Source organism: Rhinopithecus roxellana, chromosome 12 (genome assembly GCF_007565055.1).
Source record: "Rhinopithecus roxellana isolate Shanxi Qingling chromosome 12, ASM756505v1, whole genome shotgun sequence".
Taxonomy (NCBI): domain Eukaryota; kingdom Metazoa; phylum Chordata; class Mammalia; order Primates; family Cercopithecidae; genus Rhinopithecus; species Rhinopithecus roxellana.
Genome location: NC_044560.1, coordinates 71,100,774 through 71,161,721, shown reverse-complemented (window position 1 = coordinate 71,161,721; position 60,948 = coordinate 71,100,774). Strand labels below are relative to the sequence as shown.

General features: G+C 37.3%; 1 protein-coding gene across 1 annotated transcript; it reads left to right on the top strand.

Moving 5' to 3' along the window:
* The first annotated feature begins 3,354 nt into the window (after window positions 1-3,354).
* Window positions 3,355-24,325, top strand: GBP2 (guanylate binding protein 2). Its single transcript, XM_010366149.1, is given in 10 exon segments — window positions 3,355-3,544; window positions 4,061-4,188; window positions 5,032-5,141; window positions 7,566-7,640; window positions 7,642-7,768; window positions 8,099-8,342; window positions 11,035-11,324; window positions 12,656-12,868; window positions 23,688-23,790; window positions 24,084-24,325. Coding segments are annotated over 10 exon segments (1,722 nt in total).
* The last annotated feature ends 36,623 nt before the right edge of the window (window positions 24,326-60,948 follow it).

The following is a 60,948-nucleotide window of genomic DNA, read 5'->3' as shown; positions in this document are numbered from 1 at the left end:
AAATAAATAGTTTTTTTGCCATTGTCCCCTGAAGAGATGGGAAACAGATAATTAAATATAAGCCTTCATCAGAGCAAGTCAGAAGTAATCAACTCCATGTTATAAACAAAGCACTATTTATTATAGAAGAAGGAAAGCTGTATTGCTTACAGTCTGTGATTGCACATTAAAGAAATTATAAATTTTATATCATGATCACTTTAAGTAACAGGGATTAAGATATTCAAGGCAAAAACACAAATTAAGATTTACTACAGGAAGGCTTTTTGTTCATTTTAAATTTACAAAATTGTCAAATTATGAAGGCCTGGTTAAACAGGCTTTGCGTACAATTGTGTATATACTACTCTACATGAAGCAGATGTCAGAAAAAACAAGCCCTGGTTCATCAGACAATGTTTCCTGATGCTGGCTTCATTACCTGAAATAATTGAAAGCAATATGCAAACTGATATACATGCAGGTAATAAAGAATCAATCTTAAAACACAGACAGGTTAAAATCTGGTAACATAATTGAGTAAAAAATCAACAGATTTTCTACATGTTAGATTTGAGATATCAAGCTTGAGTGAATAACAGGTGAATGCTGATTCACAGCAAATATTAAGAACCAGTGATGTCCTGCTGTAGCTCAAAGGGCTTCCTGCATAGTGATAGGAAGAAGCCATTGGGTAACCTGAGTCCCACAGTCTAACCAAACCCTGTCCACAGAGGGGCTTCGAAGAAATCAGGACCAAGGCTGGGTTAGAATGGTATCTGTGTTTCAAAGTGTGGAGATATGTATGACACAATATTCCCCAGGTAAAGGTTCCTATTACTGTATACATGAGCTCAGCGAGCTCAGCTTTGCGCAGTCCAAAGATCTAAACATGAATGTGAAAAGTTTCCAAAGAAAATTTTGTAATTAAGTCAGAAAATGTGACGTATCTAGAAAAAAATTCATTTTCTGAACAATGAGATACAAGATGATCTAGTGAGAATTCAACTTTGGTACATCCTTCTGGAGAGGAACTTGGCAATATCTAACGAAATACAATGCTCTTACCTTTTGACCCAGCAATCTCACTTATAGGACACTATCCTAAAGTTACTCCTATAGCAATATAAAAATACACACTCACAAAATTAGCAGAGGTTTTCATTGCAGCACTGTTTGTAATTGCTAAATATTAGAAACAATTTAAATGTCTATACCTAAAAGAATGGTTGAATAAACTGTTGTATGTCCACATAAATGGAGTAGATGCCTGTGAAAAGAATTGAGAAATTGTCCTATGAACTGATATGAAGAGATTCCCATATTTCTATATGATGTGATCTTTGTGTTAGAAAATGTGAATAAGAAAATATACATGTCTGTGCTCATTAGTGAAAAGAATGTCCAAGAAAGGTAAACTAGCAACTAACAAGACTGGATATCTATGGAGGATAAGTGGGCATGAAGTTGAAAGAATAGAAAGACAACTGGAATGGGATGAAGGAAAGTGACACTTCTTTGACTACAGCTTGTTGTAAAGCTCTGACTTTCAGCACTATGATATTTCGTATACTCAAAATAAATACATACTTAAAATCAACCAACAAATGAACCTAACTAGTTTACAAATAAATAATTTAACCACACCAAAGAGAACAGAGAAGGAAAAGGTAGTCTAAGCAACTTTGGAATATAGTGTTTTGACTGTATGTGTAAGACCAAAGACAAGAAGAATTGTTAACTAATGCACTCTAGTTAGCAAATTTATCATTCGAAGACTTATGAGTTAGCAACTTTAAAACCAATTATATGTACTAGAATTGAGCAAATAACTGAATTTATTATGTGTAATGACACACTCAGAGAAAATGTTTTAAAAGCAAAGGGAAAAGCATGAATACATTTTGTTTTGTTGAATTAGAATTAGAAATATCAGAAGAAACTCAAGCTTATATATAGAAATGGAAAGATGAGAAATAAATGTAGATGTGTGTATTCATGTGCCAGTATACAAACATAAATTTCTTAACTTTCCGCCTGAGAGGGCCTAGAAGTAATGACTACACCTAGTGTGATAATCTTGGTGTCTATGTACCATTATCCCATGAAAGCAACCAGAGCCCTTGGGAGACATGGTCGATTCTAAGGCTCAATCAGAAACAATATTAGATAAGCCTGGCATGTATTGTAATGCCAGAAGGGAAGAAGCACTGAAAATGTGATGGAAGCATGTCCAAAGAACCTGGGCTCTAGCTTGAAGGAGCTCTTAGTGAACTAATCTGGGACAAGTTGAGCAATGAGATAAATAGTGATAGTAAAGTGTTACCCATATGATAAAATAAATGTCTATAGGTCTACACTGATACAACTAAATGATTAAATAAGTAAATAAAATAAATAGAGGAGAAAGGGCAGTTCTTGCTCACATTAGAACTCTAATAAATGTAGAAGGAATGATGAGAATAGAAAATTACCTTTAGTCAAACATCACAGTAAGTTATAAGCAAGAAATATCAATGGATGCTAAAAATAGTGACTGAAAAAATTATGAAAGTATGATGAAACTTTATTTGCATAGTCTTCAAACTGTCTCTCCAAATGGTACTGTTTAGTGACAAAATGGTACATAATACTTTGTGGTAGAGAAATCTGGCAGAGAACACCTTAACCAAGTGATCAAAGTGAAGGTCACAGCACCAGAAAAAGTCATGTCAACATCATGAATCCCTTAATACAAGACACTGAAAATGGCAGAACATCACTTCTGTGACATTTGCAAAAAAAAAAAAAAAAATGCCTAACTTCAATCTAATAATAAGGAAACATCAAAAAACCCAAACTGAGGAATATTCTACAAAATCATAGGCCCATCAACTTCTTAAATGTCAAAGACATGAAAGACAAGGACAGGATAAGGAACCATCAAAGATGCAAGGAAAATACAGAAACATAATGACTAAATGCAATGAGGAATCCTGGACTGGATCATGGAGCAGAAGGACATTAGTGGGAAACTGGTGGAATGTGAATAAGGAGTGTAGATTAGTTATCATTGTATCAATGTTAAAATCCTTGTTCTACGGTTATGTAAAATTTTAACATTAGAGGAAATGATATATGGGAACTTTCCATACCCGTTGTACATCTTTTCTGTAAGTCTATTTCAAAATAAAGTTATTTTTAAAGAAAGCCAGTGGACCAATTTGTAAGACAGCCTTAAAGAGAAACCGGGCTTTAAAAAATATATATGAAAAAAAGTTCAAGCCTAGAAAACAAAAATTTAATCCATATTGTAAAGTTCAGTATAGCTAGCTACCTAAAAATTGCTTTCCATTTCATCTTTTTCCTTGCACACAAGGGAACAACGCCCTGGACATGGCTCCAGAGATTGACTTGCCGGGGCCAATGAGCCTCATTGATAACACTAAAGGGCAGCTGGTGGTGAATCCAGAAGCTCTGAAGATCCTATCTGCAATTACGCAGCCTGTGGTGGTGGTGGCGATTGTGGACCTCTATCGCACAGGCAAATCCTACCTGATGAACAAGCTGGCTGGGAAGAAAAACGGTGAGTGACACCAGCAAAGCTCTAAGCCCCTTCTGTCCATACACACTGAGAACATCCAGCCTAGGGATGTGAGAATAGAAAGTTAGAGACGAGAATGAATGTTGAAAGCTAACTTTCAGTCCATTAATGGGCTCTTTACACTGACTTTGGAGGATCACAGTCAACTGACTCTTTCTTCCCACTTTACTTTTATTTTATACTTAGAGTATAAGTGTCCCTTTCTGGAAGGAATACAATGTTAATAAAGAAAATTAACTTCTATAACAATGACTTATAAAACGTTTATTAAAGTGCTCATGTAGTGACAGCAAGCTTTCAATGAACTTTAAGAAAAAATGAATGTTTCAATGTGTATTAGATATCTAATTTTCCTATTTCCAGGATTGCAATTAAGATTCATGCCAGTTGTACTTTCTTTTATCTCTTTTAACTTCAATTATGTTAACTTTTATCTCAATTTCCAGAAACCCCTACTAACTAATCTCTTTTCCCTTTTATCCTCTCCTTCTTTTGCAGGCTTCTCTCTGGGCTCCACAGTGCAGTCTCACAGCAAGGGAATCTGGATGTGGTGTGTGCCTCATCCCAAGAAGCCAGAACACACCCTAGTTCTGCTCGACACTGAGGGCCTGGGAGATAGAGAGTAGGTAAAAGAAATAAATATTTTAAAAATTTCACTTAGGTAGATTAAAATCTACATAAACCAGGTCAGGTCAATAACCCTCTTTGCACTATCACTCCTACTCCTGGATTTAGGACTCTAGTTCATTACATTAATATATTATTTTTTAAATGTATGTAGTATAAGCATTCAGGGTGCACAGTAAGTTCAATTTATTAATGATGGGTAAACCTATGAAATAATGGCTAATGATGTTTTCAGTCATTTTCTTTCATATTATAGTAAAATGTTTTGGTGCTGCTGAAGGTGCTTGTAAACTTCAGTAGACATTTTACAAACACGTCTGACTTTTTACAGCGGGATCCCATAAAGGTAGTAAAAACATTCACATCCACAAGAGCACCAGTAGAAAGAGAAGCAAAGTGTAAAATCTAATAACATCTTTGTTCATTAAGGATAATATATTACTACTCATAAATCTTAGACATAGAAAGTTTTTATTAGAGGAGCTTATTTTAACTACTGTGTAAAAAATGTCTTACCATGATGTGCCATGGAAATGGAATAGGGTCATAAACTAAGTTTAGGATATCAGTTTGAATTTTAGTAGCGGATCAAAATAGCTTCTGCTACCAAGTGCTCATGTGTTTCCCACTGACACATACATTTATATATAATACCTTAAATTATACCTCATAAATAAAATTTATTCTACAGGTGGAAAAAAAATACTACATAAGGAAGTGAGTTACCTAAGTTTTCACAACTAATGAGAGACAGAGTTGGAGTTCAGTCAGTCTTCAGCTATCTGAACTGATTATACATTCTGCTAGTCACTCTTCTGTGTGGCTTCTACAATGACTTACAGGGTGACAATGAGAATGACTCCTGGATCTTCGCCCTGGCTGTCCTCCTGAGCAGCACCTTTGTGTACAATAGCATGGGAACCATCAACCAGCAGGCCATGGACCAACTTCAGTATCCTTTTTTGTGGTACAGAATAGCACTAAACCTAGAAAATAACAGCTTGATTTTTTCACCAAGTACAGAGGCAGACAGACAGGTACTGAAGAATTCATAAGTCCTCTCTTTAATAAATCTCATTATGCTGAACATCTCATTCTATCTCAATCTCCACCAGAACTTCAAGTCTTCCCAGTTACATGTATCCTTAGACACTCAGACACCCAAGACTCTATATCTTCTATCTGACTTAATCTCCTATCCCTGTCCAAACCCTCAATGTCCTCTAGAACTCATGGTCTCACTTTTGCAACTCTCTATATTCTTATCATCTGCTCTAATTGTTGCCTTCTAACTGATACCTAGCTATACACTATAGATACTATTTCTCCTACAGACCTCTCCAGTGGTCTTATGTGATGACTAATTTTTATCCCATACCTTGCATATCATAAGTGTAAGAGATGAGTTAGGTATCCTCCTTGCTCCATATTAGAGTTATGGACACTTTCTCATTCCTTTACCATTAAAAAGAGAATCTGATACATATGCCCTCAGACTACACCACTATGCTTTGTTGCAATTATCTAGCAATGTTCCAATAAATACATCCTTCATTCATTAAAGATTTTAGCTCCTGGTGTCTTTTTAGAGAATAGCAACCAATAGACAACTATTTAACACCCTGGTGTACTCAGTTCCATCACCTTATTGGAACTCTCCACTCTTATTGTTATTCTCCACTCTCACACATTACTTAACCTAGTTCATTATCAATGACCTCACCATTTCCATTAGCTTAGTTTCAAGCATTATACTGAATTAGATTTCATCAAGATAACCTTCATATTCCTATATGTAATGCACAGTTCTCACCTCATTTGATCTTCCAATCCTCCATAAGCCTTTTTTTCTCTAGGAGCGTTTCATAAATTTGATCCCTTCCACCTTTCTGAAATGCTTGTTTCACTTGGAATTGGTTCCTATTAGAATACCACAGTTTCCTAATTTTTCACCTTCCTAATTTTTCAGATTACTTTACTCCATACTCTTTCTCCTTTTAGCCTCTAAATATTATAACTCTTAAGTTCTTGTGCCTCTTTTCTTTTTCTGCTTTCAGTCCCCAGATGATCACATCCAGCTTCAAGGCTTTCAGTAGCACCAATATGTTAATCACCATCAAATCTGTATTCCCAAGCAGTGAGCAAATTCAAACTTTTGTATCCAGCTTCTGATGCAACATCTCCATTCAGATGTGTAAGAGACATCTTGAGCCTAAAATATACAGAACAAAACTTAATTTTCCTGTCCAAAATAATTCCTTCCCAGTCTTTCCAATCACAATAAATTCCCACATCATTCATAGAAGTGCTCAGATCCAAAGCTTAGGAATCATCTTGGATGATTCCCTTTCTTATGTTTTGGAAATGATTAATCATCAAATTCCTTCAGCTCCACCATTAAAGTTATTTCTCTAGACTAGCCAATTCTCACTACTTCCTCCATGATAACTCTAAGTTTCCATTGCCTCTCGTCTTGGTTATCTTTTCAACTAGCTAATTGTTTTTTGTTTCAGTTTTGTTTGTTTGTTTGTTTGATTTTGCATATGCACTTGACTTACAGATGCAATGCCAGCCAGTATGATTTAAAAAAAAAACCATACTATATCCTCTCTTCACTTAAAACTCACCAATGCCTTCCCATTAACTTTCTATTAAATTTCAAACTTCTTACTTTGGTTTACAGAGCTTGCACATCCCAACCTCTACTTACTTTAACCTTCTGCCCTACCACACTGGATTTCTTGATATATGTTTCACACACTCAGTGATTTCCTATCTAAGGGGCTTGCAGGGTCTGTGATCTCTGTCTGCAATGTTTCTCCAATGGATTTGTACATGACTGGTTTCTTCAATTCATTCAGATCATTGCTCAACTACAATGTCAGAGATAATTTACCTGGAAAACTACATAAACCAGCACCACATGCAGATACACAGTTATTCTCTGCCTTCCTTATTGGTAGATTTGGGAGACACCAGAGTGTTAGATGAGTGTCTTTTGGTTGCTAGTTTCTAAAAATACACTAGGTTAGGAGCTAGTTGCCCAGTTCATTTTCCTTCAAGACAATTGTTATCAATACCTGCTAATTTATTATATTTTTGTTTACATGTTCATTGTTTGTCTCCATCATTAGAATGTAAGCTCTCTAATGGTAGCATTGTTTCATTCATTACAGCATTTTTAGTCCCTAGGACAGTGCTTGGTTCATAGTAGGTGCTCAATAAATGTTTGTGAGTGAATGACTTCTGTAAATAAATGTTTGTGAATGAATGAATGAGCTAATAAAAAGAAACCAAATTATTTTAGGTAAGCATTAGGATAAAAGGTAGTATAAAAAGTGGCATTTTCTGTAGTTTTCTTAATTTAGCATCTCAGCTATGTGACAGAGCTGACAGATCGAATCAAGGCAAACTCTTCACCTGGTAACAATTCTGTAGAAGACTCAGCTGACTGTGAGTTTTATTCCAGCATTTGTGTGGACTCCCAGAGATTTCACCTTGGAACTGGAAGTAGATGGAGAACCCATCACTGCCGATGACTACCTGGAGCTTTCGCTAAAGCTAAGAAAAGGTTACTGGGTCTGATGGTTGGGTAATAAATAGAGAGCAAATAATGTCAAAATAACCATTTCTGTGTAGTGCTAAAAATTAAAATTGTGAACTGTATTTTCCTGACTGTTCTGCTAGAGGAAATGGAGACATTGCTTGACTATATCAGTTGGAATCAATTTTAAATTGCATTACCTACCTCTTCTTGGAGACGTTCCTTTCTCTACCCCTTTAACTTTTTATTTCTTCTTCCTAATTAACTTCCTCCTTACATAGGCTTTGTGAAAATTATAAAATTGAAAGATCATATTTGAAGTAATTAATGTGAAGTTTTACCACCTCTAATTTTCATTCCTGTAGGTACTGATAAAAAAAAGTAAAAGCTTTAATGATCCTCGGTTGTGCATCCAAAAGTTCTTCCCCAACAGGAAGTGCTTCATCTTCGATTGGCCCGTTCAGAAGAAGTATCTTGCTCGCCTGGAGCAGCTAAAGGAGGAAGAGCTGAACCCTGATTTCATAGAACAAGTTGCAGAATTTTGTTCCTACATCCTCAGCCATTCCAATGTCAAGACTCTTTCAGGTGGCATTCCAGTCAATGGGCCTCGTGAGTCACTCTCTCTACCCGCTTCCTACCTGGACTTTCTCCTTCTGCCCATTGTAGAGGATAAAATGGAAAGCATAAGGGTCACTTCTGACAAATGCATAGTCTATTGATAGCAAGGAAAATACACCATGAAAATCATAATATAAATTTTAAATGAAAACTAAAACTATAGTATCATCTCATATTCCTTGCGAGGAGAAAAAAAGAAAATAACTAGAATTGAATTCTGCTATGGTAAACTTCTCCACCAGCTTCTCAGCTCCCTCTTTATCAAATAAACATCCAGGATATATATACTGAGCAACAAAGAAAAAAGCAAATACTGTATGTAAGTGAGACTTTGCTATTAACTGCAGTACAATTCTCTTGTTCAGCAATTCTAAAATATTCAGGGAATGTCTGTAATGTAATGTACCAACCACTGGGTATAATGATGGATTAAAGAAATGTGACTTTTATCCTCATTCCAGCATAATAGGAGCAAAAGATACTTTTGTAAAAAGTAAAAAAAAAAAAAAAAGTATAATGCTAAATAGTGATTAACACAATGCATAAAAATAATAGGCTGCTATGAAAGAGTAAAGGGAGAGAGAGACAGGGAGATATAATTTAGAGTGTGAGAGAATGCTTGTCTGTGAAAGTCACATGTAAGATGAGAATTTAAAAACGATTGAGTTGGCAGGGCACTGTGGCTAATGCCTGTAATCCCAGCACTTTGGGAGGCTGAGGTGGGTGAATCACTTTGAGCTCAGGAGTTTGAGACCAACCTGGGCAAAATGGTGAAACCCTGTCTCCACTAAAAACACAAAAATTAATCAGGCATAGTGGTTCATACATGTAATCCCAACTACTCAGGTGGCTGAGTCTGAAGGATCAATTGAGCCTGGGAGGCAGAGGTTGCAGTGAGCCGAGACTGCACCACTGCACTGCATCCTGGGAGACAGAGTGAGACTGTCTCAAATACATATATACACTTTATATGTATATAAAATAAATGATTAGGAGCTAACCAAAGCACATAGAGGAATAGCTTTACAGCAAATAATGTAATGTGGAAACGCCCAGGGCAGGAAAGAACTTTGCAACTTCAAGAAAATAGAACACAGGAGGCTCATGCCTGTAATCCCAGCACTTTAGGAGACCAAGGTGGGAGAATTCCTTGAGCCTGGGAGTTTACGACCAGCCTGGGCAAAACAGCAAGACCTCATCATTATGAAAAAATTAAAAATCAGCCAAGTGCAGTGGTACTTGCCTGGAGTCCTGGCTACTCAGAAGGCTGAGGCAGGAGGGCCCAATGTGAGCACAGGAGTTCAAGGCTATGGTTAGCTATGATCATGCCCTGCACTTCAGCTTGGGTGACAGGACAGAATTCCATCTCAATTTTTAAATGAAAATAGAAGAAAGACAGGTGATTGGAATAAGAGTAGACTGAATAAGAGTGGTGTCCTAATTGGAGAGGTATAAAGGGGTCAGGTCTTGAAAGGACTGGCAGAGGACTTTGAGGAGATTAGAGTTTGTCTAAGCTCTAGGGAAGATCTTGAAGAATTTTTGGCAGTGAGGTAAGGTTATCTAATTTATGTTTATACATATCTTTTGGAATATTTTGTAGATAATTTGTTGGAGTGGTGAAAGGGAGGGAATGAGAGATGGATGCTATTTGCAGTGGTTGAGCAATAAATGGACATTGAGTGAGTCTCAGATTATGGCAGTGAAAATGGTAAAAATGGACAAGATCCAAACATACTTTGAATATTAAATCCAAAAGACCCATTGATAGAGGGAATATGGATTTATGAGGGGAATAAGAAGGAAATGCCATGCCTGTCTCCAGAGTTTCGAGTTTAGCAATTGCTTGAATGGCTGTGTTATTTAGTGAGATAGTAGTATCAGGAGGAGAAATAGTTTTTCAGAGTGGATGAAGTTTTTATATTTAGATTATTTAATATTGAGTTTCTTCTGATTTATGCAGTAAAGGATATAAAATAGGCATTAAAAAAAGGTACAAAACTTACTTTTAATCCAAAGCCTAAAACAAATGTCAAAGCAGGAAACGAAAGACACCAGCCATCTATACATATGGTACTTAAAACTACAGAGAGATGAGAAGGTCCAGGATTGAGTCAAAAAGAATCAGCTCTTATTGTGTGACCAACCACTCCAGTTTGCCTAAGATGAGGTTTTCCTGGCATGTGAGACTTTCATTGCTACACCCAGCAAAGCCCTGGCAAACTCAGTGAGTTGATTACCCTATCTGTAGTTCTGACGAGAGAATATCTAAGAAGACATGTTTACCTTAAGCCAGACAACAGACTAGTGGTCTGCACCGCTAAAATTAATAAAAATAAAAAGGCTAAGTTTTCTCATTGACTTTTTTCATAAATTAGGAGTGAAGAGAGAAAGGGAATAGAGGGAGAGGTGAGAGAAAAGAAAGGTAAGAAAACACATTGATGTATTATTTCAGCCCCAAAATATCCTAACATTCATTTCAGTATCTTCCTTTTGGGTGAAGGAAATAGGAAAGAGCAACTTCAATTTCCTCTGTGACTCGGGTTAACAAATTATTCCATTACTATTCTTTAGCCAAAACTTATGTAAAACTATTATTTGTGAAACTCACTTGAAAAGCACACAAAATACTCTGTCCCACCAACTGATAGTCACATTTTTTTTTTTTTTAAGTTCCCTTTTGCAGGTCTAGAGAGCCTGGTGCTGACCTATGTCAATGCCATCAGCAGTGGGGATCTGCCCTGCATGGAGAACGCAGTCCTGGCCTTGGCCCAGATAGAGAACTCAGCTGCAGTGGAAAAGGCTATTGCCCACTATGAACAGCAGATGGGCCAGAAGGTGCAGCTGCCCACGGAAACCCTCCAGGAGCTGCTGGACCTGCACAGAGACAGTGAGAGAGAGGCCATTGAAGTCTTCATGAAGAACTCTTTCAAGGATGTGGACCAAACGTTCCAGAGGAAATTAGGGATATATTTGGTGTTCTAGGTCATGAGAAGCAGAAAAATATGGGCCCTTCTTGGGAAAATAATTCTTTCTAGACCCCAAAATAGTTACACTCAGTTATGTGTACATATTTGAAATAATTATTAAAAGACTTAGACCTTTAAAAAAATGACAGCTAATTTTTTACAAAAATTTGCTTTTGTTAGTTTTTCCTATCTGGGTCCCATATTTTAAGAAAGTAAGTAGATTGTACAACTGCATTATTAAAGACTATTTTAACTTATTTTGTCCTTTTAAATTAAAAATTGCATTGCTTCTATGTTCCCTGATAATTATCAGTGGGGACTAAATTATTTTTAAATAACCCTAATAATTTGTTGTTTTTTTTTAATGTGAGCCAATGGTAAAATATTCAGAAAGTCAAAAAAGAGAAATTAATTATATAAATTGTATTAGAGAAAATTTTTTTATTTAAAACAGCTTTTAACGTCTGCCTCATTCCAAGTGAACAGAGTATTTTTGCATGTAGAATGGCCACTTGACAAGTGGAAGTCCTTTCCCTAGCTAGGAAGGCACCATCTTCTAAATGATACATTGCTACATTCGGAGGTTCTGGTGAAGCTAGATAGCCGATGTCAGCAATTGTCACCCTTCCAACCTAAGGAGAAAAGAGAAAGCTTCGTAGTTAAGTTATCTTGAGTGCTTTAATGTAGATAAATGTGCTGTTCTATGAGACTTTCTAAATACTGAAAATACCTATGGTACAATCTTCATTACTTTCATTAGCCCTATGTTGAGAAAATACACAAAAATATTCTCATATTAAAGAATGTACTAAATAATCAGGTACTCCTTACTGAGCACTTCTAAAAAGTCCCTGGGCTTAATAGTTTACATCACCTCATATAACCCTGAAGAGAAATCTATGCGATGGGTATTGCTCCTCTGCTATACAGACAAGGAATCCTCAGTTCACAAAGATTGAGTGTCACAAGCCACAGTGTAGTGGAGCTGGGAACTCCAGGCAGGCTGCCTGACTCCAGTGTTTGTGCTCAGAACTACTCCTGAAATGAGAGACTTGGAAAGATAAAAGTTTCATATGAAATGTGTATGTGCTTTGAGAATCATTCTCTGAAGCAGGAAAACTAGGAGAAAGGAGCTTTAGGAAATCACAAACAGAGAAGCAGATCAATTTCTGCAATAAGCACAACTTAGGGATATTCTAGGATCTAACAGCAAGGTGAGGAGCATGGCTCTATTTAGAGGCCACAATTTCTACAGGAGAAGCATTTTTCGGTCTCTACATAGTTAACATCCTCCTCATGGCTTTACTGAAACATCTGTGCTGTTTTGCCACTTCTCAGGCCCAGTTGGAAGCAAGGCGAGATGACTTTTGTAAGCAGAATTAGAAAGCATCATCAGATTGTTGCATGGCTTTACTTCAGGATATATTTGGCCCTTTAGAAGAAGATGTCAAGCAGGGAACATTTTCTAAACCAGGAGGTTACCGTCTCTTTATTCAGAAGCAGCAGGAGCTGAAGAATAAGTACTACCAGGTGCCAAGGAAGGGGATACAGGTAATCTATACAGTGGGTACCATTTCTTGGAACTCGCTGAGGGGATGCTTTTAAAGCCCACTGGGAAGAAGGTAAATGGCACTGCGACTGGTGTCGAGGGGCTCTGCCTTTCATTTTTCCATTTACTGATTCATTCACTAAGAGAGCCCACCATAATAGGAATTCCTCCTCAGAAGCACAGATGTAGCCCTCAAAAAAGGTTTATTAAACTGACTCATTTATTTATTCATCTAGTCCTTCAACAATTATTTATTTTGACCTAACTGTATGCCAGGAACTTGTCAAGTTGCTGGAGATACAGCAGTTAAAAACAGACCAATCTCTGTCAAAGTACACACAGGCAATTATCAAATTATAGCTTATAAACAAATAATAATAACAGTTAACATTTATGTTGCACTTACTGTGTTCCAGGAACTGTGCTGAGAGCCTAATTCATTTAATACTCAGAGCAATTCTATAAAATATGTACTACTAATATCCCAAATTTGTTTTTTTTTTTTTTTTTTTTTTTTACTTTTGTGGGTACATAGTGGGTGTATATACTGACGGGTACATGAGATGTTTTGATACAAGTATGAAATGCACAATAATCACAGCATGGAAAATGGGGTATTTGTCGACTCAGGTATTTATCCTTTGTGTTACAAACAATCCAGTTATACTTTTTTAGTTATCTTAAAGTGTACAATTAAATTATTATTGACAAAAGGGTGACAAAAATTATTAGTCACCTTTTTGTGCCACCAAATTTTATGCTATCAAGTATGTTGTGCTATACTTGATTTTATTCATTCTTTCTACTTGTTTTTACCCGCTAACCATCCCCACCTCCCTCCCCACACCATCCCATTACCCCTGTCAGTCTCTGACAACCATCCTTCTACTCTCTATCTTCATGAATTCAATTGTTTTGATTTTCAAATCCTACAAATAAGTGAGAACATGAGATGGTTTTCTTTCTGTGCCTGGCTTATTTCATTTAGCATAATGACTTCCAGTTCCATGTTCTTGCAAATAACAGGATCTTATTTTTGTTTATCAGTTTTAATAGTTTTCTTGGTGTGGAATCTTTAGATTTTTCCAAATATAAGATATCATCTGCAATAAAGAATAGTTTGTCTTCTTTATTTCCAATTTGGATGCCCTTTATTTCTTTCTCTTTGCTGATTGCTCTCGCTAGTACTTCCAATAGTGTGGCAAATAACAGTGGTAAATGTGGGCATCTTTGTTGTATTCCAGATGTTAGAGGAAAGTATTTTTGTTGTTCTTCCCATTCAGTGTGATAATAGCTGTGAGACTGTCATATATGGATTTTATTATGTTGAGGTATGGAGGTATGTTCCACCTATACCCAGTTTTTTTTAACTTTTTATTAATGAAAGGATATTGAATTTTATCAAATGCTTTTTCAGCATCAATTGAAATGATCATATGGTTTTTGTCCATTCTGTTGATAGAATTTAACACATTGATTGATTTGCATATGTTGAGCACCCCAGGGATGAATCCCACTTGGTCATGATGAGTGATCCTTTTAATGTATTGTTGAATTTGGTTTGCTAGTACTTTACTGAGGATTTTTGCATCAATTTTCATTAGAGATATTGTAGAGTTTTTGAAATTATTTCATTTCAATAGGTTTTTGGGGAACAGGTTACATGAATAAGTTCTTTAGTGGTGATTTCTGAGATTTTGGTGTACACTGTACCTAACGTGTAGTCTTTTATCCCTCGCCCCCCTCCCACCCTTTCCCACAAGTCCCCAAAGTCCATTGTATCATTCTTATGCCTTTGTGGCCTCATATAATAGCTTATCTCCAATTTATGTGTGAGAACATAGGATGTTTGGTTTTCCATTCCTGAGTTACTTCACTTAGAATAATAGTCTCCAATTGTATCCAGGTTGCTATGGATGTCATTGTTTTTTTCCTTTTTATGGCTGAGTAGTATTCCATAGTGTGTGTATGTGTGTGTACCATATGTTTTATATATATACACAAAACAATTTTTTGTCCACTCATTAATTGATGGGCATTTGGGCTCATTCCATATTTTTACAATTGTGAATCGTGCTGCTATAAACATGCATGTGTGTGCAAGTATCTTTTATGTGTCATGACTTATTTTCCTCTGGGTAGATACCCAGTGGTGGGATTGCTGGATCAAATGGTAATTCTACTTTTACTTATTTAAGATTTGTCTTTGTATGGTTTTGGTACCAGGGTAATACTGTCTTCGTAGAATGAGTTTGGAAGTATTCTCTCCTCTATTTTTCAGAATGATTTGAGTAGGATTGATATTAGTTCTTCTTCATACGTTTGGTAGAAATCAGCAGTGAAGCCATCAGGTTCTGTGCTTTTTCTGTACTGGAAAACGTTTTGTTATGATGTCAATATTGTTACTTGTTAGTGGTCTGTTCAGGTTTTAAATTTCTTCAAGATTCAATCTTGGTAGAGTGTATGTTGCTAGAAATGTATCCATTTATTCTAGATTTTCCAATTTATTGGAATATAGTTGCTCATTGTAATTGCTAGTGATGCTTTGAATTTTTTTGGTATCAGTCATAATGTCTTCTTTTTCATCTCTGATTTTATTTATTGGACCTTCTCTCTTCTTTTATTAGTCTGGCTAAAAGTTTGTCAATTTTGTCTAACTTTTTGAAAGAACCAAAACACTTTTCAAAAAACTTTTGTTTCATTGATCTTCTGTATTGTTTTTTCATTTCAATTTCATTTATTTCTGCTCTAATCTTTATTATTTATTTTCTTCTACTAACTTTGGGTTTGATTTGCTCTTGCTTTTCTAGTTATTTAAGATGCATTATTAGCTTGTTTATTTGAAGTTTTTCTTTTTTATGTTGGCAATTATAGTCACAATCTTCCTCTTAGTACTCCTTTTGCTATATTCCATAGGTTTAGGTATGTTGAATTTCCATTAGCATTTGTTTTAGGAAATTTTTCAATTTTCTTCTTAATTTCTTCATTTACCCACTGGTCGTTCTGGAACATATGGTTTAATTTCCATGTGCTTGTATACTTTTCAAAATTCCACTTATTATTGATTTCTAGTTTTATTTCATTGTGGCCAGAGAAGATGCTTGATATCATTTCAATTTTTCTGAACGTTGTAAGACTTGTTTTATGACCTAACATATGGGATATCCTTGAGAATCATTCATGTGCTGAGGAAAATAATGTGTATTCTGCAGCCACTAGATGAAATGTTCTGTAAATATCTAGTAGGGCCATTTGGTCTATAGTGCAGATTAAATTCAATGTTTTCTTGTTGATTTTCTGTTTGGAAGATCTATCCAATATTGAAAGTGGGGTGTTGAAGTCTCCAGGTATTATTGTATTGGAGTCTCTTTCCTTAACTCTAATGATATTTCCTTTATATATCTGGGTCCTGCAGTATTGGGTGCACATACATTTAAATTTGTCATATCTTCGTTCTGAATTGACCTTTCTATCATTATACAGTGACTTTCTTTGTCTCTTCTTATGGTTTTTGTCCTGTAATCTATTTTGTCTAAATGTGACTGAATACTCCTGCTACTTTTGGTTTCCATTGGCATAGAATATCTTTTTCCATTCTTTTATTTTCAGTCTATGTATGTCTTTATAGGTGAGGTAGGCAACAAATCATTGGATCTTTGTTTTTTTTAATCCATTCAGCCAGTCTGTGTCTTTTGATTGGAGAGTTTAGTCTATTTACATTCAACATTACTATTGATAAGTAATGTTTTGTTATTTGTTTTCTGGTTGTTTTGTGGTCTTCTCCTCCTTGTTTTATTCCTTCCTGTCTTCCTTTTAGTGAAATTGATTTTCTCTGCTGATTGATTTAGTTTCTTGCTTTTTATTTTTTGTGTATCTGTTGTATGTGTTTTGGTTTGAGGTCACCAGGAGGCTTGCAAATACCATCTTATAGCCCATTTTTTTAAGCTGATAACAAGTTAACACTATTTGCATAAACAAACAAACAAGCAAAAAATGAATGAAAATTCTACACTTTAACTTCATACCCCCACTTTGTAACTTTGTTTTCTATTTATATTTTATTGTATTGTATATATTTTGAAAGGTATATTAATTATTAATTTTGATTGGTTTATCCCTTAGTTTTTTTACTCAAGATAAAAGGAATTTACATGCCACAGTTACAGTGTTATATTATTCTGTGTACCTACCATTATCAACGAGTCTTGACTTTCAGATGTTTTCTTATTGCTTGTTAATGTCCTTTTCTTATGACTGAAGTACTCCCTTTTGCATTTCTTGTAGGACAGGTCTGGTGTCAATGAAATCACTCAGCTTTCGTTTCTGTAGGAAAGTCTTTATTTCTCCTTCATGTTTGAAGCATATTTTCACCTGCTATACCATTTTAGGGTAAAAGGATTTTTTCCCCTCAGCACTTGAAATATGTCATGCCATTCTGTCCTGGCCTGTAAGTTTTCCACTGAAAACTCTGTTGCCAAACATATTAGAGCTCCATTGTACGTTATTTGTCCCTTTTCTCTTCTACTTTTAGGATCCTTTCTTTATCCTTGACCTTTGGGTGTTTTATTGTTAAATACCTTGAGGTTAAACCCTTCTTTGGATTAAATCTACTTTATATTCTATATCCTTCTTGTACTTGGATATTGATGTCTTTCTCTAGGTTTGAGAAATTCTCTGTTATTATTCCTTTGAATAACTTTCTACCTTTATCTCTTTCTCTACCTTCTCTTCAAGGTCAATAACTCTTAGATTAGTCCTTTCAAGGCTATTGTCTAGATCCTATAGGTGTGCTTCATTTTTTTATTATTTTTCTTTTGTACCCTCTAAAAATAGCCTGCCTTCAAGTTCACTAATTCTTTCTTCTGCTTGATGAATTCTGCTATTAAAAGACTGATGCATTCTTCACTATGCTGATTGCATTTTTCAGCTCTAGAATTTCTACTTGGTTCTTTTAAACTATTTCAATCTCTTTTTAAAATTTATCTGATAGAATTCTGAATTTCTTCTCTGTGTTATCTTGAATTTCTTTGAGTTTTCTCAAAACAACTGATACGGTTTGACTCTATCCCCACTCAAATCTCATCTTGAATTGTAACCCTGTGTTGTGGGAGGGAACTGGTGGGAGATAATTGAATCATGAGGGCAGTTTCCCCCCATACTGTACTTGTGGTCAGGAATAAGTCTCACGAGATCTGATAGTTTTATAAGGAAAAACCCTTCTGCTTGGCTCTCATTCTCCCTTGTCTGCCACCATGTAAGACGTGTCTTTCACTTTCTGGCATGATTATGAGGCCTCCCCAGCCACATGAAACCGTGAGTCCATTACATTTCCTTTATAAATGACCCAGTCTTAGGTATGTCTTTATCAGCAGTGTGAAAAGAGACTAATACAGTAAATTGGTATCAGTAGAGTGGGGCACTGCTGTGAAGATACCCAAAAATGTGGAAGCAACTTTAGAACTGGGTAACAGGCAGAGGTTGGAACAGTTTGAAGGCTCAGAAGAAGACAGGAAAATGTGGGAAAGTTTGGAACTTCCTAGAGACTTGTTAAATGGCTTTGACCAAAATGCTGACAGTGAAATCCAGGCTGAGGCAGTCTCAGATTGAGATGAGGAACTCATTGGGAACTGGAGCAAAGGTGACTCTTGTTATGCTTTACCAAAGAGACTGGCGGCATTTTGTCCCTGCCCTAGAGATTTGTGGAATTTTGAACATGAGAGAGGTGATTTAGAGTATCTGATGGAAGAAATTTCTAAGCATCAAAGCATTTAAGAGGTGACTTGGGTGCTGTTGAAAGCATTCTATTTTAAAAAAGAAGCAGAGCATAAAAGTTCAGAAAATTTGCAGCCTGACAATGCAATAGAAAAGAAAAACCCATTTTCTGAGGAGAAATTCAAGCCAGCTGCAGAAATTTGCATAAGTAACAAGGAGCTGAATGTTAATCACCAAGGCAATGGGGAAAATGTCTCCAGGGAATGTCCAAGGTCTTCATGGCAGCCTCTCCCATCACAAGCCAAGTGGCCTAGGAGGGAAAAATGGTCTTGTGGGCCAGGCCCATGGCCTCTCTACTATGTGCAGTCTAGGGACTTGGTGCCCTGTGTCCCAGCCACTCCAGCCGTGGCTAAAAGGGGCCAAGGTACAGTTCCAGCCATGGCTTCAGAGGGTACAAGCCCCAAGCCGTGGCAGCTTCCACATGGTGTTGAGCCTGCGAGTGCACAGAAGTCAAGAATTGAGGTTTGGGAATCTCCACCTCTATTTCAGAAGAAGTGTGAAAATGGCTGGATGTCAAGGAAGAAGTTTGCTGCAGGGGTGGGCCCCACATGGAGAACTTCTGCTAGGGCAGTGCAGAAGGGAAATGTGGGGTTGAAGCCCCGACAGAGAGGCCCCACTGGTGCACTGCCTAGTGGAGCTGTGAGAAGAGGGCCACCATTCTGCAGACCCCAGAATGGTAGACCCACCAACAACTTGCATCATGTACCTGGAAGAGCTGCACACACTCAATGCCATTCCATGAAATCAGCCAGGAAGGGGCTATACCCCACAGAGCCACAGAGGTGGAGCTCCCCAAGACCATGGGAATCTGCGTCTTTCATCAGTGTGAAATGGATACGAGACATAGAGTCAAAGGAGATCATTTTGGAACTTTAAGATTTGACTGCCTTGCTGAATTTTGGACTTGCATGGGGCCTTTAGGCTCTTTGTTTTGGCCAATTTCTGCCCTTTGGAATGGGTATATTTATCCAATGCCTGTAATTCCCATTGTATCTACAAAGTGGTTAACTTGGTTTTGATTTGACAGGCTCATAGGCAGAAGGGACTTGCCTTGTCTCCGATGAGACTTTGGACTGTGGACTTTAAAGTTAATGTTGAAATGAGTTAAGGCTTTGGGAGACTGTTGGGAAGGCATGATTGGCTTATTGGCTTTGAAATGTGAGGACATGAGATTCGGGAGGGACCAGGGGCAGAATGATATGGTTTGGCTGTTTCCCCACCCGAATCTTATCTTCAGTTATAGCTCCCATAATTCCTATGTGCTGTGGGAGGGATCTGGTGGGAGGGACCAGGGGCAGAATGATATGGTTTGGCAGTGTCCCCACCCAAATCTCATCTTGAATTGTAGCTCCCATAATTCTCATGTGTTGTGGGAGGGACCTGGTGGGAGATCATTAAATCATAGGGGTAGTTTTCCCCATACTGTTCTTGTGGTAGTGAATAAGTCTCATGAGACCTGATGGTTTTATAAGGGGGGAAACCCCTTTCACTTGGCTCTCATTCTCCCTTGTCTGCCACCATGTAAGACATGCCTTTCACCTTCTACCATGATTATGAGACCTCCCCAGCCACATGGAACTGTGAATCCATTAAACCTCTTTTCCTTTATAAATTACCTACGTCTCAGTGTGCGAATGGACTAATACAACAACTATTTTGAATTCTCTGCCTGAAAGGTGACATATCTGTTTCTCCAGAATTTGTCCCTGATGCCTTATGTAGTCCATTTGGAGAGGTCATGTTCCTGGATGGTCTTGATACTTGTTCATCTGTGTCTGGTCATTGAAGAGTTAGGTATTTATTGTAATCTTCACAGTCTGTGCTTATTTGTACCTGTCCTTTGGGGAAGGCTTTCCAGATATTCAGAAGGACTTAGGTATCATGATCTAAGCTGTATCTGCTATGGGGGTGCCCCAAGTCCAGTAACACTGTGATTCTTACAGATTCATAGAGGTACTGCCTTGATGGTCTTGGGCAAGATCCAGAATTCTCTGGTGTACTAGGCAGAGTCTTGTTCTCTTCTCTTACTTTCTCCCAGACAAATGAAGTCTTTCTCTCTCTGTTCTGAGCCAAATGGAGCTCAGTGTGAAGTGACACAGGCACCCCTTTTATCACCACAACTAGCACTGTGCTAGGTCAGACCTGAAGCCAGCACAACACTGGGTCCTTCCTGAGATCTGCTATCATAACTCCCTGACCGCCACTTACGTTCACTCAAGAGCCTGCGACTCTACAATTGGCAGGTAGCAAAGCCAGCCAGGCCTGTGTCCTTCCCTTCAGGCAGTGAGTTTCCTCAGGCTCCTGGCATGTCCAGAGATGTCATCCAGGAGCCAAGGACCACAGTCAAAAACCTTAGAAATCTACCTGGTGTCCTATTGTACTGCAGCTGAGTTGGCACTCAAGCCACAAGACACAGTCCTTGCCACTCTTCCCTCTCCTTTCCAAAGGCAGCTCAGAGCCTCACCCCATGGCCACAGCCACCACAGGCCCATGGGAAGTACTGTCAGACTACCACCAATATTGTCTTAAGACCCAAGGGCTTTTTCATCAGCTTGTGGTGAAAACTGCCTGGCTTGGGACTCTCTTCAGAACAGAGGGCTCCTCTCTGGCTCAGAGCAGGTCCAGAAATACCATCCAAGATTAAAGTCCTAGAATCAGGTACCCTGAGAGCCTGCCTGGTGCTCTATCCCCCATGCAGATGAGCTGCTACCTAAAGTGCAAGACACTGTCCTCCATAAATTTCCCTCCACTTTTCTCAAGCAGAAGGAGTCTTGCCCCATAGCCACTATGGCTGAGAATGTGCTTCAGTCTCACCTGAAGCAGCAAGCCTCAGAGTCTCTCTCAAGGCCCTCAACATATTACCTGGGTATTGCTGCTGGTTATTCAGGGTGCAAAGGCTCTTCAATTAGTAGGTGATGGATCCTGCCAGGACTGGATCCTTCTCTTCAAGGTAGCAGATTACCCTTGGCTTAGGGTGTGTCTAGAAATGTCATCCAGGAGGGCCTGGAACAGGGGCCTTGTGACTCCGACTGACACCCTGTCCTGCTGTGGCTGAGCTGGTGTGCAAGATGCAAGACAAAGTTCTTCCCACTCTTTTCTTTCCTCTCCTCAAGAGGAAGGAAAGGTTCTCTTTTGGAGCCACAAGCTTTGCAGCCCGGGGTCAGGGAAGTGCAAGGACTTACCAATATCACACAAATAATGAATGATACGGATTGGATGCAAGTGCAGGTAGCAGAATCTATTCTCTTAGCAATTCTTCTATGCTCTTCAGCAATTCTTCTATGGTGGTACACTCAGGTTACATCAGTTAGAATTAGCTTTGGCTATATGTTACTCAAAATGAAAAACAACGGTGGCTTTAAAAGGTAGAAGTTTCTTTCTTTCTTGTATGTATGTGAGAAATCAGGAAGAGAGAGCTGAATGCTGCTATGATGACTTCACATTCATCTAGATCCCTTGTTCTGCTTCAGCCCCTTAGCATATGGCCTCGATCTTCAAAGTCAATTTCTGCTCTAAGATGGCTCATAGAAATTCAGCCTTTGGTTCCACATTATAGATGGGGTAAAAAAGGAAAAGCAAAAGAGTAAAAGGGCTGTCAGTCAACTTTCTTTAAAGAGATTTTCAAGATGTACTGTATAACACTTCTGAGTATATGTTATCGGCCAGAATTTAGTCTGGCCATATGGGCACCTCAGCTATAAGGGAGGTCGAGTAGAAAAGAGAGTATTGGCCTGGTGCAGTGGCTCACACCTGTATTCCCAGCACTTTGGGAGGCCGAGGTGGGTAGATCACCTGAGGTCAGGAGTTCAAGACCAGCCTGGCCAACATGGTGAAACCCCATCTCTACTAAAAAAATACAAAAATTAGCCAGGCATGGTGGTGCACACCTGTAATTCCAGCTACTCAGGAGGCTGAGGCAGGAGAATCACTTGAACCCTGAAGGCAGAGGTTGCAATGAGCCGTGATCACACCATTGCACTCCAGCCCAGGTGACAGAGAGAGACTCCGTCTCAAAAAGAATAAAAAGAGAAAAAAAAAAGAAAAGACAGTATTTTATCACGACCTGCCCAGCAGGAAAAAAAAAAAATCACAGTCTGTTACAAAGTACACAGAGGAGAATAGAAATTTAGAACGATTCTAGCAGTCCCTGTCACAGTGACAAAAAGCACTCTGAAGAAAAAGCAGGATACAGGTATAGAAGAGGAAGGAAAACTGCACCAATTTTATGTGTATGTTCTTACTGAAGGCCTCTCAGATGAGGTCAAGTTTCAGCAGAATCTTCAAAGAAGTTAAAGAGTGAGCCAAATGGACTCTAGGAAAAAAGAACTTCCAATAACAGAAATGATCCAGATAAATAAATTGGCTTGTGTCCTAGGAATAGCAAGAAAGCTAATGTGCTGCCTGGTGGTGAACCAAGGAGCGACTGGTGACAGATATGTTCAGAGGAGTGGTCAGATACCAGAAGCCAGACAGGGGAGTATGTTGAAGTCCAGTGAAAGAAGTTTGAAACACTTTTTGATGAACTAGAAAGTTAATAGAGGGGTTTGAGTATACGAGTGGTAAGATTTTTCTTTAAATAATATAGCAAAACTCTGGCTGCTCTGAGGAGAACGGACTGTAGGGAAAAAAGAGTGGAAGCAGAGAGACCAGAAACTTTAACAATTGTCCAGGCTGGAGGTGATGCTGTCTTGGACTAGGGTGTTTGGATGAAGCAGGTGACAAGTGATGGGTTCTGGCTGTATTTTGAAGCTAAAGCTAACATAATTTGCAGATGATTGTTTACAGGATATGTGAGACAAGAAAGATATCCAGGATACAGTTAGATGAACAGAGTTATTAATTACTAAAATTGGGGTGATTGGGAAGGAATAAGTTTAAAGGGAGATCCAGAGTTGCATTTCAGACCTACTAAATCTGAAATACTATTGGAATTATAAAGTGAATTGTTGCATGAATGCTAAAATTAAATTGAATTAACAGATGTATTGCAGGGTTTTGCTCTGACCCATCATCACTCTTTCTTCATTCCACCTTTCTCTGTATAACCAGGCCGAAGAGGTGCCGAAAAAATACTTGGAGTCCAAGGAGGATGTGGCTGATGCACTTCTACAGACTGACCAGTCACTCTCAGAAAAGGAAAAAGCGATTGAAGGTGAGAACAGCTGAAAACACTCTACATGGTTGGAAAGCCCTCAAAATGTTAGTTAGCAATATTGGTCCACCTGAAATTATTATTGTAGAGAAAGGATGGCAAGTATCATTCATAGTTTTATGAGAGTTTTCTTAACTAATCTGTATGATCATTGGTTTTCTGGTTACCCAGGGCAAAATTACGAGAAGTTTTATCAATGATGTAAGGATAAGACAAACAAAAAAGAGGGAAAGGAAAAGGGAACACCTACAATTGAATATTCATATTTTTTTCTGTTTATTTTTCTTCCACAGTGGAACGTATAAAGGCTGAATCTGCAGAAGCTGCAAAGAAAATGTTGGAGGAAATACAAAAGAAGAATGAGCAGATGATGGAACAGAAAGATAAGAGTTATCAGGAACATGTGAAACAATTGACTGAGAAGATGGAGAGGGACAGGGCCCAGTTTATGGCAGAGCAAGAGAAGACCCTCTCTCTTAAACTTCAGGTATTCAATTGCATCATCTCAATTTTCTCTTCTAGTGCCCCCTATTGAAAATGAAGTGTAAGGCTGAGAACCTAATGCCTCCTAAAAAACTTTCTAGCCCAGACACTACTACATTTTTCATTCCCTGTTTTTATGCCAGTCATCTCTGGTTAGTAAAGACTGTTTACTTGCAGGCTACAATCACATGGAATTCTTTATTATGCTATCACCAACAAATATTGCTAGGCACTGCACAAGTATTTTACATTATGTGATCAAATTTTCCTCTAATGGCAGAGGAACTATTAGTTTCTCATTTGCTAAATGAAGTAATTATAATTTCATGAGCAATAAGTAACTTTTCTGCATCAGAGTACCTGGAGAAATATCTAGCCCGTCTTTCCTACTGAGAGGGATCCATAGGGATTTTGTTTCTGTCATGCCTGCTATGACTTCATGTCTGGAAGCACTGTTATGAGTAGAAAGATTCCCTAACCAGGTCAGGTGCAGTGGCTCACACCTGTAATCCTAACACTTAGGGTGGCTGAGGGGGGCGGATCACCTCAGCTCGGGAGTTCAAGACCAGCCTGACCAACATGGAGAAACCCCATCTCTATTAAAAATACAAAATTAGCTGGGCATGGTGGCACCTGCCTGTAATCCCAGCTACGCAGGAGGCTGAGGCAGGAGAATCGCTTGAACCTGCGAAAGGAGATCTGGGACACTTAACTAGGCTTTAAAGTACAGAGAGTGTGCAGTTCTCATTTGGGTGGAGGCTGCATGATCTGTGGGCACTGGCAGAGAAAGTGGTTGCCTCTGTGCAGAATGCATATATGAGTAGAGGCTCCACCTTCTCTGTCCATATAAACCCTCTAGGTAATTACTGCCCCATTCCCAGGCCACCTAGATCTCTTTTCTCCAGTTTCCCTTTCTTAGTCTTTTCCCTTTCCTGAAGTTAGAAAATAACTTCTACACACAGAAGGAAAGCTTTAACTCAAACTCAAATTACTTTCCATTCTTCTGAGGACCAGGACTATAATCCTATAAAGCCTAAAATTTGACTTCATTTTTCTCTCTGCCCCTCTGCTATGACATTATATCCTCAAAAGTACTCAGGGTAAATGCCTTGCTGGGGAAAAATAAATGACAGATCGAAAAATCAAGAATAATTCATTAATACAAAACATTATCCTACTATAATTGTTTCAGGATGTGTATTATTCAGAGTTCTTCATAGCAAATAACAATCTGCTCAGCAATTTAAGTAAAAAGTAATTTAATTTTTAAGATCATTAGGTTGCACACAGATACTCCAGAATTGTGAGGGAACCATACTCTACAGCTGTTCCACCAAGGATAATACTACCATTGTAAAGGCATCTCACGGGAAAACAACACAGCTACCATGACCCAGCACCATGATCTCCGGATGAAATGCTGGAACCTTCTGCAGTGTCAGCTATGAGTAAATGGATGCCGCCATCTTCACATTTTCAGTAAACAAACACTCCCCTACCCCATGAAAAGTTGCATCTTTGAGTTGCTCACATCTCCAGCTAAGCCCCACAAAAGTCAACCTGCAGGGAAGAATCTAAATCATATGCCTACCCATGGGAAAGTCTGAGAATTAGAGTATTTTTGTCTTCTACTTTTAGAGGAAGAAATTAATAATGTAGGACATTTTCCTCTATGTTTAAATCAACCAGTTTTTCCACGTAGATGTATGGAGATAAATCTTACAATAGGAATAACATAAGACTAGCATTAGTATTTTTTGCATACATCAGATACACACTCTTCTCATCTTTTTCTCTTCGTCATTATTTTTCAGTGTTCTCTTAATTTTTCCACTGTCATTTCATGTTATGCACTTTGTTAATATTCTTTAAGATATTCTTAGTTTTCAACAATGATACTTAAGAAAGCCTAAATAGGACTATAGAATAGGTACTGCCTATTCCCCAACCATGGGAACACAATATAACATATTAGTTCATTTGTATTTAAGATTTGTCTTGTTTATGCCTCAATTTAGTTATTGTTTTTACATTTTAAACAGTTAATATTTTGTATCTAGTTCTGTGCAAGCAAAAAGCATCTTTATTCTTTCTTATAATTCCTCTTTTATGTAATCATAACATTTTTTTCTGTTTGTTCATTAGTCACTCTCAGATAAATGAATAGTCTCTTTTTCTAAATAAAAATAAATACCATTTGACCTAAATTTTTAAATCTCTCTCTCTGAGAGATTTGATTTAAAGTTTCTCCCCTTGTATCTTGCTCCCCCTCAGATCCCACTCAGTCACACAGCCAAGGCCTGATTCAGCCTTACAGGCGCACAGTGAAAAAGGAGTATGGCTTTGTATTTTCATTTCCAACTCTACCTCCCACTGCATACGCTAGCTCATGTTTATGATACCTTCAAGTTGTAACACTAGAGTCCAGGGAATTAAGGAAAAGAAATCTTACATGATACATAACTGATCTGATGTCGGCACCTTCTGGTGGTGGCTTAAGTCCTTAAGGATGATTTGGGTTCTTTGCTGATCCCCCCTGCCAGGACCTCCCAATAGCATGTCCCTATTGTAGTCCACTTCTGATTCCTTTCCTCAAATTCTCTCTTCTAGAGATCCACTCATTCAATATATTGTTGATGTTGAGATCAATGCACCTTGACATGTTGACATCTTGGGCTGGAATATGACCCAAGTCCAGAACACCTCAGTGATTCTACCCTGGAGAAAAACTCATGCGCACCAGTTTAGCCATACACTGTAGGAACAGGATGCCCCCAACTCTCTTTTCTTTCCTACTTTGCCACAAACCATTCCACCCCAGACTATCACTTTTAGATGGTTTTAAGCAGGAATTGGGCACCAGTACTAGTGTCTCCAAACCCCAAAGAGCACATATCAGCTTTTCAAGAGGATCTTTAAGAACCCAATGCTACTTAGTTTGTAAAGATAGTAAGAAAGCAGCACCTCTCATTGCCTTATGGGGAAAATGAGCAGTGATAAAGAGAGGGTGGATATCAGTGCACACCAATAACTCTCTCAAAAGAATTCTCTGCTGCTAAGCTATTGTGATCAGTCTCTTTAGCTCATCTTACATGCCCCAGATGCAACTTGGTGTAAGACTTACACAATCTCTCAGTACTATTCTTTTAGAAAATGAATATGAAACTTTCAGAATTGGAGGGGAAAGGTAGAGATAGACAGTTCCAGATAATTCTAGTCCACTCTCTTTTCTAGTCTACTTTGAAGAACAAGGAGCAGTTATTAAACATAATTTAACCTTTTTTTTTTTTTAACAAAGTGAGTTGTCATTTGAACCAAGTATCAGAACCTTATGGCATTATGAGCTGTCATAAAATGTGGTTAAAAGTCTTAGTAGTATATTTGCTGTAAAATGAGGATGATAATACTTACATCAACAAGCTTGTACTGAGGAATACATTAAATTTCATAAATAATACCTACAAAGAATTTAACACAATGTCTGCCACATAATCAGCACTAAATATAATATACTTTTTTTTTTTTTTTTTTTTTCTGAGACAAAGTCTCACTCTGTCACCCAGGCTGGAGTGTAGTGGCACGATCTCAGTTCACTGCAACTTCTGCCTCCCAGGTTGAAGCGATTCTCCTGCCTCTGCCTCCCAAGTGGCTGGGATTACAGGCACACGCCACCATGCCCAGATAATTTTTGTATTTTTAGTAGAGATGGGGTTTACCCATGTTGGCCAGCCTGGTCTGGAACTCCTGACCTCAAGTGATCTGCCTGCCACAGCCTCCCAAAGCACTGGGAGTACAGGCATGAGCCACTGCACCCAGCCTGAATGCAATATACTTTTTATTATAACACTAACCGGGGCTTCAATGCTGCAATGAAACTTATGTATTATAAGGTAAAAGTATGATTTTAAAATTACGTAAAAATATATTTCATCTCAGTAATATTTATAAACTTATGAAAACAACATATCATTTTCCACCTCTCAATTTGGTTAATATTAAAAAGCCTTATTCCACCTGTTTTGGGAGGTGGTGAACGGATGGAAGCAAATGTGTTAATATATCTCAAAAGCCTTTAATAAGAACATCATCTCTGACCTTCATGCCCCACTCCCAGTTTCATTCTTTCAATCAAAATACATATGGAAGGCTACATCCTTATATCTGGCTTTGGTGCTAGATACTCACCGGTATATAAGACACGTCCTTTCCTTCACTTGCTGCATCTCTAAGTGACTAACCTGTTCCAATATGAGTGTGTCAAATATTTGAGGAAGTTAAACTTAAAAACAAAATGATTCCTCCTCATCCTTGGCTTTTCAAAATGTCACTCAAACCTGAAGTAAGTGAGATTATATTTCACATGATATGATGGGTTTTTAAAAACAACAACAACAACAACAAAAGGTATCTAAGATTTCTTCCAAAAATAAAATTTGAAGATGCTAACGCAACCACTAGTACAGCGCCCAGAAAATTCTTTATAGTTTTAATTCACTGCTTTCCATTCAGGCCTTTCAGGTTCTATTACAGAGGGTGCTTGTTATCTTTCCTTCTAATTATCTGTTCTCTGAAGGTACCTTGGAAAGCTCCAGGACACTGTAGGGGTGAAATAAAAACACAAAGATTCTGCCAGATATAAGGTCAAGATCCTTATCTGGGATATGTATCAAATATAATGAAGAAGACAAAATTGCATCTTGAGCAGACACAACTTGATTATGAATAGAAGTGTTCTCTGCAACCTTAAAAAGTCCTTTTGGAGCACATTTAATATTGCAGTTCCATTTGCAAAGTAAATATCTTCCTATTAAGTGTGCAGGGGTGATATCACAAGATAGGAAGGAATGTTTTTGCAGTCAAACCCCAATAGTTACAGTTAAGGGCTGAGATACAGAGAAAATCTGTGGAGTATTTGAAATACCACCTGTGTAATACGCTTACTCCAAAGAAAAGGCTGAGCAAAGATGGCAGGGTTTAATGTAGAAAGAGTAGCAACCTTATTTACCAGGAATTGATGAAGTTGACCATCTATATTAGTATTGTATTTACTGTGAGTGTTTAGCATAAGGCAGAATATTAGATGGTTTTTCTTTGTCTGGTTTTTGTGAGAACAGTGATTGATTGGAATTAGGTATTTTTGTCTTTGTTTTTCTCTTGTAAGATGGGACAATCTTCTTTCCTGTGTCCTATTAACAATATCCAAACGTGTCCTTGTCAATAAGTCACTTGTTATAAAATGGGTAACCTAGCTGTTGGATTAGTAGTGCTACAAGTTTATTTTGGAATCTGCTTCATTTTTGTTCCAAAGTCCTTTCAAAATGCTGTGCCAAGTATTGTACTGCAGATAAAGGGGCTATTTCCATTCTAATTAGTTTTCAAATTTGGTCTTCAATTTCAGGTTTAACTCCATTGGCGAAATGAGATGAAAGAGTAGCTATTACATTAACATCTTCCTTAGCTTACAAATGTTGGAGGGTATTTTCTAGTCTATTCTGAAAATCTCCTATCACCAGTCTCATCAGTTTGCATGACTGAATTATGGTCCAATTAATTTTTGCTGGAAATGTTTCAGGTCTGGCTTTTAGGAGACTTCAACCTACTCTTAGAGCCTTTAAAAAAAAATATTTTTTTTTGACCCTCAGATTTATTGTGGAAAGAAGGATTCTGTAGCTCCCTTTCCAGGAAAGTATAACCAGCTTTTGTCATCCAGGATTTAGCATTTCAGATTTCAACCAACATCACACAAGTTGATACAGGTCACACATAGGTCAGTGTGTTAGACTGCTAGTGAGACAGTCACGTGGGAGGGGGTCCTGGAGAAACTCCAACCAGCCTGCCCACTGAGGTGGAGCCTCAGGAAATTCAGGACGTTTGCAGCAGGGAAGAGCCCTAGCCTGGCCCCTCCTCTTCCTGGGTGGAACCTGAGATTCAAAGTGCCTGGTGGGAAGCCCTCTAGCAGAGGGACTCTGGCCTTGCGAGAATCCCCGTTTCCCCTCTTTTTTTCCTTTTCACCCAATAAAACCCTGCTTCACTCACCCTTTAAAACGCCTGGAAGCCTAAATTTTCATGTCCATGGGATGGACAAGTACCCCGTCTTTGGCTGAACTAAGGAAAAGTCCTGCAACACTAGAGCTGTCAGAAAAAAATGCCATATACTGGGTGGCTCAAACAACAGAAATTTATTTTCTCACAGTTTTAGAGGATGGAAAGTGTTCTCTCCTTGGGTTGCAGATGGCTGCCTACTCACTGTGTCCTCACCTGGCCTTTCCTCTCTGCTTTATCACAGACAAGAAGAGAAAGATCTCTTCTTCTTCTAATAAGGTTATTAATTCCATCAGGGGGTCCTTACCTTCATAAGCTAATTTAACCCTAATTACATCCCAAAGAGCCCATCTCCAAATACTGTCACACTGGAAGTTAGGGCTTCAACAGTTGAGTTTGGGGGAGCACAAACATTCCACCTATAACAATCAGGTAACCCTGGGTCATGTTCACCCAAAAGAATTCTAAATTCTTCTATGAATATTTGCCAATCTTATTTGAGTTTAGGGAAATCTTTTATTAGAGTTCTTAATTCAGGTTAATTCAGTACAAGATTTAAACTTTATAGGTCCCTTCATACCTGGATCATGAGAAGAAAGTATCTTTAGAAGTATCCACCAAAATAAGGCTGTTGAGACAAATAATTTGATAAAAGTTTATTGGAAGACAAATATGAGGATAAATCCTGGAAGACACACCAACACAGTTGGGAGTGTTCCAGAGTCTGTTACAAGTTGGAATGCTTTTATAGGAACATATAGGAAAGTTTAGAAGAAGGGAAGAGGATTCTTCATGTTAATATTTTTTACTCAGGGACAGGATGTTGCCATGAATTACAAGACCTCCCCAACGCGAGTACCTTTGGAAGCCTATTTACTGTTAAAGTAAACTGTCAAACGTGACCTGTATCAGAGGTCCTTGGCATTTGGGGGTTTCAGGAGAGTTGTTGGGAAAAGCTAGAGGTCTGAGTAAGAGGAGGAAGGAGAATGAGAAGGCGTTGAAGCAGAGAAATCAGAAATATAAGGGGGAATAGAGAAAGCTGCATACAGGGAGGTAGATGTAGGCAAGGAAGAGAAGGATTTACTAATAAAATTAGTCATTTGTTACTTCTTAATATTTTTCAAACTGCTCATTGGCTTTGACCAATGAATTTGTTAGTGAAGCATATTTTTATTCAGAATTGCATTTGGAGACTGCTGCATTTCAACCAAAAGTGCTAACCATTGGGCTAGAGAAATGGTATCCTCTTTCTTTTTGAAGGTGCCTCTAAAATGAAGTTTTATTCGAGACAAATATTCCTCAGGGTGGCTTCTGAAGGACTAAGTCATCTTTGGTGCTAAAAATTCCCCACCTCTACAAGCCTACATATCACTTATTTTTCTCCTCAGCTTCCTTAAATGACAAGAGCTAAGCCCTTTGGAGAGCTGGCAACAGGGATCCCTTTCCTGTGTGTTGCTCACTTGCCTTCCTCAGGCTACAAGCCTATTAAATGTTGCCTGATAAAAATTTCTGTTCGGTACAGTGTTAATTTCTATTTACACAAGAGCCAAGAAATCAGGGTCCAAGCTGCTGTAATAAGATGACTTCGCGAGACCGGTGACAGTCTGTAAGACGGTAATGCCTGTGCACCTTGTCTGCTGACTCCAACCTGAAAGCTGACCCTCTCCAAATATAGACCCAGTAATCTGTGCTCTCCAGCAGGAAGAACACTAGGAAAAAAAAAAAAAGTTATCTGCATGAAATCTGAGCTCTTAGGACAAAAATGTAAATGGAAGGAGATACTGATCTGGTTTTATTGGTAACTGACCCACAGCAAGATTTGTCCTAATGGATGCCAGTTCCTTGAGGACTGAAAACTCACCACTCTGTGAGGCCAGAAAAGTTCAATACACTAGAATGGTGGACTATCTGTAAGATAACAGAGAATTGAACTGAACGGTAATGCCGTGCCAAAAATTATGCAAATTTAATTCATTTAAAAATACTACATATGCAGATGGAACTCTACATGACAGAATCTGCCTTAGGCTCCCGGTTGAAGGCATTCTGTTATAGAACAACAATATCTAGTTTAAAAAATTCACTGGAAAGGTTCAATCAAATATAAATTTAAAATTTTTAAATACATCTATAAACTGATCATAAAATGTGAATTTGAATAGAAACATAGAAAAACTGCCAATACTAAAAAAAGGGTTTAGAATAAATGGAGCAACACACCACGATCTAAAGTGAAAGCAAAGAAGTAAAAATATTAAATATCTATTGATCAATTTATATTGGCCTACTGTATCTAATACAATGCCAATGAAAATTTTGTAGGAACTTCACAATATGATCCTAGTTTCCATTCAGAAATGGAAGGATGAGCCAAAACAATGTGCACTGGTCTGTTTTCACGCTGCTGATAAAGACATACCCAAGACTGGGCAAATTTACGAAAGAAAGAGGTTTAATTGGACTTACAATTCCACGTGGCTGGGGAAGCCTCACAGTCATGGCAGAAGGCAAGGAGGAGCAAATCACATCTTACATGGATGGTGTCAGGCAAAGAGAACGTGTGCAGGGCAACTACCATTTTTAAAACCATCGGATTTCATGAGACCCATTTACTGTCACAAGAACAACATGGGAAAGACCTGCCCCCATAATTCAATCATCTCCCACCAGGTCCCTCCCACAATACATGGAAATTATGGGAGCTACAAGATGAGATTTGGGTGGGGACACAGAGCCAAACCATATCACAATGTATTGGAAAAAATTATAGTACCAGATAACACAATAAAATGTAAATTACAATCATTTTAAAGTATAGCACTGAGTATAATAAAAATCAGCAGACAATGGGACTAAGTGGATGGTCCAGAAAACATTTCAAGACAAATAAGAACAACTATCTAGCCATTATTAAAAAAAAAAAAATCTATTATACATACCTGACATTAAAATAAGTTCTTTAAATTTTTTAATCAAAAAAATTTTATCTTATTGTAAATTGACAAAGTATAATTGTACATATTTATAAAGTGCTAAGTAATGTTATGTTCATGATATGATGTGGAATAATTAAATTAATTAACATTTTTGTGGTGAGAACATTTGAAATTTACTCATCTAGCAAGTTTGAAATATGCAATATACCATTATTGACCATATTCACCATGCAGTGCAACAAATTAAAAAACACACACACACATACACACACAAAACCTAATTGCTCCTGTCCAAATTAAACTCTTTATCCTTTAACCATCATCTCTCTGTTTCTCCCACCATCACATTCTGGTAACCACCATTCTACTCTCTGCTTCTATTAATTCAATTGTTTCAGAGTCCACATACAGGTGGGAATGTGTGATATTTGTCATTCTTTGCTTGGCTTATTTTGCCAAGTTCCATCCATGTTGTCTCAAATGGCAGAAATGACTTCTTTTTAAGGTTGCATAATATTCCGTTGTGTATATATACCACATTGTCTTTATCCGTCCATCTGTTGATAGGCACTTAGGTAGATTCCACAACTTGGCTACTGTGAATAAATACTGCAATGAACATGGAAGTGCAGACATCTCTTCAATGTACTGATTTCAATTTCTTTAGATATAGACTCAAAAGTGGGATTGCTGCACCATATAGTAATTGTATTTTTTTATTTTTTTTAAGAAACATCCACATCATTTTTGTAATGGCTGTACTAATTTGCATTCCCACCAATAGTGTATCAGGGTTCCCTTTACTCCATATCATCACCAACAATTGTTATCTTTCATCTTTTTGATAATAGCCATTCTGACAGGTGTGAAGTGATATCTTATTGTGGTTTTGATTTGCATTTTTCTGTTGATTAGTGATGGTGAGCATTATTTCATGTATCTATTGGCCATATGTATGTCTTCTTTTGAGAAATGTCTATTTAGGTCCCTTGCCCATTTTTAAAATTGAGTTATTTGTTTTCTTGCTAGTGAGTTGTTTGATTGCCTTATATGTTTTGGGTACTAAGCTGTTATCAGATACACGCTTTCCAAATATTTCCTCCCAATCCATAGGTTGTTTGTTCACCCTGTTCGTTGTTTCACTTGATGTATAGAAGCTTTTAGTTTGATGTAGTCTTATTTGTCTATTTTTGTTTTTGTTGCCTGAATTTTCTGGGTAAAATAAAAAAATCATTGTTCTAATCAATGTCATATCATTTGTCCCACATGTTTTCTTCTAGTCATTTTTCGATTTCAGGTTTTATATTTAAGTCTTTACTCCTTTTAAGTTCATTGTTAGATAGTGTGAGATAAGGGTCCAATTTTGTTCTTCTGCATGTGGATATTCAGCTTTCCCAACACTCTTTATTGAAGAAACTTTTCTTTTTCAACTGTGTATTCCCATCACCTTTGTTGAAAATCAATTGACTGTACATGGGTGGGTTCATTCCTGGATCCTCTATTCTGTTCCATTGAGCAAAGTGTCTATTTTTAGGCCAGTATCATACTGTTTTAATAACAATAGCTTTGTAGTATAGTTTGAAATCAGGTAGTATGATGCCTCCAGATTTGTTTCTTATAATCATGATTTCCTTGGCTATTTGGGAGTTTTTTGTAACTCAGTGTAAATTTTAGGATTTTTTTCTATTTTTGTGAAATAGACATTGGAATTTTGATAAGAATTGCAATGAACCCATACATTGCTTTGGGTAGCAATCTGGACATTTTAAACATATTAATTCTTCCAATCCATGAATATGGAGTGTCTTTCCATTTATTTATGTCTTCAATTTCTTTTATCAACGTTTTTTAAGGTCTTAGTGTACAAGTCTTTCACCTCCTTTGTTAAATTTATTTCTAAGTATTTTGTTTTATTTTATTTTATTTTTGTAGCTATCATAAGTGAGATGGTTTTCTTGGTTTCTTTTTTAGATAGTTTGATGATAATATATAGAAATGCTACCTAATTCTTGGATGTTGATTTTGTATTCTGAATACAAATGGTGAGAATAAACATCCTTGTTTTGTGCAAGATCTCAGATAAAAGGCTTTTAATTTTTCATCCTTCAGTATAATGTAAGCTACAGGATTATGGTATACTAATATGTACTTTATTGTATCGAAATACAACTTTGTTGAGAATTTCATTATGAAAGGAAGCTGAATTTTATCAAATACTTTTTCTGCATTTAATAAAATGATCATATGGCTTTTGTCTTTCATTGTGTTGATAAGATGTATCACATTTATTGTTTTGCATACATGGAACCATCCTTACTTCTCAGGGATAAATCCCACTTGGTCGTGTTGAGTGATACTTTTAATGTGTTGTTGAATTTGGTTTGTTTATATTGTGTTGAGGACTTTTGTGTGTGTATTCATCAAAGATATTGGCCTATAATTTTCTTCTCTTGTAATATCCTTGTTCAACTGTGGTATCAGGGTAATGCTGGATTTGTAAAAAGAGTTTAAAAGTATTCCCTTCCCTTCAATATTTTGGAAGAGTTTGAGAAGAATTAGTATTAATTCTTCTTTAAATGTTTGGGAGATTGCAACAGTAAAGACATCACATCCTAGGCTTTTCTTTGATGGGAGACTTATTATTACTGATTCAATATCCTTACGTATTATTGGTCTATTAAGGTTTTCTATTTCTTCATAATTCAATCTTGGTAGGTTGCATGTGTCTAGAAATGTATCCATTTCTCCTAGGTTATCCACTTTTTTGGCATATAGTTGTTCATGGTAGTCTTTTCTGATCACTTGTATTTCTGTACTATGAGTTGTAATGTCTCCTCTTTCATTGCGATTTTGAGTTCTCTCTTCTTTTTAGTATAAATATTTGTTGATTTTCTTTATCTTCTTTAAAAGCCAATTCTTAGTTTTATTGATCTTTTATATTGTTTTTCTAGTTTCTATTTTATTTATTTCTGCCTGGTCTTTATTAATTCCCTCAGCTAACTTTGGGCTTAGTTTATTCTGCTTTTCTACTTTCTGGTGGAGTAACATTGAGTTGTTTATTATAGATCTTTTTTTTATATAGTTTCTGTTTCTATAAACTTTTCTGTTAGAACTATTTTTGCTGGATTCTATAAGCTTTAATATGTTGTGTTTCTATTTTTATTCATCTCAAGATATTTTTAAATTTCTCTTTTAATTTGATCATTGACCCATTGATTGTTCAAGAGCATGTTGTTTGATTTCCATGTATTTGGGAATTTTCTGAAATTATTCCTGTTATTGACTTCTAGTTTTATACCATTGTTGTCAGAAAAGATACTTGGTATGATTTAAAATTTCTTAAATTTGTTAAGACTTGTTTTGTAGCCTAATGTGTGATCTATTTTAGAGATGATCCATGTGTGATTGCGAAGAATATGTGTTATGTTGCTGTTGGGTGGAATGTTCTGTATATGTTTATTAAGTTAACTCGGTCTAAAGTATTATTCAAGTCCAATGTTTCCATATTAATTTTCTGTTAGGATGATTTGTCCATTGTTGAAAGTGGAGCACTAAAGTCCTCTACTGTTATTGTATTGCAATCTTTCTCTACCTTCAGATCATTTAATGTTTGCTTTATACATTTAGACGCTTTGATGTTGAGTGAATATATAGTTGACCCTTCAACAATACAAGGGCTAGGGACACCTTCTCACCACACAATCAAAAATCTATGTACAACTTTTGACTTCCCCAAAACTTAACTACTAATATCCTACTATTGACCGGAAGCCTTACCAATAATATAAACAAATGATTTACACATACTTTATATATGTATTATATGCTGTATTCTTATAATGAAATAAGCTAGAGAAAACAAAATGTTATTAAGAAAATCATAAGAAGCGTGGACATAGTGGCTTATGCCTATTATTCTAATACTTTGGGAAGCCACGATGGGAGGATCTCTTGAAACCAGGAGTTCAACACTAGCCTGGCCAACAAAGCAAGACTCCTTCTCTACAAAGAAAAAAAATAACTGGATACAAAGGTGTGTGCCAGTAGTCCTAGCTACTTGGGAGGCTGAGGTAGGAGAATCACTTGAGTCCAGGAGTTCAAGGCTGCAGTGAGCTGATTATGTCCCTGTACTCCAGCCTCGGGAATGGTAAGACCCTGTCTCTTAAATCTTTTTAAGAAAATAATAAAGAAGAAAAAATTTATTTACTGTCCATTAAGTAGAAGTGGATAATCATGAAGATCTCCATCATTACTGGAAACACTTTTTGTTTCTTTCTTCCTCTCTTGCTGTCTTTCTTTGAGTCTTCATGAATTTATGTAGTAGTATGTATCGAATCATTTCTGTTTTTGTTTTGTGCATCTACTATAGACTTTTGCTTTGTGACTACTATGAATATAAAACATTTAACTTATAACAGTCTATTTCAAGCTGATAACAACTTTGATTTCATGCAACAACTCTCATTTTACTCACCCCACCATACACACATTTTGTTTTGGATGTCAGAATTTCCATCATTTTGTAATATGTATCCCTTGATAATTTATTTTAGCTATAGATGTTATTAATAGTTTTGTTTAAAAATAGCTCACATGCTTCTCCTAAGTAAGAAGGTGGGCATCTTTTCTCTTGCGTGAGACCATGGGGAAGGCTTTTTGGCTGAGTGGAACCACTGTTTGGCCTCCTGAGTTAAGCAAAACTAGCTGTTATTCTTCACCAAAATGCACAGAAGAGGGTGTCTCCCTGCCTAGGCAGGTCTTCAGGATCCGCTCTGATAACAGGCTTGAAGAGGAGCCACCTAGGGACTCGAGCCAGTTTGAACTTCCCACTGGGCTTCTGAAAGCAACCAGATCAGGTTTGTGCATGGGCTACACTGGTTCCCGATAACTCCAATTGGGCATCACAGCTGGCAGAAACACAGAGGTACACCAAAGACTGCAAGCTGGTCACTGTGATCTTCCCACCGTGCTTCTGAAAGCAAGCAGCTCAGCTTTACGCATGGGCTATGCTGGTGGCTGATATCTCCAATTGGGCATCACAGCTGGCAGGAACACAGAGGTACCACCAAAGACTGCTACTCTCAGTGTTTTCCATGTGGTTAGACTGGAGCGAGCTTCTTGGAAAAACTCTCGGAATGCTAGGGAAGCTGAGGAACCACCTCCAATTTCCTTTTTCCTCTGTAAAAACCATGGACCCAGGCCGGACGCGGTAGCTCACTCCTGTAATCCCAGCACTTTGGGAGGCCGAGGTGGGCAGATGACGAGGTCAGGACGTCGAGACCATCCTGGCTAACACGGTGAAACCCCATCTCTACCAAAAATACAAAAAATTAGCCGGGCGTGGTGGCGGGCGCCTGTGGTCCCAGCTACTCGGGAGGCTGAGGCAGGAGAATGGCGTGAACCCGGGAGGCGGAGCTTGCAGTGAGCCGAGATCGCACCACTGCACTCCAGCCTGGGCGACAGAGGGAGACTCCGTCTCAAAACAAAATAAAATAAAATGGACCCAAGGAATCCCCTCTTTGTGGTATTGTGCTGACGTGAGGTAATAGGAGGGGCAGCATGGTCAAAGTGAGACCATTTTTCTTACCCTTCTAATTCAGTTTTATGGACCCTCAGGTGTTTTAGGCTTGTTTCTAAGTACTGTACTGGGACTTTCACAAACATCTTGCAGTGTATGGTTAGTTGCTTCTTGAAATTTCCGAAGGGGAGAGTGAAGCCTGAAATATATTTCATCATCTCGCTGATCTCATTTCTCAAAATAAATTCTCGATGAATAAAAGTTTCCATGATTACTGGGTATATACCCAAAGGATTATAAATCAATCTACTATAAAGACACATGCACACATACATTTATTGCAGCACTATTTACAATAGCAAGGATTTGGAACCAACCCAAATGTCCATCAATGATAAACTGGATAAAGAAAATGTGGCACGTATACACAATGGAATACTTGATAGGTACAGCTAACCACCATGGCACATGTATACTTATGTAACAAACCTGCAGGTTCTGCACATGTATTCCAGAACTTAAAGTAAAAAGAAAGAAAACACCAAAAAAATTAGCTTTCTTTAGTTCAAGGGGATTAAGTAGAAATCTGTTTTCAGTTTCATTCGCTCTAGTGGTAGACATTAAGTCTCCTTCTTGGAATTAAATGTCTTATGAATGTGTAAAGACAGAAAAAAATATTTTTGGTGAACATTTTCTTGAATAACTTTGTGTTTCTAATGAGATAATCTGTATGTTATCCTTAAACCACTTAAAAGTATCTTTGGGCTGAAAAAGGAAGACAGACAAAGATCTGTTTCAGTTCTGAAATTCTATGATATCACACTTCAAGCTTTTTTCTTAAATAGCCTTAGGAGCCCTTAACACACATTTTTTTTCCCCTAAAGTCAATGGAGATGTCATATCTTTTATCCATTAAGGATCTTTTAAATTATCCACTAGTTATCCAATACCAAACTTTATGATAATTGTCAGTAACCAATTCACTATCAATTTTAGACATATACAGTGTGACAAGACATGAAGTAAAACTCTTCTCCCAGGACTTATAACCTGCCTTTGAAGGCAAACACTGAAAGGTGCCCTAAATTTCTTTTGTAAAAAGTAATAATATTGGAATATTCACACAAAGTCACTACTTTAAAGACAAAAAAAAATTAGCATGGTCTATAAATTATGTAGGTTTGTTAAAATAAATATTGCTGCCGTAGAAAGAAGGTAGGATCACTAGTGGAAACAAGGGTGAGAAAGAACAGTGGAGAAAGAAGAGAGAAATCTGCATTCAAAAATCAATTCTACAACCTACTAGTTGCCTCACCTCAGAAAGTTACTTACCTTTTAAGCATCATTCTTCTCATATATTTGTTGTGAGAATGATGAAAAAATATATGAAAAACACTTATTATAACTGGGTTCTTTTACCTTAACACTGAAATAAACAGACTCTTAATACAGAATTTTTTTTAAAAAAAGTGTCCGTGGTATAGAAATGGCTTAGGATTGAACAGAAAGACAAGCAACACCTGTCCTAAAGCAAGATGCTATCATCTTGAATTCCTTTGAACTCTCCATTCCAGTCACAGCTGGGAGGAGAGGAGATATTGAGAAGATGAGTCAGTGTATCAGATGCATCTGACACAGTTCACCCCTCCAGTACTCTGATCACTGTGCCCACCCTACATTAAATTCAGTCTACCAAGTCCTGAAGTTCATAACCAGCTACAGTTCTACAAAAATCTTAATACACAGGAGTTGGTGGCACACACCACAGTTTGCTCCTGCAACTACAATCAAAGGCAGAATTGACATTCATCATATCCCTCCCCTACCACTTATTTTATATTTCCTTCCCTTTGTCATCACAAGAAGTAGACATATCATTTAAACTATTTTAACAACATTAATCTTATTTCTTCTAACTATATTTTTGTACCCAGATTTCAAAAAACTAAAAGAGTGAAATTGTAATATTTCTAATACAAAGAAATGATAAATGCTTGAGGTGAAGGATATCCCAATTATCTTGATTTGATCATTGCATATTTTATTTTTGTAACAAAATATCACGTGACCCATAAATGCATACTATTATGTATCCAGAAAGAATAAAAATTAAGAAAATGCACATTGATGTGTGTGTATAATACACTCTTCTTCATGACAAACCTAAAAAGAAAATATAACTTGAAAATACCTTAGTATTTAACATTTTGAGTACTATGAGGTCAGCTTATTCCCTTATAAAAGAGGAGTAAGCTCCATATAGCACATTCTGTTTATTTACTGATGTTTTTAAAGAGTGCACACATCTTTAATGCTTACTTTTCATAATAGCTGTATTGTCATAGCACAGAGTCAGACTAATCCCACAAAGTCTGTTCAGTGGCATATTATGATCAACTAGAATTTGTTTCACTTTGTTGAATATAGTCAGGAAAATAATTTTAGTTAGGAAAAAAGTATTTCAAGATTGTTTGTAACAACATTGGCTTATAAGAACCAATGATCAGTATTTATCCAATCTGGTATAAAATCTAATAAGGAAGTAGTTTTTAGAATCTGCTTTATTTATTTAACATTTCACTTTCTATGTGCCTATATCTATTTCAATTAAATCTTCATAATTTATTTTGGATACAACTGTCATATTTATTTTCACACATTGCCATTTTTCCAAGTACTCACGAGAGAATGGATTAAATTCAGCAAACAGTTTGATGATTCTCATAAGATTTTTATTATTTAAAGAGTGCCAGTTGAGGCAAGGTGCCAAGGTGGCCGAATAGGAAGAGCACCAGTCTGCAGCTCCCAGTGAGACCAACGCAGAAGGCAGGTGATTTCTGCATTTCAACGGAGGTACCCAGTTCATCTCATTGAGACTGGTTAGGCAGTGGATCCAACCAACTGAGGGCAAACAGAAGCAGAGTGGGGCGTCGCCACACCTGGGAAGTGCAAGAAGCCAGGGAGCTCCCAGCTGCAGCCAAGGGAACTATGCAAAGAGCGGGGAACTGATAACCCATGGACACATTTATTAACATTCCTTCCTCCTCTGGATGACAGGGCCCACGAGTATCTGTAAGCTCAGGCATCCAAACACTGTTATTAACATAAACCTCAACCGAGGGTTCCAACCATGTGACAGCCCTAATCAAATATAGTATGGATGATCAGTTAATTTGATCATCCATACTAATCAAATGTTTAATTTGTTACAGCAAACTGTAAGAAAAAGAAATTTCCCATTTTGTATTACTCATATTCTAGCACACCCTAATTTACCATGGCCTTTAGCTAAAGCAAATGAACAAGCTGACTTGCTGCTATCACCTGCATTCATGGAAGCACAAGAACTTCATGCCTTGACTCGTGTAAATGCAACAGGATTAAAAAATAAATTTGATATGACACGAAAACAGGCAAAAAATATTGTACAACACTGCACCCAGTCAGATTCTACACCTGCCCACTCAGGAGGCAGGAGTTAATCCCAGAGGTCTAAGTCCTAATGTGTTACGGCAAATGGATGTCACGCATGTACCTTCATTTGGAAAAATTGTCATTTGTCCATGTGACAGTTGATACTTATTCACATTTCACATGGGCAACCTGTCAGAGAGGAGAAAGTACTTCCCATGTTAAAAGACATTTACTATCTTGTTTTGCTGACATGAGAGTTCCAAAAAAAAAAAAAAAATTAAAATGGACAATGGGCCAGAATACTGTAGTAAAGCATTTCAAAAATTTTTAAATCAGTGAAAAATTACACATACAACAGGAATTCCCTGTAATTCCCAAAGACAGGCCATAATTGAAAGAACTAATAGAACACTCAAAGCTCAATTAGTTAAACAAAAAAAAAAAGGAAAAGACAGCAGGAGTTTAACACTCCCCAGATGCAACTTAATCTAGTATTCTATACTTTAAACTTTTTAAACATTTACAGAAATCAGACCATTACCCCTGCAGAACAACATCTTACTGGTAAAACGAACAGCCCACAAGAATGAAAACTGATTTGGTAGAAAGATAATACAAATAAAACATGGGAAATAGGGAAGGTGATAACATGGGGGAGAGGTTTTGCTTTTATTTCCCCAGGAAAAAAAGAGCTTCCAGTTTAGATACCTACAACTTACAGATAAAGTTGTCAACCACCAAGAAAGCAGAGTCACCGACTTGGGCACAATTAAAGAAGCTGACACAGTTAGCTGAAAAAAGCCTAAAGAACACAAGGGTAACGCAAACTCCAGAGAATATGCTGCTTGCAGCCTTGATGATTGTATCAATGGTGGTAAGTCTCCCCCAGCCTGCAGGAGCAACTGCAGCTAATTATACCTGTTAGGCATATGTCCCCTTCCCACCTTTAATTAGGCCTGTCACATGGTTGGAAACCCCGGTTGAGGTTTACGATAATAGTAGTGTTTGGATGCCTGAGCCTACAGATACTCGTGGGCCCTCTCCCCTGGGAAGGAATGTTAATAAATGTGTCCATGGGTTATCAGTTCCCCACTCTTTGCATAGGGCCGGCTATCGGTTGCCTAAAAGGCTACTGACAACATTGGCTAGTTAAGATTCCAGGTCATAATCAAAGACCAGTATCCTGTCATTTATTTTCTGGATGAAGCCCAGATCATTCACAAAATTTGGTTCAACTGGAAGAGTTTAAGCCCAGAAAACAGAGGAGTCAACAACCTCAATATTGGTCAAAGGATTTAGAAATATTGATTTGGAAGGATTACATGGCTGATCACGCTGTGGTACTGCAAAATAATTCCTATGAATCTGTTTTTGATTGGGCCCCTAAGGTGACCTTTGCAGTTAATTGTACCAATCAGAATGATAGATGCAAGACAGGACTAAACCAAGAACTATACTATCAAAGAGATGACAACATTTACACTGAAAAACCTGCTCATTTTCCCATAATTTGGACCAATTTTGGTATGGCCAGCCCACATCCAAAAATGATAAATCCAATCATAGACACTAAACGTCCCGAATTATGAAAGTTAATGATGGCCTAATCTCATATTCAGGTTTGGAAAAAAATATTATATTAATGGAGAAGGTGGGAGACATCAATTTATGTATCAATTTTCTTCCACACAGACAATACCCATTGAGAGTTGTGTCAAGCCTCCTTTTATGTTAATGGTCAGAAATATTAATATTCGACCTAATTATCAAACCATTACTGTCAAAACTGTCGCCTTTTCACCTGTATTGGTTGCACATTTGGTGTAAAAACATCTGTGTTGCTGGTGAGGGCTAGAGAAGGAGTTTGGATACTGGTTTCCCTCAATAGACCTTGGGAAGTCTCTCCTTCCATTCATATCGTCACAGAAATGTTAAGGGAGTGTTTACCAAAACAAAAAGATTTATTTTTACCCTTATAACGGTCATTATGGGTCTTATTACAGTCAAAGGTAGTGCTGTGGCTGCTGGAATTGCTTTACACTCCTCTGCTCAAACTGCGGAATATGTACATGATTGGCAAAAAAAAATTCCTCAAAATTGTTGAGTTCTCAGATCAAAATAGTTCAAAAATTGGCAAACCAAATTAATGATCTTAAACTATGATTTGGATGAGAGCTAGGCTCACAAGCTTGGAATATCTTTTTCAGTTACAGTGTGTCTGGAATATGACAGATTTTTGTATTACACTCCAAGCCTATAATGATTCTGAGCATCACTGGGACATGGTTAGATGCCATCTACAAGGAAGAGAAGATAATCTTACTTTAGACATTTCAAAATTAAAAGAACAAATTTGTGAGGCATCAAAAGCCCATTTAAATTTGGTGCCAGGAACTGAGGCAATCACGAAAGCTGCTGATGGTCTTGAAACCCCTTTTTTAAATTTTAATTATACTTTAAGTTCTAGGGTACATGTGCACACCGTGCAAGATTGTTACATAGGTATACATGTGCCATGTTGGTGTGCTGCACCCGTTAACTCGTCATTTATATTAGGTATATCTACTAATGCTATCCCCTCCCCTTCCCCCCACCCCACAACAGGCCCCAGTGTGTGATGTTCCCTACGCTGTGTCCAAGTGTTCTCATTGTTCAATTCTGACCTATGGTGAAAACATGCGGCGTTTGGTTTTCTGTCCTTGCCATAGTTTGCTCAGAATGATGATTTCCAGCTTCATCCATGTCCCTACAAAGGACATGAACTCATTCTTTTTTATGGCTGCATAGTATTCCATGGTGTATATGTGCCACGTTTTCTTAATCCAGTCTATCATTGATGGACATTTGGGTTGGTTCCAAGTCTTTGCTATTGTGAATAGTGCCACAATAAACATACGCGTGCATGTGTCTTTATAGCAGCATGATTCACAATCTTTTGGGTATATATCCAGTAAGGGGATGGCTGGGTCAAACGGTATTTCTTGTTCTAGATTCTTGATGAATCACCACACTGTCTTCCACAATGGTTGAACTAGTTTACACTCCCATCAACAGTGTAAAAGTGTTCCTATTTCTCCACATCCTCTCCAGCACCTGTTGTTTCCTGACTTCTTAATGATCGCCATTCTAACTGGTGTGAGATGGTATCTCATTGTGGTTTTGATTCACATTTCTCTGATGACTAGTGATGATGAGCATTTTTTCATGTGTCTGTTGGCTGCATAAATGTCTTCTTTTGAGGAGTGTCTGTTCATATCCTTCACCTACTTTTTGATGGGGTTGTTTTTTCTTTTAAGTCTGAGTTCTTTGTAGATTCTGGATATTAGCCATTTGCAGACGAGTAGATTGCAAAAATTTTCTCCCATTCTGTAGGTTGCCTGTTCACTCTGATGGTAGTTTCTTTTGCTGTGCAGAAGCTCTTTAGTTTAATTAGATCCCATTTGTCAATTTTGTCTTTTGTTGCCATTGCTTTTGGTGTTTTAGTCATGAAGTCCTTCCCCATGCCTATGTCCTGAATGATATTGCCTAGGTTTTCTTCTAGGGTTTTTATGGTTTTACGTCTACCATTTAAGTCTTTCATCCATCTTGAATTAATTTTTGTGTAGGCTGTAAGGAAGGGATCCAGTTTCAGCTTTCTACATATGGCTAGCCAATTTTCCCAGCACCATTTATTAAATAGGGAATCCTTTCCCCATTTCTATTTTTTTTTTTTTTTTTTTTTTTTTGGTCAGGTTTGTCAAAGATCAGATGGTTGTAGATGGGTGGTATTATTTCTGAGGGCCCTGTTCTGTTCCATTGGTCTATATCTCTGTTTTGGTACCAGTACCATGCTGTTTTGGTTACTGTAGCCTTGTGGTATAGTTTGAAGTCAGGTAGTGTGATGTTTCCAGCTTTGTTCTTTTGACTTAGGATTGTCTTGGCAATGCCAGCTCTTTTTTGGTTCCATATGAACTTTAAAGCAGTTTTTTCCAATTCTATGAAGAAAGTCATTGACAGCTTGATGGGGATGGCATTGAATCTATAAATTACCTTGGGCAGTAGGGCCATTTTCACAATATTGATTCTTCCTATCCATGAGCATGGAATGTTCTTCCATCTGTTTGTGTCTTCTTTTACATCGTTGATCAGTGGTTTGCAGTTCTCCTTGAAGAGGTCCTTCACATCCCTTGTAAGTTCAATTCCTAGATATTTTATTCTCTTTGAAGCAATTGTGAATGGGAGTTCACTCATGATTTGGCTCTCTGTTTGTCTGTTATTGGTGTACAGGAATGCTTGTGATTTTTGCATATTGATTTTGTATCCTGAGACTTTGCTGAAGTTACTTATCAGCTTAAGGAGATTTTGGGCTGAGATGATGGGGTTTTCTAAATATACGACCATGTCATCTGCAAACAGGGACAATTTGACTTCCTCTTTTCCTAATTGAATACCCTTTATTTCTTTCTCCTGACTGATTGTCCTGGACAGAACTTCCAACACTATGTTTAATAGGAGTGGTGAGAAAGGGCATCCCTGTCTTGTGCCACTTTTCTAGGGGAATGCTTCCAGTTTTTGGCCATTCAGTATGATACTGGCTGTGGGTTTGTCATACATAGCTCTTACTATTTTGAGATAGATCCCATCAATACCTAGTTTATTGAGAATTTTTATCATGAAGGGCTGTTGAATTTTGTCGAAGACCCTTTCTGCATCTATTGAGATAATCGTGTGGTTTTTGTCATTGGTTCTATTTATATCCTGGATTATGTTTATCAATTTGTGTATGTTGAACCAGCCTAGCATCCCAGGGATGAAGCTGACTTGATCTTGGCAGATAAACTTTTTGATGTGCTGCTGGATTCGGTTTGCCAGTATTTTATTGAGGATTTTGGCATCAATGTTCATCAGGGATATTGGTCTAAAATTCTCTTTTTTGTTGTATCTCTGCCAGGCTTTGGTATCAGGATGATGCTGGCCTCATAAAATGAGTTAGGGAGGATTCCCTCTTTTCCTATTGATTGGAATAGTTTCAGAAGGAATGGTACCACCTCTGCTTTGTACCTCTGGTAGAATTTGGTTGTGAATCCATCTGGTCCTGGACTTTTTTTTTTTTTTTTTGGTTGATAGGCTACTAATTATTGCCTCAATTTCAGAGCCTGTTATTGGTCTATTCAGGAATTTAACTTCTTCCAGGTTTAGTCTCGGGAGGGTGTATGTGTCCAATATTTTATCCATTTCTTCTAGATTTTCTAGTTTATTTGCGTAGAGGTGTTTATAGTATTCTCTGATGGTAGTTTGTATTTCTGTGGGATTGGTGGTGTTATCCCCTTTATCATTTTTCATTGCATCTATTTGATTCTTCTCTCTTTTCTTCTTTATGAATCTTGCTAGCAGTCTATCAATTTTGTTGATCTTTTCCAAAAACCAGTTTCTGAATTCACTGATTTTTTGAAGGGTTTTTTGTGTCTCTATCTCCTTCAGTTCTGCTCTGATCTTAGTTACTTCTTGCCTTCTGCTAGCTTTTGAATGTGTTTGCTCTTGCTTCTCTAGTTCTTTCAATTGTGATGTTAGGGTGTAATCTTCAATCTTTCCTGCTTTCTCTTGTGGGCATTTAGTACAAGAAATTTCCCTCTACACACTGCTTTAAATGTGTCCCAGAGATTCTGGTATGTTGTATCTTTTTTCTCATTGGTTTCAAAGAACATCTTTATTTCTGCCTTCATTTCCTTATGTACCCAGTAGTTATTCAGGAGAAAGTGGTTCAGTTTCCTTGTAGTTGAGCAGTTTTGAGTGAGTTTCTTTATCCTGAGTTCTAGTTTGATTACACTGTGGTCTGAGAGACACTTTATTATAATTTATATTCTTTTACATTTCTTGGGGAGTGCTTTGCTTCCAACTATGTGGTCAATATTGGAAAAAGTACAATGTGGTGCTGAGAAGAATGTGTATTCTGTTGATTTGGGGTGGAGAGTTCTGTAGATGTCTATTATGTCAGCTTGGTGCAGAGCTGAGTTCAATTCTTGGATATCCTTGTTAACTTTCTGTCTTGTGGATCTGTCTAATGTTGACAGTGGGATTTTAAAGTCTCCCATTATTATTGTGTAGGAGTCTAAGTCTCTCTGTAGGTCTCTAAGGATTTGCTTTATGAATCTGGATGCTCCTGTGTTAGGTGCATATATATTTAGGATAGTTAGCTCTTCTTGCTGAATTAATCCCTTTACCATTATGTAATGGCCTTCTTTGTCTCTTTTGATCTTTATTGGTTTAAAGTCTGTTTTATCAGAGACTAGGATTGCAACCCCTGCTTTTTTTTTTTTTTTATTTTTTTTATTTTATTTTATTTTTTTTTGCGTTCCATTTGCTTGGTAAATCTTCCTCCATCCCTTTATTTCAAGCCTATATGTGTCTCTGCACGTGAGATGGGTCTCCTGAATACAGCACACTGATGAGTCTTGACTCTTTATCGAATTTGCCAGTCTGTGTCTTTTAATTGGAGGATTTAGCCCATTTACATTTAAGGTTTATGTTGTTATGTGTGAATTTGATCCTGTCGTTATGATATTAGCTGGTTATTTTGCTCATTATTTGATGCAGCTTCTTCCTAGCATTGATGGTCTTTACAATTTGGCATGTTTTTGCAGGGGCTGGTACTGGTTGTTTCTTTCCATGTTTAGTACTTCCTTCAGAAGCTCTTGTAAGGCAGGCCTGGTGGTGACAAAATCCCTCAGCATTTGTTTGTCTGTAAAGGATTTTATTTCTCCTACACTTGCGAAGCTTAGTTTGGCCGAATACGAAATTCTGGGTTCAAAATCTTTTCTTTAAGAATGTTGAATATTGGCCCCCACTGTCTTCTGGATCTTCTGCCGAGAGATCCACTGTTAGTCTAATGGGCTTTCCTTTGTGGGTAACCTGACCTGTCTCTGGCTGCCCTTAACATTTTTTCCTTCATTTCAACTTGGGTGAATCTGACAATTATGTGTCTTTGAGTTGCTCTTCTTGAGCAGTATCTTTGTGGTGGTCTCTTTATTTCCTGAATTTGAATGTTGGCCTGCCTTGCTAGGTTGGGGAAGTTCTCCTGGATAATATCCTGAAGAGTGTTTTCCAACTTGGTTCCATTCTCCCTGTCACTTTCAGGTATACCAATCAGACATAGATTTGGTCTTTTCACATAGTACCATATTTCTTGGAGGCTTTGTTCGTTTCTTTTTTCTCTAAACTTCTCTTCTTGCTTCATTTCATTCATTTGATCTTCAATCAAGGATACCTTTCTTCCACTTGATCAAATCAGCTACTGAAACTTGTGCATGCGTCACATAGTTCTTGTGCCATGGTTTTCAGCTCCATCAGGTCATTGAAGGTCTTCTCTATGCTGTTTATTCTAATTAGCCATTCAGTTCAATGCCAGACAAAATTTCAGTGAGGATTTTGGAGAAATTGGCCACCCATTCTAAAATGTATACAGAAATGCAAGGCCAAAAACAATCAAGAAAATTTTGAAATAGAAGAGCCAGAGTAGTTAAGATAGGATGGCATTAGTGGAAACATAGACTATTAGGTCAATGCAACAACTTACTGGAGAGCCTGGAAACAGACTTAAGCATGTATGGAGAGATAATTGCAACTACAAGTAAAGATCATCTCAATAAATGGTGGTGGGCCAACGTAATTTTCATATGAGAAAGAAATAAAAACTGATTCCTACTTCCCATCAATCACAAAAATCAATTCCTGGTGGAGTGTAGATCACAATAGCAAAACAAAAGAATTTTTTGGAAACTATCCATGTTTATGTTTATGTTATGAAAATATCAAAGCATATCTTTATGCTTTCCAGATTGGGATATTGGACAAAAGATACTAATAAAAAACAAAAGGTGATCCATTTAACTATATTAAAATTAGATCTCCTGTTTATGGAAAGACACTATTAAGAGATCAAAAGACATACTAAAGATTAGAAATACATTAGCTAGATAGAGATAATCTCAAATTCATAATATATGAAGCCATCTCCAAATAAAGAAACAAAGAAAACACAAAATCCATTAGAAAAGCAAGCAAGAATCTCAAAATAGGCAAGTCAAAGGCAGGACATCTAAATAAGCAAATAACATGAAAATATGGTTACCCTCCCTCATTAATTATCAGTGATTAGAAATATTCTTTTAAAACTAAACCTACAATTAAAACTAGATACACACCAGAATGACACTGCTGGTAAAGGCAAAAATTGGAACAATCATATTGAAAAACTTTTTATATTCTGGCCAGGTGTGGTGGCTCATGTCTGTAATCCCAATGCTTTGGGAAGCCAAGGCTAGTGGATTGCTTAAGACCAGAAACTCATAAGCAGCCTGGGCAACATCGTGAGATCCTGTCTCTACAAAATTTAAAAAATAAATAATTAACCAATAGTCCCAATCTTCTGTAACCTATGATCATGCCACTGCACTCCAGCCTGGGTCTGGATGACAGAGACTTTGTCTCTGAAAAAAAAAAAAGGCAAAAAGTTGATATTTGATATAATCTACATGAAATGAAAAATGCATATCATGTACTTGAATAACTTCAGTCCTAGGTATAGGGAGTAAAATATTATCAAAGAACCCAACAGCTTAGATGAAATTAAATCAGAATGTTGAGCCAAAGCAGCTCAATATAAAATAAAATACAAAATATCCTGTTTAATTCAATTTATATAAAGACAAAAAAAAAAAAAAAAAACAGATAATGGTCCTAACACCATCGGGTCAGATAAAAGTTTCTGCATTGGTTATCTGTGAGCTGCATGAAAAATTGCAAATCAGAAAATTTGAAAACTTAGGCACTTGAAATATCAAATCAAAGTTTCTGAAGATCATAAGAGTCCAGATGTGGTTTAGCTGTGTCCTCTGCTTCAGGTCATCTCACAGGCTACAGTCAAGGTGACAGCAATACCACATCCTGAAATTTTTTTTACTTAGTTTGGAGTTTATAATTTACTATGATAAATATAAATTTTTTAATCTCTACATAATAAATGGAAAATTTTGTCCTTGAACCTATTTCAGAAACCACCAAAACCAGCTGTTCAGCATGATCTGTTATCATCTTGGCATCACTATGCCAGTCTAATGCTAGGTGGTACAGTTTGCAGAAACCCACTTCCAATACTTTGTATGTATACAGGTTAGTTTAGTGAGCAAGGGAACTCTCAGGAGATTTGAAAGGCAGAAGCAGAGCCAATGGCATTATTCTTGGGTAGTTATGGCTTCATACACATTAGGTTCAGATATGCAGCTCGGCAGATAGACATATCCAGTTCCACTTGGGCAGTCAGATGGACCTTTGGACATCTCCACAAGCTCCAGCTTTCCTACCTCCAGCGGTGCTGCAGGCTGAGGTGCTTAGTGACTGTTTATCCCACCAAATGTCTCCTTATCAGACCTTCACACCCCAGTTCTTCCATGTCATGCTCGTCTTACATTCTCAAAATTCCTACGTTGAACACATTCTTTCCATAATGATTGATGGTGGCTTTGTTTCCTTGACCAAATCCAGATTGATCCCCCAATATTACATAAGGATAAAATTCAAATAGAGAGTGATTCCAACATTTATGAAAGTGTTCACTGTTCTGCGCCCCTACACTTTTCCGACAGTACAGCACTGGACAAAAACAGATGAGTCATTTGACTAGAAGATGATGTCTATAAAGCCATGTTCTGACAATATTGATTTAGACCATTTTTATTCTACATAGATACACAATACTATGTAAGTTCTTTGTATATCCTGTCATCGTGAACAGACATTTTATAAATGTGTATGAAATATCAAAACAGGCCAGGCACGGTGCTCATTCCTGTAATCCCAGAAGTTTGGGAGGATGAGGCAGGCAGATTGCTTGAGTCCAAGAGTTTGAGATCAGCCTGGACTACATGGTGAAATTCCATCTCCACAAAAAAATACAAAAAAAAAAAGGCTGGGTGTAGTAACACGCAGCTGTGGTCCCAGCTACTAGGGAGGCTGAGGCAGGAGGATCACTTGAGCCCAGCTGCAGTGAGCCGTGGTTGCACCATTGTACTTTAGCCTGGGCAACAGAGTGAGACCCTGTCTCAAAGAAAAAAAAAATCAAAACAGAAATTAGGTGACGTATTAATGATGACAACATAAAAGATCACACATTCACACATTATAACAAATTTTATGCTCTGAAAACATTTTTAGAAAGAGCATATATTTACATATGTTTGGGAAATGTGTCTTGATATTGAATAATTAATTGAAAGTGCTACATTTTCTTTTTTTTTTATTTATTTTTTTTTATTATACTTTAAGTTCTAGGGTACATGTGCATAACGTGCAGGTTTGTTACATATGTATACTTATGCCATGTTGGTGTGCTGCACCCATCAACTCGTCAGCACCCAACAATTCATCATTTATATCATGTATAACTCCCCAATGCAATCCCTCCCTCCTCCCCCCTCCCCCCTCCCCATGATAGGCCCCAGTGCGTGATGTTCCCCTTCCCGAGTCCAAGTGATCTCATTGTTCAGTTCCCACCTATGAGTGAGAACATGCGGTATTTGGTTTTCTGGTCTTGTGATAGTTTGCTAAGAATGATGGTTTCCAGCTGCATCCATGTCCCTACAAAGGACGCAAACTCATCCTTTTTTATGGCTGCATAGTATTCCATGGTGTATATGTGCCACATTTTCTTAATCCAGTCTGTCACAGATGGACATTTGGGTTGATTCCAAGTCTTTGCTATTGTGAATAGTGCCGCAATAAACATACATGTACATGTGTCTTTGTAGTAGAATAATTTATAATCCTTTGGGTATATACCCAGTAGTGGGATGGCTGGGTCATATGGTACATCTAGTTCTAGATCCTTGAGGAATTGCCATACTGTTTTCCATAATGGTTGAACTAGTTTACAATCCCACCAACAGTGTAAAAGTGTTCCTATTTCTCCACATCCTCTCCAACACCTGTTGTTTCCTGACTTCTTAATGATTGCCATTCTAACTGGTGTGAGATGGTATCTCATTGTGGTTTTGATTTGCATTTCTCTGATGGCGAGTGACGATGAGCATTTTTTCATGTGTCTGTTGGCTGTATGAATATCTTCTTTTGAGAAATGTCTGTTCATATCCTTTCCCCACTTTTTGATGGGGTTGTTTGTTTTTTTCTCGTATATTTGTTTGAGTTCTTTGTAGATTCTGGATATTAGCCCTTTGTCAGATGAGTAGGTTGCAAAAATTTTCTCCCATTCTGTAGGTTGCCTGTTCACTCTGATGGTAGTTTCTTTTGCTGTGCAAAAGCTCTTTAGTTTAATTAGATCCCATTTGTCAATTTTTGCTTTTGCTGCCGTTGCTTTTGGTGTTTTAGACATGAAGTCCTTGCCCATGCCTATGTCCTGAATGGTACTACCTAGATTTTCTTCTAGGGTTTTTATGGTATTAGGTCTAACATTTAAGTCTCTAATCCATCTTGAATTAATCTTCGTATAAGGGGTAAGGAAAGGATCCAGTTTCAGCTTTCTACTTATGGCTAGCCAATTTTCCCAGCACCATTTATTAAATAGGGAATCCTTTCCCCATTTCTTGTTTCTCTCAGGTTTGTCAAAGATCAGATGGCTGTAGATGTGCGGTATTATTTCTGAAGACTCTGTTCTGTTCCATTGGTCTATATCTCTGTTTTGGTACGAAAGTGCTACATTTTCAATGTTCAAAATGGGCTAAGACTTTTATGTACCTTTTATGGATATTGATGTGCTCAATGAGAAGACGACGAAATAAGTCATGGAGTGCTCACAAAGCTGAGGAGTGGCAAAGCTGCTTTCCATTTGTGATATGACAGCACCTCCCTCTAGTGGTGACACCATGCTTTTCCTCCATATTCCTGATGTGACAAAGCTCAAAGTCACAGATTTGATGCCCTTTACTCTTATTTTTTGCTCCCAAATCATTTATCCTCTTTCTTTAGCTTTTTCTTACAGTATGAACACTAGACAAAAACAGTTAAGTCATTTGCCTAGTATATTGTGTCAATAAATCATGGTCTGACAACATTTATTTTTATTTATTTTCCAACTTTTAAGTTCAGGGGTACATGTGCAAGCATTGTGTAGGTAAATTGCATGTCACAGGGATTTGGTGTATAAATGATTTCATCACCCAGGTAATCAGCATAGTACTTGATAGGTAGTTTTCAACCCTCACTCTCCTCCCTCAACCCTCAAGAAGGCCCTGGTGTCTGCTGTTCCTTTCTTTGTGTCCTTATGTAATAAATGTTTAGCTCCAACTTATAAGCGAGAACTTGTGGTATTTGGATTTATGTTCCTGTGTTAGTTTGTTTAGGATAATGAACTCCATCTATGTTGCTGCAAAGGACACAATCTCAATCTTTTTATGGCTGCATAGTATTCTGACAATACTTATTTAGACCATATTTATTTTATACAGATACAAAATGCTATGTAATTTATTTTATGTCCTCTCATCCTGAATAGATATTTTATAGATATATGTGAAATATCAAAAGAGACATTAGGCAAAGTACTAATGATACCAACATAAAAGATAACATTATTACATGTTTTGTGCTCTGAAAACATTTTCAGAAGGAGCATACATTTAAATATTAAGTTTGGGAAATGTGTTTTAACACTTAATTGAAAGTGTCACTAAATTTTCAAAGTTCAAAATGAGCCTTTAATAATGTGTTAAGTCTTTTATGTACATTATCCCAATTCAGCCTGGCAAAACAATATGAATTAGGCATTGATGTGCTTATTGAGAAGACGATGAAATGAGGCATAGAGAACTCACAAAGCTGAAGACTGGTAGAGTTGCTTTCCATATGCAATATGCCAGCACCTTTCTCAAGTGTTGACACCATGCTTTTCCTCCATATTCCTAATGTGACAGAGCTCGAAGTGACAGATTCAATGCCCTTCTTCCTCTTCATTGTTGCTTCCTGGATAACTTACCCTCTTTCTTTAGCTCCTCAACCAGAAAACCACAAAACAACAACAAAACAAACACACGAAGTGAAGCACATGTCATCAGGCTGTACTACTCAAAACTCCCTTGCGCCAGGCATCCTGGATCTCCCAAGCCCTTTATTCACTGAATATTTTAACAGCTGACCCTTTCTCTCCTTACCACTACTCTTGTTGATCTTTGGACCCTTTCGGATATGGTAGACAAGCATCTCCCCAGCCTGTCAGTTCCTTGACCTCCTAATAGCTGAAAGTCTTTTCTATCATCTCACCTCAGCCTGAAACTTTGCCTTACCAGTAACTAAACCTCTTCCATAATCTCAATATCAAGCGTCCCACACAATCAGTCCCTCTCATGACAGCCTGCTCCATGCTGATAGGTCGAACGGTCAATTCTCCATTCTCATTTTATTTTATGTCTCAGCAATATGACAAAGATAATCATCCCCCATCTTCCTAGATTCTTGTGAACTTCAGAAACTATGAGACAATAAATGTTTCCATTCACTACATTTGGAGGATATTTCTTATGCAATATCAGAAAATTAATATAGAAACGTTTACTTGACTTGGAAGAGCATAGATTGTTATGGTCTGCTTTTTTTTTTTTTTTTTTTAAGACAGAATCTCACCCTGTCACCCAGGCTGGAATGCAATGGTACAATCTCGGCTCACTGCAACCTTCGCCTCCCAGATTCAAGCGATTCTCCTGCCTCAGCCTCCCGAGTAGCTGGAATTACAGGCACATGCCCCCACGCCCGGCTAATTTTTTGTATCTTTGGTAGAGACGGGGTTTCACCACATTGGCCAGGCTGGTCTCGAACTCATGACATCGTGATCCTTCCACCTCGGCCTCCCAAAGTGCTGGAACTACAGGCATGAACTACAGGCTATTGTCTGCTTTTTGTCTTTATATAAACTGAAACATACACGATGTTTTGCTTTATAATTGACTTCCTAATATTATGTATTAAAATATATGTGAAAGCTTTTGGGTTCTGTAATAATATTTCACTAAAGATACTTAGGAATGGAAGTATTCAATATATAGTATGCATTTTTTCACTTCATAGTACATAATATCAAATAGATTTTTAATATGATTGTCAATTTATACTCTTATCAGCAATATTAAGACTCCCCAATGCTCCATATTCTTGCCATCATTTGGATATATCAGCCTTTTGGATTATAGTCATTCTAGTGGGTACATGTAGATTTCATTCACAGTTTAATTTGATTTTCCTTGAGAATAAAAGACAATTACGGAAGTTGAATGTCTGTTCATGTTTGCTGTTCATTAGAATATCCTGTTTTGGATGAACTTATTTAAGACTTTTACTTCTATTTTTTTGTTGATTTGAAGACTGCATTACATATGCTAATTATATGTATATAATATGTTTTTAATCTTTGATTTGCCTTTCAATCTCTTAATTATGTCTTTGTCAGTTCTCAATTTTAATGTAGTTAAACATATTGACTTTTTTTGTTTACACTTAATATTATAGTTCTATATCATGTTTCCCAATCTGGAGAAATAATGTCATTGACTTTTTTTTTCCCTAAAACTTTGATTGTTTTATCTTCCACATGTAGATCTATAATCCACTTGGAATTGACTTGTTTTTAATGTCAGGAGGGTAAGAACAAGGTTCCATTTCTTTCTAACATGTGTATAGAAGGCCGAACACCATCTATTGAGAAGATTGTCCTTTCACCATCATTACCATAAATCAACTCACTATCTGTATAAGTCTGGCGATTGCATTGAATATATAGATATATTTGTGGAAAAATTAGACTCATAAAAGAGTCTTCCAATCCATAATCATGACATGTTCCACCATTTATTAGCCCTTTTTACTCTCTCAGAAATATTGCATAGTTTTCAGTGTATAGTCCTTGGCATATTGCGTTATATTTATTTCTATATTTTGTTAGATAAGTAAATTACTTTGAAGCATAAATACACATATAGAAAAGTGGACACATCATAAATATACAGCTCTGTGGATTTGAACAAACTAAATATATTCAGAATGCCAGCATCCAAAGAAAATTCAGAATATAACAGTTGCCATGAAGCCCTCTTCATGCTCTACCACTTCCTCCTACACCCATCAAGACTACTATCCTGCTTTGGTACTTTAGGCAAACGGAATCTTAGAGTACATATTTCTTAGTATCCAGTATCTTTTACTCAATAGTAAACATGTAAGATTGGTAGATAGTTTTGTGTTTAGCTGTCCGTTAATTATTCTCATTGCTCTATAGTATTTATTATATGAATATATCATGAATTATTTATCACTCAACTCTTGATGAACATTTGAGTACTTTCACTTTTATGTCTAACTCTGGTGTCTGCAGTGGTGTCCTATGTCATTTGGTGGTTTTCCAGGGCCAGCTGAGATGATGCTGCATCACTGACGAATCCTTTCCAATAGGACTTTTCCAACCATAATGAAGAACCTCTCAGTTTGGGGTTGGCAGTTTAACATAAGATAGAATTGGATACGGTGCCTCGTCTACCCTCACTCCCAAATGTAAGACAATTGAGAAAGCACATTTAAGTATAGTAGATTTAGTTAAAGATGTAAGTGTTTGGAAGTTTTCTTCCTAAAATTTCTCTGCCCATCATAATTTTGAGGGTAACCACAACCCTTCACTCCACAATAGCCCAGCCGACTTCTACCTTGCTAGTTTCAATCTGTCCTCTCCCATATTCTATCCTCTTCCCTCTGCTCACTACCCTGTTTTTCAAAACCAACAAAATTTTTTAACAAAGCAATTTAACAGTCATTTTTTCTTGCTTAGGTATCTGCTGATACTTAAATTCTTGGAGCTATGCCTCTTCTCCAATAGGCATTTCAAATTTGTTTCCAAAAACATACATTTCTCTCTGTATCAGGAATTTTGGAGCCTGACATTAGTATTAAACAATGAACCTTATTTTTTACATTTTTATAATACATTATCCAAATAGCCATTCTGCTACAAGTGAAAAGGAAATTCTACGGAAAACCTAAGGGAGTTCCACATAGTGCGCAGACACCATTGCTTTGGAAACTTTGTGGCAAAATAGGTCACAACAGAGGCATGAGCTTAAATCAAATTAGGCATTTTGAGAACCCTGAGTTTTAGGTGAATTTTTAGCAGAGCATCAGCTGCACATGCCATGAAATGCCCTGGCAGTTGAAACAGAGGTAGCCCCAGTGGAAGAATGTTGGGTCTGAAGGCAACTTCAGGTACAGGGGTTTATTTAATCCTCAGCAGATGGCTCTTATGAAGAGTTCTATAGATTTATATTTTTAAAGATAAAGCTATTGTTCTACAAGAACAGAAAAGGAGTGGGTCTTAGAAATAAGCCTATTATGTAAGTAGCTATTCATTGATTTCAGTTTTAATCTCAATCACAATCACAGGAAACATTTCTGGCTGCCTTGGATTGACCAAAGAGCTTTTCTTCGGTCCAGAAACCCTTTATGCAAGACCATATACAATACCGTTTTAAACACAATGACTGGAAGTGCATGCAACTTGCTGAGGACAGAGGAGAAACACCTTCCTTTTGCAGTTGTTTTCGATAGCAAGTGTTTAAGGCAGTCACTTCTTGAAATCTTTTTACAAAGAGGCTGGTCGTTTTAGGAAGCTGGGGATTTGCTGGGTACACAGTTTCAGTTCCACAAGATGGAAAAGTCCTAGGCTGTTTGTTGTACAGCAATGTGAACACACTTAACACTACTGAACTGTACACTTAAAACTGGTTATGACGGTAAAGTGTATGTAATATGTAAAGTTCGTTAGAGAAAAATTTAAAAGGAAAAAAGTTAATGCATCAACAAATTGATTATGAAATTTAAATTTGAATTGAAATGTAGAAAACTACCAGTAATAATGAGACTAAAAAAGAGGTTTTTATACATACAGCAAGAAGCCATGATTGAAAACGAAGACAGTTAACTAAAAATGGCATCTATAAATCAGTATATATTTGACACACATTCAGTTCAAATCCAGTGCTGGTGCAACTTCAAAAAGTGATCCTAATCTTCACTCAGAAAAATTGGTTAATAATAGGAGCCAAAACAATGTATTGGAAAAGAATTAGCTCCAGTGTTAAAACACAATATAAATGAGTCATTTTAGTGTAGTGCTGAGTTTGCTAGAATAAACAGAAAATAGAACAGAATAGATTACTGAGAAACAAATTTAAGTGTATATAAGAACAACTGTCAGGCTATATTTTTTTAGTTCACACATAATACTTGTACATATCTATGGGACATAGAGTGATATTTTGACACATATGTATAATGTGTAATGATCAAATCAGGGTAATTGGCATATTCATTGTGAGAAACCATTTTAAATGGCCCATTTTCAAGACACAATAAATCTAAGTACTGGCAGGTAAATGGAACAAACCACATGGCTCATGCACCTAAAAGGTCACAATAAGCAAACAGAATGTAGATGAGGGGTCACTACATAAAAGGGAAGAAAGTTTTGTTACTGGGAAATCGAAACTTAAGTGGGAAAGGGGAGGGAGTATAACCTTATAAGGGGGATAATGAAACTTAGGCGATGTTTGAGAAGATTTTAACCCCATAGAACTCAACCAACAAGGAACTGGGGGAGGGACTTGCATGCTAGGAGATAAATTACCTGTTGTAACTGCCCCATGTGTGCCTGTCTACCAGGTGCCTGATCTTGCAACATCATTATTAAAAGTCTCACTTTCGCTGTTCTTCATGCCTCTAAGTCCGTTCTTTAGGTTTGGACGGGTGAGTGTGTTTCTCACATTCATCACCTCAAGCATTTATCATTTCTTTGTGTTAGATAGATTCAAAATCCTCTCTCCTAGTATTTTGAAAATATACAATAAATTATTGTTAACTATATTCACCCTACAGTACTATAGCACACTAAAACTTATTCCCCGTATCTAGCTATAATATTGTATCTGTTAACCAACCTCTCCCTACTGTCCTCTCCCCTCTAGCTTTCCCAGCCTCTAATAATCACAGTTCTAATCTCTATTTCCATAAGCTCAACTTATTTTAGCTTTCATATGCATGAGTATTTATCTTTCTGTGCCTGGCTTATTTCGTTTTGATAATGTAGGCTCATCCGTGTTCTCATGAATGACAGGATTTCATTTTTTATGACTGAATACTAATCCATTGCATAGCTACACTACACTGCCTTTATGCATTCAGTTGCAGATGGATATTTAGGTTGATACAGTATCAGCTATTTTGATTAGTGCTGCAATAAACACGGAGTGAATATATTTCTTCTGCATGCAAATTTCCTTTTTACCTTTTATTTTAGGTTTCTTTTAGGTTATGTGCAGTTTTCTTATATAGCTAAACTGCATGTCATGGGATTTTGGTGTACGGATTATTTCATCACCCAGGTAATAGGCATGGTATGCAATAGGTAGTTTTTCAATCCTCTCCCTCCTCTCAACCTCCACCCTCAAGGTGGCCCCAATGTCTGTTGTTTCCTTCTTCCCTTTGGATAAAGACTTAATAGTGGAAAAAACTGAATCATATTGTAGTTCCATTTTTTTGGTTTTTTTGAGAAAGGTCCACACTGTTTTTCATATGGCTTTACTAATTTACTTTCCCACTAATAAGAGTTCTCTTTTCTCCTCATCTTTATTAGTATTTAGCATTTTTTATGATAAGCCATTCTAACTGAGGAGAAATGATATACCATTGTGGTTTTGATTTGCATTTCACTGATGATTAGTGAGGTTTAGCATTTCTTTACATTTTACT